This window comes from Lygodium microphyllum, chromosome 24 (genome assembly GCF_053477565.2).
Source record: "Lygodium microphyllum isolate KBCC chromosome 24, Lygodium_microphyllum_v1.1.10, whole genome shotgun sequence".
Classification (NCBI taxonomy): domain Eukaryota; kingdom Viridiplantae; phylum Streptophyta; class Polypodiopsida; order Schizaeales; family Lygodiaceae; genus Lygodium; species Lygodium microphyllum.
The window spans coordinates 115,841,057-115,913,145 of NC_141158.1; positions in this window are offsets into that span (position 1 = coordinate 115,841,057).

Consider the following 72,089-nt stretch of genomic DNA (forward strand, 5'->3'; position numbering starts at 1 on the left):
CTCATATTGGACTAAATATCATTCTTTTATTAAATAGGGTTTGACCACATGCCCAAAAATCTTAGCAAAGTTCCTAGAGTATGATCCTTGCATATGAAACTTACATGGAGAAGAAATCCAATGTTAACTTAGGGATAAAATCATCCATGACATTTTCTACATAACCACAATGATTTTTCACTATATCTCATACCACACTCACACTCAACTTTTCATTATCACTAGACCATTTGGTTAAGCCCATGGTTAAGTCTCACTATGAATAGAATTTGATATTCTCACCGAAGTCCATGGCAAAGTTTTTACTATATGATTCTTGCAAGAGAAACATAATTAATGCTAACTTAAGGCCAAAATAATCCATGAGATTTGATACATACGCACATCTATTTATGGTTAGATCTCATACCACACTTAATCTCAAATTTCAATATTTTATTTTATGGAAGAGTCCCTTTGGAGTACATTTGTCTTGTATTTTTTAAAATCTTGTGTTGTATCTTTTTCAAATTTCAACCTAGAAATCTTATATATTTATTTGGGTTTTGTGAATTTTGACTATTTTTAAATCCACTTTTGTTTGACAATTTTTTCTATTTGTAGAATTATTCAATGGCAAAGAAAAATAGCACATCCAAAAAGGAGACCCAAACCATTGATGGAGTTAGTGGTGATTTTGTGTATCCATGGTATGTGCATGTTTAAGATAGTCAAGGAAAAAGGGCTGACAATGTTCTCTTATTTACTTTAAAGAGTGATATTATATTTTTTCAACAAGATGGTATCATAGAGAAGATAATAGATGGATGTGCTGGGAAAGAGAGAATACCATGTAATCTTGTTAAGATCAAGGGAAAAAATGTAGTATACAGACTTGATCCTTTATCATTTCACTTTGCACATATTAAAGAGAACAAAGAATACTCTTTGAAAACAATGGGATGGACGTTATTTGAGGAGGTAAAGGGCACAAAAGACATTATATCAGCATTCCAAGCTGTCCAAAATAGTGAGCTACTTTCCCTATCAAAAAAAGGTGATTGCCCCAACAAACGAATGAAGCTCCAAGATAAAAAAATAGACTTGAGATCTTCACCTGCTCCTCATGAAGAAAATAATGCACCGAATCCCATAAGCTCAAAGTCAAAATAACCTCAACAAAGTTTCTTGTCACAAGCTCTTATTGTTAGTATGGCTGCTAACACTACTGAGAATGATACCACTTTACCTTCCATGTTGGAAGTTACACATGCAAAGCCAATAATTTATCTTGAGGTCAAGGGAGTAGAAAGAACATTCGATTTTCTTGAGATAGTTAAGAAGAAGGGAAAGAAGGAAGAATTAGGATTTTACATGTTTGAAAAATTCTTTCCATTTGGTCCAACAACACAATTTCCTATTCTCATTGATAGGTGCTATAAGGCACCTTCTTTGTATGCTTATAGGTCACTATGTTGGCATATGTAGAAAAGCTAACCACGTCTTTCATAAAGAATCCCAGGAATCCAGCAATAGCAGCATATCTTATGCCTTTTGTACAAGACAACAATGAGAAGAGACCCATGCATCGTGATGAGGTGGATGCTAATAAGTTGGACACTTATAGTTATTGGATTATATCAGGGCTTCACTCAAATCATGCAACAAAGATATATATTCAGAGTAATACTACACGTTGTGTAGCAACCAAGCATTTATACACCATGAGAAATGATAGAATATTAGTTGATTATCTTGCAGAAATGTGCATTGAGCTTTCACGAATGACAAATATGGAATCACATAATGTTATGAAGAATTCCCCTTATGTTGAGCAACTTCAAGAATTAAGAGATCAATGGATAGCATTTGGTTCTCCACCAAAGCCCCAACAAGGGCTTTCTAAGACAAGCTCTCAAAGAGTACCATGGTAGGAAATCACATATAAGCTTACCTTCTCTTTTTGTGAAGATTAGTGTGACGCTCTTTCTTTTGTTCTATGCTCACTATTTTGATCGTTTTTTTGCAGAGATTTGTGGCATACATTGGAGAAAATTGTGTATCTAGAGATTGCCATATGATTGTTAGCTCCTAAGAAATATTTGATATTTGGATCAAAATCATGAAGAGATACTCTAGAGGTGAGCTTATATCCCAAGAGGAGAGTTCAAGAAAAAAGGGAAGGCAACCTTCTCATGCTGCATTTCGTTGCCTTATGGGTCTAAAGAATGGAGACATCCTTACACTAAAAGAGGAGATCAATAAAGGTCATATCCTTTTTCTTAGAAACAAATGGGATAAGGAAGATATGATTGATATGGAAATAAGGGCTAAGCAAATCAAGCAAGATAAGGTCCTAAAGGAGGAATTAGTCACTCTTTTCAATGCCTCAGTTCCATAAAGTACTGCTGTGATGAAGACTCGAGAAGAGCTTGTTGATGAGTATGATATCAATGATGAAGTTTACACAAAGATTTTAGGCATTTGCAATGATTGGGTATCAAAGAAGCTCACATGTGGAGTTGATGCAAGGTCCCTACCAAATGGAGCAAAAGATATTGTGAACTTCCTAATTGGAAAAAAGCAAAATCTTCTTCAATCCTCCACTACTTCACCTTGGCATGTATATGTTGTCGGATGCAATACTTCCTACCAATGGATAGAACCTTTGCTTTTGGATCTATAGATTCTTTTGTGGTTTTTACATTAGTGACCATGGAGAAAAGCTTCATCAATTTTGAGCGATATATAAACAATGTCAACAAGCCTTCCATTTTGGACTTTGAAGGCTTGGACAAGGAGTGCAATGATGAAGATCTTGAAGAAGAGCAAAGGATTGCAGAGGCCATTTTGATAAAGAAAATGAAAGGTATGGGAACCACAATCAAAGCATTCAATGATGCTCATGAGGTTGTATTTGATGTAGATGCAAGTGGACTTGCATCTAAGGTGGCATTGGTAAATCACACGAAGACTATTGTAGTGGTTTGCAACACTCAAGAGCAAAGAGAGGTTGAAGCACAATTGTGGAGGGTCCATGAGATTGCTAGACAAAATTCAAACTCCCAAGAGGTTCCTCCTACTGAAGTTTAAGTTCTTGAAGTACCACCTAAGGACATAGAAGAATCAAGCCAAGATATAGCAAGTCTAATTATGAAAGAGAAATTAAAGGCTACTTTAGGTGTTTAAACTCCGTTCCGTCTTCTTTCATCAAGAAAGACACATTGATGTAATTTTGTTTTTTTTCTTGAGAAGTTACTTCCATTAGCATTTGCAATATTTTCTATCTTTGGTGATATTACTTAAAGAAACTATGTCTTTAGTTTTTTAATTTTTTACAAAAGATACCAATCATGTTTGGTTTAAAAAATCTATTTAAGTAAATTTTTTACTAAAATATTATTAAAGAGCTCATTAAAATTTATCATCCTTTGTAAGGATAACTATTGAATTGTAATCTAGTGTGTAATAATATTTATCATAATGAAAAGTTTGAGCTATCTATGCAAAATTTACTTAAGTCTACTTTAGATCTTATTTCACTTTGACTCTTATATGTGTTGTGTAATGATCTTGTCATGTTAGTTTTGGTTAGATTTGTCCACACGGTCAAATTTCTTATCTCTTATAATCTCTTTTACTACATCACTAGTGTACGTCTATGCATGTACCTTAGGATAAGAGAGCCAACAATATATTGCACATCCCAAAAAAGATTTATTGCACCTCCCAAAGGAGTTTTACCTCAGTAGTAGCAAATATTGCAACAAAGATTTCACCTCCAATGTATCTTTTGAGATGTGTATATGGAATATTAAGGTAAAATCCTTGTTACAATTCATGAGTTTAAATATCTATGGGACATAACTAGTTCAAAAATGGAATGGTTAGTCCTTAAGAAGAAACTATGAAAACTTATCCAAATAGAGTATAACTTATCTCAATTAAATTGTCATGTGTCACTTATATGTGACATAGTTTTATTCACACGGTCAAAAGTATCATGTTTAAATTTTTTAAAAACAATTAGGACTAATAAACATATTCTTTGTACATGCCATTTTGAAGGCCTTTTTAGAAACCGAGTATATCATCCTCTGAAACACAAGATCTAATAGTAGCTAACTAGTCATCTATGGTCTTTATTTCCATCATGTATGCTTGAATGCTCTTGCCATTCCTAGACATGTTGTTGAATTGCTGCTTCAGTTGTATCTTCCTTGCATGCGTGGCATTACCATGATCCTTCATGAGTGCATCCCAAGCATCCTTCAGGGAACAGCAATTGGTAATCTGCATAGTCATCACATAAAAAATGCATAAAAAAAACTAATGCAATACTTTACTAGCTCTTTTTGACCATTGTTAGTGAGTTCTCCGCTGTTCTTTTGTAGGATTCTGTTCACACAATTCCGATTCCAGCTTCAACCCCAATACATAAATCCCAATAATCTCTATCAATCAAAAAGTTTTGTATCCTAAACTTCCATAGAGCAAAGATTTTATTATCAAGCTTCTCTCCCACAAGTTGAGTAATATTATCAGTGCCTTGAGCATTTGCCACATTTGCAACTAAGGTATTCAATGCTATATGCAATCTGTAAGTGCTTTACTCCTTACAGTTCAAGAATAGACTTTTTGTAGTTCAGGAACAGTTTTCTTGCAATTCAGGAATAGACTTTCTACAATTCAGAAACAATCTTCATGCAGTTCAAGAACAGTCTACATGTAATATAGGAATAGACTTTCTACAGTTCGGAAACAGTCTTCATGTAGTTCAAGAATAGTCTTTCTGCAGTTCAGGAACAGTTTTCTGACAACCTGCTTGTTGTAAACTGTATTACAGCAATGAAAAAATATAGTCAATTGAGCATAAACCAAGTGAGTTAAAAACATTCTATGGTAGTGGCAAAACATCCCAGTAACAAACTATATCCATACAAGCATTAATAGATGCATAGAACTAATGTTGACATTTACTAGACTTTTCCACAGTTTATGATAGGCAAGCAGCCTCTTATGATCAATAGCATAAACTCTGCAATAATCAGGGTATTCTTAGCTCAAAAATATCCTTAAACCACCATAGACATGTCCGAGTACATTAGGGATTCAATATGTGACCAAACAAGCATCAATTTGTCAAACAAGCTTTTGGGTCTTGCCTTCTCGCATATTAGTGCATGGGTGGCTAGAAGGCGAGTTTTTGATAGGCATTCTAGCTCAACTAGGTGCTTTGTCCATGCCTCCCTTCCATCCCATCTTTCTTGATGAGCGATTCTCAGGCTAGGAATGAAGAACTCTACAGGTAGAATTGCTTCTGTCCCATAGGTCAACCTGAAGGGAGTCTATCCCACAGCCATTTTATAAGCTAGGTGGTAGGCCCATAAGGCTGCCATGAGTTTGTTATCCCAATCGTTGTGCGAAGCCGAGACTACCTTAGTCAAGAAGTTTACTAGTATTTTATTAGTAGACTCAGTGTGGCCATTAGCCTAAGAATAGTACGGTGATAATTTCCAATGGATGATTAGGAAGGTGGATAGGAGATGAGCAATTACTTCATTGATGAAGTGCGTGCCTTGGTTGCTAATGAGTTCAATGGGCAACCAAATCTTGAGATTACATGTTCCCAAAGGAACTTCATAGTGGTCCTAGGGTCATTCTTTATTGTAGCTCATGTTTTCACCCATTTCATGAGGTAGTCTATGGCAATAATGATGTATTTTTCTTGTGACTAATTGGCCTAATGAAGTTGATTCCCCATTTCTCAAATGGTTTCCTTGCAATGATTGGCCTCAACTCCTTTTGTCCTTGTGAACTGGTACCTTGGTCCTTTGGCACTCATCACAATGCTTTGCGAATCGTGCTGCATCTCAAAAAAGAGTAGGCCACCATAGTTGAGACTGTAGCACCTTGTGGGTTGTTGTGTCTCCATTGAAATGCCCCCTTGCTATTCCACCATGTGCCTTTGCAAGTGCATTGTGTATTTCATGCTCACACACACATCTACGTAGCAATCCATCTTGCCCTGGCCGATAGAGTTGGCCTACTATCAACTGATAAGGTTAGACTTTGAGAATGAGTCACCTAGGCTTTTTCTATTAGTCGTTTAGGAAGTTTGTGCTCAAGCACTTGGACTGTGTCATCAGCCCAATAAGGCATCAAATGAGCTCTAAACAAATATTTTGCGATGGATAGGATGAATGGATGGGCATCAGGTAGTTCATGTGCAATGCATTGTCCAATGGATTCTCCCATGGGGATGCGAGACATATGGTTAGCCATATAATGCTGCTTTCCTTTACGAATGACTATGGAGAAGTCATATTCTAAAAGCAAAAGTAACCATCAAGCTATGCGTCCTGTAGCGCATGGTTTATTAACAAGGTAAAGCAAGGCTTGATGGTCAACAAAGAAGGTAAAGGGCGTAGCCAAAAGATAATGCCAAAAATTCTTTACAGCAAACACAATGGCTAAACCTTCTCTCTTTGTTTTGTCAAATAATTCATTTCTATATCTGTGAGTTGTTTGCTAGCAAAGCTCACAAGATAGTCTAAGTTGTGTTCATCAGGCTGGCACAATACCACTCCTATAGCGAACTTAGAAGTATCAATGTGAACATAAATAGTGATTGTCCAGTCTGGGGCTCGTAGAATTGGTGTAGTGGTTAGAGCCTTTTTCAAATCTCTCATATGTGCATTGGCATTCCTTGGTCCAATTGAATATAATCAATAACTTGTATAGCGGTTTGGCAATCAATACGTAGTTCAACACAAACCATCGATAATACCCTGTATGGCCTAGGAAGCATTGAACTACCTTGTAAATCAGGTGGTGGAAGATCAACGATAATCCTGACTTTCAAGAAGTCGGTGGCAATGCCATTCTTTGACATCACGTGCCTTAGGATGCATTTGTGCTTTAACCAGAACTAACACTTTAAGGGGTTCAACGAGAGATGATATAATCGACATCGTTCAGAGACAATTCGGAGTGTGTCTACGTGCTCCTTCCAAGTGGAGTGAACACATATATTGTTGACAAAAACCTCTAACTCCTTCCTAAGAATATCCTGCAATATAGCACACATGAGCCTCTGGAAGGTAGCTGACGCATGTTAGTCAACCTGAAGGGCATGACTATGTAGGCAAAGACTCCCCACTAAGTGGCAAAGGCGGTCTTGTCCTATCGTCAGGGTGCACTTGCACCTAGTTGTACCTTGAGAAGCCATCCATGAAACTGTAAGCCTCTTTACTAGCCACTCTCTCAAGCATGTGCTTGGTGTATGGAAATGGATAATTATCTCTCTTCGTAGCAGCGTTTACCTTTTTATAGTTGATGGACACTCTAATCTTCCCGTTCTTTTTTAGTACGATGACTACGGGTGAAACCCAGTCCGTGTGCTCAATCTCATAGATGAATCCTACTCTCATTAGCTTACCAATTTATTCCTTGATAGTGTGAGCATGCTTTGGATTCATGGGATATGGTCCCGCTCCTTGACCGATGTTGCATCGGGTGTCATGGGTATATTGTTAGTCACTACACTTGAATCTAGCCCTTCGAGTTCCTCTAGGGTCCAAACAAAGATGTCTATATACTCTCACAAGAGAGCAATGAGACTTGCTTCCTCTTTCTTGATCAAGTCATCGGCTATAAAGACAGGTCAAGTTGTCTTCCCCTCCTTGGCTAAATTGACCTCCTTGACCTTGGCGGGTCCTTCTATTGGTTCACTTTCTTGCCCCTGGCATTTGGCTCCTAGCAGGATCACTACCTCATCATCTTTCTTGAACTTAGTGAATCTCCTTGGTAGGTCTTGCAATGCTCTTTGCTCTTTTGCCTGTGTGTGCTTAGGTTTCTTCCTTCTTTCCTCCTTTAACCTTTGGCGCCTAATGTTGACGGGTAAGTCCCCCTTGGTGTGTCTAGTCTTAGAAGGTCAACGTATTTTGGGATCACTATTTGAGCCTACTTTTGATTTGAAATTGAACTCTTCACCTTTGCTAGAAGAGGGAGTCTATCCTAGTGGTCATAGCTTCGATGGTGAATCCGTCCTAAGCAATATCGTGGCACTTGGTTGGGCTAGGAATGCTCACTCAAAGTCTATTGCGCCTATGTGCTTCAACTAGGTGCGATTGCAATCCATGTGCATGACTCCTCTTTCAATTCTAAAGGCATTTCCCTTGCGTGATTTGGAGTCTACTCATATTTGGTCTATCACTCATCCCTCACTGTCGTATTTTATCATGTCAATTTCCCCTTCACTCTCATCATTGAAGGAACAATAGTCCTCATATTTGTCATTTGTGTGACTGCTGTCTTGATATGTCTCATCCTTCTCGTTGGTGACTAAGGCCCAATTGTACATCAAATTTAAGTCATGCACTTTGGTCCATCCCTACTTAGGTTTGTTCAAGAGATCTTTGAGTGGTTTAAGGTTTGCCGATGGGTTACTAGCTAACTTGTCGGTCAGGTGCTCTAAGATTTCCTGGAGCTCTCGCTTGTTGTTCGGTACTTGAAATATGATAGGATTGGGTCTTCTCTGTGCGCTCCTAGCCATCGTTCAGATTGGCATTGAGGGCTCTCCCCTAGGGTCTTGCCAACTACATTAGTAGCTTGTTTGTATTCTTTGTTGTCCGAGAATGGTAGGCTGATTGTAGCAAGGACATGTATCCAATCTCGCTCATCCTTAGGACAAGGGATATACTTTAGTCAATGGCCTCTACCCTAGCAGATTTTGTTCAATTACCTAGGAAGATCAGATTGTTGCCCCTCTTCTATGACTCTCGCATTGCGCATCTAGGGCCGGCCTAGCAATAGGATGTCATAGTCCACTCCCTTCATGACTATAAAATCAATTGAGAATTGGACTCCTACGACCTTGATAAGCAAATTCTTTAATACACCAAATGGCTTCACTTTCATCTCATTAGCCAGTGTGACATTAAACCTTGCTATCTGGTGGGTTACTCCAGGTCTGGAGCACTACATGGCTCAGCACATTGGCTCTTGTTCTTGTGTCTACAATTCCTTTCCTTGTGGTATCGCCTAGAGCTAAGATTGGCAAGATAGCATACATTTCAGTGCCCTCCCAAAAAGCATTGACATGTAAGAATTTTGGCACTGAGTGCAGAATCAGACTTGGTATTTGCATCTTTGCATCATGTTGGTGTGAGTCAGCAGTAGCTTGCTCCATTGACCCTTCAACCCACTATTTTAGCTCTTGCCACAGCAGCAGATGCTACCTAAGCAGATCTCCTAGGCTTAGCGTCATGGGGGTGGTCACCAATGAGGTGAGGAGATTGCTAGTTGCTTGCTGCTCGCTTGTCCATGCATTTCCTAGCCAATGGCCTTGACTGATTCGCTAGCCTGTAGCGTTTAGGCTTTGTTTATGCAGCATTGCTTGTGGTGTAGTTGCATCTCTCGATTTTGGTCGTGGAGGTGAAACTAGTGTGCTCATGCTTGAAAGATCATCAATCTTGTCCTCCAATAAGGGCTCGGCATTTTTTAGGTGTTCCTGGGCTTCTTTCACTCACTCCTTCACCTTTGCGATGTCTTTGAGTTGGTGCTTTGGGTTAGGGTACTCCCCAACCTTCGCACTTTTCTTCTCAGCCATCCTTGGGGGGCTGATGTTTCTGCTTCTGCACCTGTCACTTTCTTTCCCATAGGCAACATTGTAGCACTCTCTTTTTTTAGCGTGACATTTGCATCTGGTTTCTTCTTTCTTCTCCTATGGCTCTTCTTTCCAATTGAGTCTATGTCTAAGTTTCTAGGCCCTAGCAATTATATGCCAGCCTGCTTTGTCTGTCCGCGGGTCATGACACGCAATGGAATAGGTGTGGCCTCCCCGTTGAGTGTCTTGATGCCAAACAACCCCAATGGGACCGATGGCTCGTTTACTGAGTTAGAGAATGGCTTTTGTGTAGGGAAATCAACAAAGAGGTGTGTGATTCCACATTCAGTGCATTTCTGATCAGCCTTGTCTTGGTTTACTTGCTCCTTTTGAGGGAAGTGCAAAGAGATATGTCTTGGGTGACCACAAGTCGCTCTTGGGTTTGCCCTCCTAAGCCTCTACCTCTTCCTCTACCTAATGCCATAATTGGTACTAGTCAGTAGTCCATAAGGACTACATTGCCCTCTTTGTCATACGAGATATAGGGGTGCATGTAAGGCTCTTCGTCATTTGGCTCCTCTACATAGTGGATTGGAGCGTCACTTGGTGGATGGGTCACATAGGGTCCAGGTGGTCTGGGTATGCCTGTAGGGTTTATCTCCATCCTAGGAATGTCCGGCTTAGTGTCATTGGGCGCTGAAAGAGCCAATGGGGCTCCCCTTCTAAAGAAGTTTGGAAGCCTATTCGCTAGGTAAGGTTGGTTGTATGGTTGCAAGTATGGGAGTCTCCTCAGCATCCTGCAATGCCGCATGTCATTGTGGCCAAACCTACCACAATTGGCACAAGGTCAGAATCGAGGGTCTTGACACTCAGCTGTGGCAGGTGGTTTCTGCCACAATGCACACATTGGATGTGAGGGTGTGTTGGTCATCTCATCATCTCCTGTAATCTAGCTAGCTCCATCTTCATCTACGCTCTAACTCTTAGCTTGAGCTAGTGTCCTTTCCTTTATCCTGAGTACTTGGGCCTGTCATAAAAAATCTCTCAAAATTCCTAGAGGTAGTCTCCTCTCGATTCGAGCTCCTGGAGCTTCTCTCCTTGAGCTGGTTGTCCAATCTAATGGCCTCTTCAAAGACCCTAGTCAACTCCTCTCGATGTAAGATCGAGTTGCATGACAAGGCCTTGTAGAGCTCTTCGTTTTGTATTCCATTTATGAATAATGTAGACATCGCTCTCTCGGTTGTCTCTCACCTGTTGGGATTCTCTTGAAGAGACACCTCACATGGTCACATAATCTTGGATATCTTCCTTGTCTCTCTGCTTCTCATTCATTAGCCGCACTAGTAGATTATCAGAGTACCCAGGCTCGAAGAATCTCTTAATCAAGAGATTTTTAAGGCTATTGAAGTTGGCTCACTCAGCAGCATCTAGACTTGTGTACCAAGTCCTTCCCTTATCGCCTAAGCATAGAGCAAATTCTTGTGAGCATTGAGTAGGGTCGGTGAGGCCATTGGCCTCGTAGACCTTCAAACTACTCCATGAAACTATATGGGTCGTCATTCGGCTGGTACTTATCTAGCTATTTTGAGACAACATGGATTTTTGTTTGGCTATTGGAGCCTTGGTTAACTCCTAGCCCTGTGAGTAGCAATGTTGATAGTGCCACAACACTTTGGTTTGTTAATGTGTTATCTAGCAATCGCTCTCACTTAGCGCGAGGTCTCCTTCTAGCTCTCTCTCTCCCCCTCTCTGTCTCTCTCTCTTCATATTGTCATGTCTAATTTCTACTTGCTAGGGTTGGATCTCTCACATTTCCATGTTTTGGTGTAAGCTCCTAGTATGTTGATCCTAGTTATAAGTCACTATACCTTGGAAAGCCTTACGTGCTAGCTTTCTTTCCTCTTCAAGATTTGTTATGACAGCCTCCATAGGTTTGCCATGGTGGTCTAGCCAAGTTCGAGTGTCATATTTGTTCACCATTTGCTGGATCTTCTCTAGAAAACCTCCCAAATCAAGCTCCTCGTTGCATTTGCCATCTGAGTTGGTCTCTGCCATATCTGTGGTCTCGCGCTCCACTAGATTGTTGATGAGATTGATTAGGTCGGGTAAATCCACTTCTCCAATGGAGATTGCCCTTGATGTGCATGGCTTCTCTGTTGCTTTTTCAGCTTGGTCCTGCGCTTGGGGTTTCAATCACCCAATTGTCCAATTCTCTACTGGTAGGGCATGTAGGTAGGATCATTCCACTCGAATGGTAGTGTGCTACAGAATGCCATCTAGGGATCTGAGTTAGAATCCCATATGTTTCTGCACCACTTAGGTTGTGCTTCATACCCCTCCACTTTCCTGGGCACCTCCACCACCTTGTCCTCCTAGAAGGAATCACAATGCACAGCAATTTACCCCACATAGACCACAGTCACTGCACTTAGGGGTTCTCGAGTTAGGTGCATTCGGTGGCTTTGTCCGGCTGACTCCATCCCTAACCCCCTAGCCTCATTTTGATTCCCCACTTCAAGCTTAGGGCACATCAAGCACAAGACATACCTAGGGAGGTAACACTCGTCTATGGTTAGACCTGTCACCCTAAGCTACATGCACCGCACCTCCCTTATGTAAAAAATGGGTCCTCAAGTGGGGGACAATACCTAGGCTCAACCCAACTCCTAGTTCCACTAGCACAAGCACAATACACCACATGGCAAAGTAGACACACCCCCAAGTAGTGCACCTTCTTTTATGTTCAGGTACAAGTAAAGGCTCCAACCCCCCAACTTCGGAGGCCTCATCATCCATGCAATGCACTCTCAGCCTCCACCACTTTAACCAGTTGATCAATTTATTCCCAAGACCAATTCACTCAAGACCCCATCATCATCAACTCACACACTCGCCCCTTTAAAATCATCGAACCTTCATCAACTCAAAACTGCAAGTGTCCTAGAACTAGCACTCGTCTAAGAGGGAAGTCATCTTATACGACATGTCACCATGCAGACAAAACAAAGCAAAGGCAGACCAAGGCAACCCCAATCAAAAAGTGAATGAAGAAGCTCATTTGGAATAATGCAAGAGAAGGCAAGCTCAGAAAAAGAGGGAGCTTCAACTACTTTGGCGAGGTCCTCTCAAGGATGAGGGAGGCCATGTCAAGGATGAAGGATACTCTCTCAAGGATGATGGAAAGCACCAAAGATTCTAATAATGTGCTTAGAAAGGATGGAGATAAGCATCAAAGATTCTAGCAAGGCTCTCTCAAGGATGAGGGAGAACCTTCAAACACTCTTGCAAGGAAAGTGCGAGGTACAATGTTATTCATTTTATAAGGCACTTATGTTACCTCCTATGCAAATGGTGAACTCTACACGGACATACGTGAAGGGATAAGGTAACTTGACAGGAATAGGGAAACACCATGTTAAGATTGCGTTGTAGCAATTGTGGAGAGCAAGATGATGGATTTGTCTAACACCAATGTCAATTTCAAGGACAGTTCTGCCCATCAGTCTCTCTCCAAGTAGGGATCCATCCAACACGATATTCAATTTCAAAGGACAAATCTCCCCAAGGCCAGCATCAAAGAGGAACCCGCCCCAACTACATCTTCAATTTCAAGGGCCGGTCCACCCAACACTATCCCCTGCCAAGGGCTTGTATACAAACTAAAAAAAGCCATCCGGTTGCACCCACCCCACCTTCCAACTACTACACATTAGTGCCATGGGACTGGAACTAAGCTAGGAGGGGGGTAATGTTAACCTCAACATGAGAAGAAAGTGAAAAAAGTTGAAAAGCGCAAGTCATGACCTAAAAGAGGCAGCTCTGGAGGAAATTGGACACAACGGAAGAGGCAAGAGGGAGAATAACTAAAAGCGCAAGGGCAGCTTCAAAATCAAGTCAAAGGAAAAAGTGCATTTTTAAATGCAAGGCACTCCTAAAACTATTGTAAAAGAGTGCCAAGCTCCCTCGTGTGCAAATTGTAAAGGTAGATAGGCGAAAGCGAGGAAGATAGGAGGATAATGGGAAAGAGGGCCTACTGCCATGTAAAAAAGGGGATAAGGGGATGACCACCCAAAGGGGATTTAGGGTTTTGTATATAAAGTTAAAAAGTGAATGAAGAGCTCATTCTTTGGTGTGTAGCAAAAGTGGACTCATCTTATTCTCTCCTTCTCTTCTCTTTGCTTGTTGGTGAGTGCTTGAGGGGGGAGTGTGAGTGCGTGAGGGAGTGAGTGTGTGAGGGTTGTAGGTGAAGCTCTCCATCATCTCCTATCTTCTTCTTCTTCTTCTTCTTCTTCTTCTCTTCTCTCGCACATGGCTATGGAGGATGGAGCTTGGAGGAGAAGGCTTGAGGATGCTTGAGCTTGCATCACGAATCGTGGAGCTACTAGAGTGCTTGAGGGAGGAGGCAACTCATTTGGGCATCAAGGTAACCTCACTACACCCTAGTAGGATCAAATGCGCATCGGCTAGGTGAGAGATAGCCATAGGTGCTTGCTTGAAATGCTTGAAGGAATAAGCACGCCGTGGGTCTTGGCGGTTGAGCATGAGCTCCCATTACAGCAATCACATCTTGCATAATGGTCAACATTAGTGAAGATACACTATTTGATTGGCTTCCACCATCCACATCGTCATCCATGGTGACTTGGTGTACAAGTACTCATTAGTTGGTGTTCTTTATACCTAGTTCTTTGCTTCCTTAGTTGAATTATTTTTCATTTTCTAATATAAAGTCTAGTTTTGCTAAAAGGTGCATCCAATCATGCTTTTCCTCAATGGTTGGGATGTATTTTGTCACATGTCTTCTTCCAAAACATGTTATTGTTTTTTAAAAGGATATTAATAAACCATCAAAGTCCATATGAGAGGTCTTCTAAGTTTTCATTTCCAATCTCAATACCCTTGGCCTATTCCTAATGAGCAATGATCTATTATCCTAGTCTCTATTAGTCTAGAATTGTGCATCCAATATCTTCCTAGGAGCAAGTCATGGTCCATGGCCTTGGTCCATGGTCTTCACTTATATGCAGATGAGAACCATAGTACTACAATATTCATTGTCCTTCCTTAATCTTTTATTATTCTAGCATTGTGCATCCAGTAGATTTTTAGGAGAAAGTCATTTGAGACTACATGTTCTTGGTTGGTAGAAAAGTTATTAATTGATTAGTTGTATGTTTTAACTAGACAAGAAGAATAGTTTACACTATTGTGCCTCCCCAAGGTCTTTGCTATACCACCAAAAATTAGAGATGTGAATGTTCACTCAAGGGAAATAAATAGAACTACTCAAAGTAGTAGTTGATACCTAAGGTAGTATAAGGCCTCCATGGAGGAGCAATTCATTCCTAAGGTAGCCAAGGAACAAATGGGGCTCTAGTCATAATACCCTCATTAGTCCTAATGATGGAGAGGAAAGCCTCCACTAGTAATTCAAAGAAGGGCTATATTTCCTCATGATTGAATATCTACTCAAGGGAAATCAAGCTATAACAAGAAATTTTTCTTTAAAAGCACTATTTTTGAAAGGAGTATTTGAACTATTTTTGTATATTTGATTAAAGAATGTGAAGGGAAGCTTGTACAAAAATTTCACTAAGAAAGCTACATTTATAGGGCAATTATTGTAGTAGCCTACCTCATCTAAAAAACTAAAGAATATTGGATGTATATATACAAGGTCGATGGACACCTCCCTTGAGCGATATATCTTGATTAGTTAGATAGCTTTTTGATTACGTAAAATTTACATTAGAAACTATGTTAGATGATAGATCATGACCTTGGGGCAGATCCAATTGTCGATGGTTTCATTGGTCCTACAGATCTAATAGTCACATGTCCTCCTCTTGTGGATCCCATGGATCCAATAGCCACATATCCTCTTTGGATCCCGAAAATCCAACAACCACATATCCTCTTAATTTTTCTTATTAATACACAAGTAAAATCATGAAGTAGACATAATAAAATAAGGAGTACAATCTTTTTCAGTCAATAAAAAAGTTCAAAATCAATATTTTTAACTCAAATATAAATAATTAACTTGTGAGACACGTCTTAGCAGCCCATCGGGAAGAGAGTCTAGAAAGCACCGCCTGGCACTCACAAGGAATGTCACAGGGTTTGCGATCTAGGTCTTCCCGAGTTTGCTCCGAGTGGAAGTATCTGGCCGTTCCCACTTAGGACTGACCTGAAGTCAGGATTTCTTTCCTATTAGCAAAGTCTCTAGGAAGTAGCTAGCGTCGAGCTCCAAATGAACCACTTTGCGTAGGATCAACAAAGTCGAAGTAGATTTATGCTGCACTTGGTTCATGGAGAATGGGAAATGAGAGGAATGCGAAGCTCAACCTCTCTGCCCATAAGGCATAGTCCCATTCCGCTCCCCTAAAATAGCATAAATCGGGATTCTAACCCTACCGACTCTAGGTATTCACAATTTTGTTATCATGTTTTTTTGAGAAAAGTTCCCAGCTAACCGGGACCACCCTTTCGTAGGACGGACCCAAGTCTCGTCCACCGCACTTTCCTCAGGTTGTTTAGTTATCTAATTACCTACCACATTATGTTTGACATGCAAAAGCAGCTTCCTTAATTAATCAATTTAATCACAGGTTCCTTCACATAACTTAGGCACTGACACAAAAACAAAGTCAAGCAAGTTCCTTTTTCAAATATGAGATCTTTATTTATCATAGTCCTGGAATACATCAAGTATCATGCTCGGAGGCTATCCCAGCAATCTACAGGATTGTTGCCCTAAGTTTCGCCCGTAGACTAGTACACGGGCCTCGAGATCCCATCTCGAGTCACTTTGGTCTCTTGTGCGGGATCCGGAGGCAAGGAATTTACAGCCAGAGCCTCCCCTGGCAACCAAGCATCCTCTCGCTCCAAGTAGCACCCATGGAGAGACCTCTCGCGGTGGGCTCGGTCCGCATACCCGGCGCGGCTAACAACCCCCTTGGATAGGGCCAGGCAGACAGTAGGAGGTAACTAAACCTGCCTCTCCCTCCAAGCTTTTAACCTGAAGCATTAAGTGTTTTGCCTTGAATTAGTTCCTTGAGCAAGGAAGTTCAAACAATTTCAGAGGATGTTTGTACGACCAACTGCTAAGGTGTGATTCCTTCTTCTCGAATGCTCCCAACATTTGATCCTGGATCGTTCACAACTTGGTGAGATTCCAAGGGCTTGGCAAGCTAGGTTGCCTGTGTCCCTTTTATCTTTAGGTTAGGGTTTGTACCCTACCGACCTAATTATCCTTACCTTAGGTCTTCTTGTAAAATAGATCATGGACAATCCTGTTGTCCTCAGTTGGTCAACTTGCTAGTTATATCCTAGATCCCTCGAAGTACCTATGTACCTTTATCTTTCATCTTAATTAATCAAGATTGTCTATCCCCTTAACCATGGCTGGTCAAGACGGTTCTATTTAGAATAGTTCCTACTTCGACTTAAGTATAACCTTCTTAAGCCCTCTTAATAGTGCTCACAAGCACTAAGCTTTTACCTATCCCTCTTGAGGTCACCAAGGGCTTTGACATGGGATTCATGGATCGCAGTACCATTTGGTAAATTACAAACAACGTTGAATTTTCCCCAACAACTTTAATGCACGCAACATAATGCCATGCCTCCTTTCAATGCTTACAATTTCGATATAATCCACATGATATTTTAGGCCACACATGCGAACGTATTTTCTATGCATGCAACCTTAACATTATCCTCTATGTAATTATTTACATGATCTATAACCTTCTTGAATGATCTAACTTTATGTGATCATTGTATGAGCCTAGCTGCACTTTAGTCTTTTCGGCAGATTATTACATGTAACTTAGAATCCATATTGCGATATGGAGATGCACTTTGTTTCTTTCAATGTCCTCTAAAATGCATTTTAAGCAAGAACTTGTGCAAGGGCCAATGCACTTTATGCAAGAATTTTTGGTAGTTTACGATGCAATTTCTAATCAATTCCAACTATTATGATGACATCATATGACGGAAATTATCTTGCTTGTTACATACATCATAACTAAGTCCATACCTAGAAACACACAATTAATGTGATGCATGTGAATATGTTTTTTCACCGTGATAATATAACCTATGATTTAATAATAGAGCAACCTGGGTTTGGAGTGATGTCATGATTCCAGTGGTATTGATGCCTAATGAACCGTTCGTGGTTGCGGTGCCACCTTGTTTCGAACCTCCATCCACACTTGCAGGGTTTCCGGCCATCTTTGTGGAACTACGCTTCGGGGCCATACTCGGAGCCGCATGCACGAGAGATAGAATTCCCGCACTCTCCTATGCAAAATTCTCGCTGCCTCTCCTTGAGTGGAGTAAGAGATTGAAGGGGGAGAGGGCATATTTTGGGAGATACCAAGAGGGGTGTGTGACCACTCTTTAAGGAGGGGGGAAAGAAGAAGCTTCCAGAAGCTTCTCTCTCTCTCTCTCTCTCTCTCTCTCTCTCTCTCTTCCTCTTCTTCTTCTTCTTCTTCTTATTATTCTTCTCCTCTCTCTCTCCCTTCTTCTTCTTCTTCTTCTTCTTCTTCTTCTTCTCTCTCTCCCTTCTTCTTCTTCTTCTTCTTCTCTTCTTCTCCTTCTCCTTCTCCTTCTCCTTCTCCTTCTCCTTCTCCTTCTCCTTCTCCTTCTCCTTCTCCTTCTCCTTCTCCTTCTTCTTCTTCTTCTTCTTCTTCTTCTTCTTCTCTCTCTCCCTTCTTCTTCTTCTTCTTCTTCTTCTTCTTCTTCTCTCTCTCCCTTCTTCTTCTTCTTCTTCTTCTCTCTTCTCTCTCTCTCTCTCTCTCTCTCTCTGATCACAGGGGGGGTTTCTTGATCACGGCCAGGGGGCGGGGCTGCGCCTGTTGATGATGAGGGAGGGGGCGCTCTGCTGTCGAGGATGGAGGGGGGGTCATGATGATGCAGTCGATGGTCACAGGGGGGTGCTATCCCATTTATAATGGGAGAGGGAGGGAGGTGGTATGGGGGGGGAGATGGTCGTTCATAGCCACCACCCCTCCCACTTGGGGGGCTACATGCCCCCCTATCTTCCTCTTACTCACTCACTCTCTCTCCCCGCCATGCAGTTGGCAGGGGAGAGAAAAAAAATTGTTTAAAAATTAAAATTTTTTAGGGGGGGTTCTTATGGGGGAAGGTACAGGGGCATGGGGGATATTACATCCTCTCCCCCTTAGAGGAATCGAGATGTCCTCATCTCGAGAAGACCTAGGGGGTATTGTTGGTTGAGAGTATTTTCATCCATCCAGGTGGCATCCTCTCCTAGATAATCTTTCCACTGGATGAGGTATTCTCTCAAGGTCCTTGATCTCAAATGCCTCTCCCTAACATCTAGGATTCTATCAGGCAGTAGCTCATGGACTCCTTGGCTAGGCATTACAATTTGCTGATCATCAAGTACATGATTCGGATTAGTTAGATACTTTTTCAATAGGCTAACATGGAATACATTATGAATCTTTAGGGTTGCGAGCAGCTGTAGTTTGTAAGCATTAGAACCTAGGCACTTGGTGATCTTATAAGGTCCACAATACCTTGGGCTTAGCTTCCTGTACCCTCCCAGGGACAGTGAACTCTTTTTAGGGTGTACACGGATGAAGACCATATCACCTTTGACGAAGGATCTGTCTTGACATTTCAAGTCAGTGTAAGCCTTCTGTCTATCCTTGATAGCTTGAATGTCTTGTCTTATTGATTTGATTTGATCATCCATGTCTTCCAACATTTGCCTTGAAGCTTCTACCCTCAAAGTTGGATCTGAGAAGTTCAAAGGGGTACGACAATCATGTCCATACAATGCTTGGAAAGGGGTCATCTGAATACATTGTAGGCAAACTCAACCAATGGAAAGTATTGAATCCACTTTTTGGGTTTGCGACAGCAATATGACCTAAGCATATCTTCAATGACTTGATTGGCTTGTTCTGTTTGTCCTAAGTTGTATTGAAACAGAGTTGAGTTCCAATAGCCTCAAAGATAGCCCTCCAGAAGTGTGATGTGAAAAGAGAGTCACGATCACTAATGATTCTTCTGGGTAATCCGTGAAGTTTGAATATTTCCTTGATGAATAATCTTGCGATGTCTAAGGCTTTATAGTTTGTCTTGACAGGGATGAGATGTGTGACCTTGGCGAGCATATCTACTACAACCATAATAGAGTTATATCCTCCCTGAACTTGGGGTAGGCCAACAATGAAGTCCATACTAATGAATTCCCATTTCATTTGGGGAATGTCAAGTGGTTGCAATTTTCCAGGAATTTTAACATGTTTTGCCTTAACGCGTTGTCAAGACAAACATTCCGTGACATATTTGAGTACGTCTCCCTTGAGCCTTTCCCAATAATAGCTCTTTCTGACCACATTAAGGGTCTTGGCATAACCAGGATGTCCTGAGAAAGGGGAGTTTGGCTTCCCAAAGTATCTTCTACTTGAGAGTTTGGCTTGCAAGGATACATAATCTTGTCTTAAAGTAGACAATTCCACTACCGATGGAGAATTCTTGATACTTAGTCTTTAGCTTCGGGTCTTGATCCTTGATGGGGATCTCCCTTAGCATTTTTTGATAGATTGGGTCATGATATGCCCCCTCTTTTGCTAGCTCAAGAATCGGGTTATTTGGCATTGATACCTTTATGGCTAGAGACCTTGCTGTTGATGGATCTTGCAAAATAAGAGAATTTAGAAATGCCTTATGAGACTGAGTGCATCGGCAACTACATTCTTTTCCAGGTCTACATTTGATTTCAAAATCATATTCTTCCAACACTTCAATCCATCGTCGTTGCCTCATATTGAGCTCATTCTGGGTGAAAATCCATTTAAGACTCCTGTGGTCTGTTACTAAGGAAAATTTGTTACCTAGCAAGTAATGTCTCCAAAGTTTGAGAGCATGGATGACAACCAACAGCTCCAGGTCGTGGATAGCATAATTCCTTTCACGGCTCTTCAATTTTCTTGAAGAATATGCTACGGGGTGACCTTCTTGCATAAGTACACATCCTAAAGCAAGTGCATTAGCATCAGTTACCACTTCAAACTCCTTATTAAGATCAAGAAGTTTCAGGATGGGTGTTGATACTAAGCTTTACTTTAGTTTGTCAAAGCTGGTCTATTCAACAGAGTAGGTGACCATACAATTGCTACTTGCTTCTTTAGTAGATCAGTCAGAGGTGCTGCAATCAAAGCATAATCTTTGATGAAAATTCTGTACCACCCTGTCAACCCAAGAAAACTTCATATTTCTTTGATAGAAGTTTGTGTTGGCCATTCCAGAATGTCTCTGATCTTAGCTGGATCTATTGAAATTCCTTTTGCTAATACAATGAATCCCAGATATTCAATCTGTCGCTTGAAAAATGCGCACTTCTTCTTCTTGGCATAAAGCTTGTGTGCTCTCATTGTTTCAAGAACAATGCAAAGCTGGGGTTCATGATCCTTTTCCTGTTTTGAGTAGACTAGGGTATCGTCAAAAAAGACGAGTACGAAGTCATCAAGATAGGGCCTAAAGATATCCTGCATTAACCTTTTGAAGGTGGCAGGAGCATTCGTCAGCCCGAATCACATCACTAGGAATTCAAAGTGTCCATACCTTGTACTAAATGCAGTCTTCGGAATATCTTCTTCTTTGATCCTTATCTGATAATATCCAGATCTGAGATCTATCTTTGAGAAGATCTTCGCCCCTTGAAGACGGTCAATTAATTGATCTATTCTTGGAATGGGGTATTTATTTTTCATGGTTGCCTGATTTAACCCTTTGTAGTCAATGCATAGGCGTAGCGTTCCATCTTTCTTCTTTTGGAACAACATTGGAGCTCCCCATGGAGAAATGCTAGGATGGATGTAGCCTTGATCTAACAGTTGCTTGAGTTGCTCTTTCAGTTCAATAGCTTCCAAGATGGACATCTTATATGGCCTCTTTGCGACCGGTGTAGCTCCTGGCACAAGTTTGATTTGATGGTTGACTTCTCTTTAGGGAGGAAGTTCCGTCAGCTCTTGCGAAAATACGTTTGCGTATTCCTTTAACCATGAAGGTTCTTCTCCAGATTCCTGATTCTGATCTAGCTTATTAAGTTTAATTAGGTAGACAAGTAGACCCTTTTGGACACCTTTTATTATCAGTGTTGCTTTTGCCAATTGTATTTTTGGCTTACCAGCCTCACCTTGAGTTGTGACTAGTTCCCCATCAGAATTGCGGAAGGAGACTTGGCCCTTCCCACAGTGGATGTGGGCATCATTGGGTATTAGCCAATCCATTCCGAGTAAACATTCATGGACACCTAGGTTCATTACCCTAAATCTCACAGAAGTTGGCTTCCCACCCAATAGGAATTTCACCTTAGCAGTTTGCCTAGTACAAGTAACCTCATGACCATTTGCTAATTCCACAAGTAAAGTAGGTGCATCTATTGTGGCTATCCCTAATCTTTTTGCACAGATTGGTGAAATGAAGGAATGTGTACTGCCACAGTCAATCAGGGTTTTGAAGCATTTACCTTGATATTCTGATGGTGTTTGGATCACCGAGAATTGGCGATTTGGACCCTTCTTGTGAAGAGTGGCGTGAATCATTGCCCTCTCAATGTCAGCATCCATGGATGGATCTTCTTCATCACCCAGCTTCTTGTTGGAAATACTGGAGCTTCTCCCTCTGGCCATAATGGTGGTTCCTTGGCCATGAGTGGCTCTATTTTGACCTTGGAATTGCCCTTGGCGATGTCCTTTGCTTAGCTTGGGACACTCCCTCTTGAAGTGTCCGGGCTCATTGCAATGGAAGCAACGTGGGTTGCGATCATTGCTTTGTGTTGGAACAAAGTTGATGACAGTATTGGCCTAGCTTTCTTTAGCTTTCTTTCTTTGGCCCTGATTCTGACCCTGCGCTCTTTTGGTCTGAGTCTTAAACATACCCTTATTCTGATCTTTGTAAGGCCAAATCCTGTTGTTCCTTGGTTTGGTCTGCACCTCCTATATTATTGGAGCAGCTCGATGAGTGCATCTTGTAGGTCCGTTGGGCGCATTGATTCCAATCGAGTGTTTATGGGTGGATTCAATCTAACACAGAATTTTGACACATGTTGTGTCATATCCATTGGAGGCGCATACTTTAGGAGTGAAATGAACTTCGAATAATATACTTCAAGGGATAATCCTAGCTGCTTCAGGTCATAGAATTCAGTCATCTTTTGTGTGTGATAGGTAGGTGGCAAATACCTCCCTCGCACGACTTCCTTAAGCTTATCCCAAGTGACTGTCCCCTCCGAGATCGCTTGGTCTCTACACCACTGTTTCCACCATTGTCTCGCTTCGCTTGTAAGCTTAAGTTTGGTGAGCATGGCTTGGTTAGTAGGTGCAGTTTTCATGCTGCCTCAAAATAGTCCTCCATGGACTCAATCCAGATCTTAGCGTCAGCTTGAATAGTCCTTTCCTTGCCATCAAACTCGGTGGCTCAATTTGTTTGAGAAGGGACTTCTTCTCTTGAGCCCCAGTTGGACTTAGTGCATGAGTCGGATTTGGAACCTGTGCTTGGGGTTGTGTTTGGACAATAAGATTCTTTATGTTAACATCTTATCATACGCTCCCATATTACGTTAATATAACTAGCATAGATTTTAGCCATGTGATTTAATCACTTAACACCTCAGTTAACATTTATGATCAAGATAAAATGACTTATTTATTCATGAAGGCATAACCCTTTGAGTACATTTATTTTGGATAAGTAGGATAGGCTGATTGATACATCAGTTTGGGGAAAATAGGATTGTGTTACAATCGGCTATAGGGACATAATAATAATATGGAGTGGGGTCATGGATTTTCAAGAAATGGCAAGTCATAGGAAGCTTGGGGTATCCCTTCCTTTGATACCCATTCTTCTCATAGCGCCCTAACACTTTGATTCTGTCTCAACAGAGATCACCCGGGTCACTTCTTCATAGACATACTTGTTCTGCTTGACTTGCCGACCGCTAAGTGCAAAGTTGTGTTTACGCGAGCTTCGACAAATATGAATAGCTTCACGATCTTTATATCCTCCATCCACTTGATTCTCTTCAAGTTGGTCTGAAGGTTCGCGAGTCGGTGGGCTGCTATGTAGTATATTCCTGAGTCTCTTGTCCATCTCCGTTCCACATACAGGGGTGAAGGATTATAGATGTGGTCTAGAATATCCATCATGCCAAGCCTTTGACGATAATTCGAAGCATACATTGCAGTCATGAACATGACCTGGAACACCAAGAACTTGCTCCATGCTTAGTGACATTATTGATAGTGAATTGTGCATACCATCAATTATTTTACCTGCTGGTGCGAGGCAAAGTAGGTATGTGCCACCTCTCATGAGGCAAGCCTAGAGTGCATCGCAATTGAGGAGGTTTGAAGGGGTCAGAAAACTAGTTGATAGGTTGACATATAGTGGATATTTAGCAAGACATTAGGCATATATGACTAAAGTGTCAAGCTACATGTAATGTACCCGTCCTTAATTATGTGACATATAACATTTTAGTAGTTGTCCAGAGTTTACCTTCCAATCGTCGCCATCCGTACTCTAACCAAAATGATTGGATTTTGTCCGATTAGTTAATATCCCGCAGGGGAAGCATCCTGCCGTTACTAATGGATGACTGCCAATCTGAAGGTTCCTGATTGATCTAATAGTCACCTATCAACAACTAGCTCACATCGAGAGGTGTCCTTTGAGAGTCTTCTTGTCCGGAAGGAGCAACTGCCATTACCCTTGGTTCATGGAGTACACCACTTTTTTCCAGTAGTAGACTAAGGATTTATGAAATCCCTCACAATGCTCAGGCATAGCCGCCGTACCTTTCCCCTAAGATAATTTATAGTTCCGATTCTGAAACCAAACTCTAGGTAAGTTAGCAAATTGGCCCTTCCTAGAGTTTCTTCCTAGTGTTTGTTTTTGGGGAAACCTCTTGGCTAACCGAGACCACCCTGCCATAGGACTGGATTTGTCGAGAATCCATTCACCCGCTTCGCTCTATGGAAGTTCTTAGTTATCTAATTACCTACCACATTACATGAAACATATAAAAATAGTTTTTTAAATTAAAAACAATCCTTTTATGCACAATTTTTTATTTGCGTAACGTACTCATGGACATACAATCAGAATAAAACAAATTCATTGATTATGTTCCATAATGTGTGTTCTCCCACCTATATAGGAGAAAAATTACAATTTCATATGCTACCTCATCCGATGCATTTGCATGTCACCAAGATCAAATCCACGTATAGCTAGCATTTTTAGGTGTCCGAAGTAGAACTTGGTCCATACAGGGGACCAAGTAGTTCCTAGGTGGTAAAGGATTTACTAGCCAGAGCTCCCCTGGCACCTTATCCATCTCCTACTTAATATGATCCCTGCTGGGAGACCTCTCGCCATTGGAGCCGTTCTATGCTTTTGCGACGATAAAAACATCCCCTCTTGGTATGGGGATTCAACACCTATCCTTGGGGGAGGTATAGGGCTCCTCAATTTTTATCTATTCCAATACTTAATTCAATTAGGATCTAATCTAGAAAATCACAAATAAGATTGATGTCTTCAAGCAGTTATGACTTCAATCAATCATGCAACTTTCAATTGATGATTAATCTAGTAGCAATTGATACTTGAATTTCACATAATGAAATCTTTCCCTTGGAATTTAGCGAAGAGTATCTAGATTTTGGGGTCTCTAACTTCCTAGTTTAAGGTTTATTCTTGTAACCAAGTTCCTTGGCCTTAAGTCATTTTCTTTAACTTAGAGATATTTCTAGTTCTTAAAATCTTCTATCAAGATTCTAGATTAAAATATATCCTTGATTAATTTCTTCAAGGTTCGTTCTTAATAAATCCATCTTGAAAAATTCCTCATGATTTCTCTTGAGTTCTAGAATCTCATAGTTTTCCTAACAGTTTCTAGCCTATAAGAGGTTCTAATAATTTATGAAGTGAATACTTTAAGATCACAATATTTCTTAAGAGACTTATCTTATTTCTATTGAATTCGGATAGATTAAAAAAAAAAACTATGGTATCGCGATTGGTAAAGGGTTGTTATCCACTCCCGTGACTCCGTTAGTGACTCCTGTGCTTGCAACTCCAATTGTTGCTTCTATGTTAGTAGGGTCATTCACGGTTTCAGCTTTTGAATTTTTTTTCTTTGAAGCCATGATAGAAATATGATTCGTAGAAGAAGAAGAACACGATAGTAATATCAGTTGGCAGGGATGTAAGACTATCGATGATGATGATGGTTATTGCGGGATTCAATGATGTGGGCCTTGTGGATGGTTCTTCTTGCCTCGTGGAGATCAATACTTCTCTCTCTCTAGTAGACGGAATAGGGATGAGAGTAGATGTATGGATTCTAACATGATTGATAGAATAGGATAAAGTTCTTCCGTGTCTTCTCTTCTCAGATTAGAGTAGAAGAGGATGAGAGACCTTCTACGCATCCCCTTCCTTGGGTTGAATGGAATGATGTCTCTGCATCTTGTGGAATAGAGTCTCCTCCTTCTCAATCAGCATCTTGTCCTTTGTTAAGATTGCTCTTGTCCCTCTTTGTGGTCATCCCCAAGCCCTAAATTTATAGTTTTGTAGGGGGTAAAAGAGAGGTCACTTGCTTTTTAGTGTTTTTTGATGACATCATCAATGACAAAGAGAGAACAATTTCTTTTAGCACTTTTGATGACATCATTGATGACATCAGAGAGGGAGCTCCATTTTTGTAGCGCAAAGATAAAAATTTACGAATCTATGAGCGAGCATCATGTGGCATGTCATTGGGCGGCCATCACTCCAAGGCTTATGAGCAAGGCGGCAACCAAGGCATAGACCTTGGCATCTTGGCCGTGGCATACTTGGCAACAAGCTACAAAGGTTTTGTTGGCGCCGTTGGTTGCATGCGAGAAGCTCCCACTAGCTTGTAGGAAAATCTTCTTGGGAGGTCACCCATCTCGGCAGTGTCATCACCCAAGTGCACTTAATTCCCAAGTGACTATCCACTAGGCTAGTTCTTTTTGTTGTTATATACTACAAACATAGCTTTAATAAGCTAGTCTTGGGAGGGTCTCCCAAGTCTTTCTTCCATGAAATGACATATAATACCTCATTAATAATAATAATTATCTTCATAATGAGAGTCAGTTTCATAAATCAATTTACTTTGGAATGTATATGAACATTAAAATAAACTAAGTAATGGAGACATTACACTACAGAGAATCTACGAAGTTCAGTGAGGCAGTTATAGATGAGAATTGGTGTGCTGCCATGGATGAGGAATACACAACATTGGCTAAAAATGAGACATGGGAATTGGTCTATTTTCTTAAAGGCAAAGTACCCTTTGGCTACAAATGGGTTTATAAAGTGAAATGTAAGTTAGATGGTTTGTTGGAAAGGCATAAAGCCCAGTTGGTTGCAAAGGGATATGCACAACAATACGGCCTAGATTATGAGGAGACTTTTAGCTCGGTTGCTAAGATGGAAACCGGGAGAATAGTTATTGCATTAGCAGCTTCTAAGGGCTGAAAATTATGGTAGATGGATGTCAAAAATTCATTCTTGAATGGTGACTTGCTTGAAGAGTTGTATATGGGGTAGCATGAGGGTTACGTACACCTTGACTATCCAACATATGTGTGTAAGTTGAAAAAGGCCTTGTATGGCTGAAACATGCAATGAGAGCATGGAATGCTTGCATAAGCACTTATTTGTAGCAGCAGCTTGGTTTTCAGATAGGTCATGTAGATCACAGCCTGTTTACAAAGAAGAGAGAGCATGATTATGTTTTTCTTGTGGTTTATGTTGATGATTTGATCATCACTGGAGATGATGATCATGGGATTGCTGAAATTAAAGCAATGTTACAGATTGAATTCAAAGTCAAGGACCTTGGTGAGATGAAGTAATTTCTCGAGATTGAGTTCGTGTCTACAACTCAAGGTATATGGTTGTTGCAAAAATAGTATGCTCATGATATGTTGCTAAAATATGGCATGATGGAGTAAAGCCATTGAAACACCATTGGATCAAAATGTCAAACTTGCAGCTGATGTTGGAATTGAGATCAAGAATGTCACTATGTATAGAAAGATAGTAGGTAGTTTGATTTACCTTACTATTACTCGTCTTGACTTGAGTTATGCAGTGGGGCTCATTAGCCAGTTTATGCAAAAACCTCATAAGCCACACTTAGATGCAGTGTGACAATCTCAGTAGTGTGATGCTGGCAAGCAACCCCGTCTATCATGCTAGATCCAATAAAATAGAAGTTCATTACCATTTTATCATGGAGATGGTACTTTATGGAAAGATTGATCTACTCCATGAGAAGACAAAAGGCCAGGTAGTGGATATCTTTACCAAATCACTTGGTAAAGAGAAGTTTGTGCATTTCAGGGGGCTACTTGGAGTACAACAATTAGCTTGAGCTTGAGGGGGAGTGTTGAGAATCAAGCTCGTGATTAGTATCACCAACATGATTGCCAACCTTATCTAGACAGGTGTCGTCTTAGTTGTCACTCTACATGTGTGTTGTAAAAACTAAGTCAGTCAGACTCAACTATAGTTAGTAGTATGGTCAGTTTTAGTGACCTAGTGTATTTATCAGTTATGTGTGATTAGACTTTAGAAAGCATTATGGAAGAATGAGAAGAAGAGAATAATGAGAGTTCACTACTCTCTGTTACAGTTCCATGTCTTTGTCCCTAGATGGTCAACTAAATTCTTAGACTAATCTTCAATTACTTTATTTATGTGTAAAATAAAATTTTGAGATCGCCACTTGTACTCTTTCTTGAGTTGCTTAATGGTGATAAAATAAAAATCAAATTTACTAAGGATTTCCTATAAATGTATAAAGTGTCAATCAATGGCAAACTCCATGTACAATTGTAAGAAATCTATAGTAATCTTTCCTAAGAACGTAAACCAATCACACCCAAGTATAATATCTATGGGTTCCATCTCCAAAGTAATCAAGTTCACCTTTGCTTCATAATTTTCAACCAATCATAAGGAAATTAGTGGACATATTTTAGTGTTGATATCTTCTTCACCATTTGCTACTTAAACTTTTATGGACTACTTTAAGTCAATGGGAAGGCAATGCAACCTGTCCACAATTGACTTATTCGCAAAACTATGCATATTGCCGCTGTTTATCAATATAAATATATCCTTACCATGAATGGTACCCTTCGTACAAAGTATATAAGGGCTCTTAGAACTTGTCTAAGTATCCATTGAAATTGAACAAATAGTGCTAGCATGTGTCTCATCATGAATTCCTCGTGGATCATAAGGAATACTATCACCAAGATCAACATGAAAAGTCAACAAGATTATAAAATTTTTATTGCCCAACTTCCTTCTCAACATCCTCATTTTTAGTGGTAGCCATAAATTCATTTAGGTAATCATTACCATCTTTTGAATCTTCAAAAACTAATGTATTATGAACCTTGGCTTTTGCATTCTTATGCACACACTTTGTTGCATGGTTGGATGCATACTTCTCACCACATTTAGAACATAAGCCTTTTTCCTTCCTTTCTTTATATAGGTCCATAATAATAGAATTTGGATTACCATTGGATGAAATATTTATAGACTTCTTGTCCTCTTGTTTATAATACATTCTTAGGCTATTTGCTATCCTGAAATTGCCTTTAGACCTTGTTGAAGCATTGAATGATGGATAAGTTGGCACTCTAGAGTTTCCACTTTGTGCATGATTGCTACCATAAACATTGCCAATCTATCCCTATTTTAAAGCAATCCTTGGCTGTCTAAAAGTAGATTGAAATGTAGATTCTTTTCTACACTTCCTTCCATACCATTCCACAAGTTCAATCGCCTTGAAAAGGGTAGTGGGGTTTGCACCATAACATCATCTGATAATGAAGGTTCTAAACCATACTACTTATGGAGCTTAGTTTCATCACTTATACTCTCTATATACATAGTTAGGTTGAGAAATTGGTTTCTATACTCCCACATGCTTAGGCCTCTTTGCTCTAGTCTATACCATCTTTATGCCAATTTCTCTTTTTCAAGAGGAGAAACAAAGACCTCAACCGTAAGTGTCTTAAATGCATCCCAATTCTCTAGTATGTTCTCCTTCTTAATATACCTCCATCAAGTATGTGCAAATCCTTCCAAATGTAATGAGGCAAAATGAATCTTCATATCATTGGTTCTAGTGAATATACCAAAATAGGACTCCAACCTTGAAATCCATTCCTCTAGGTCAGATGGTGAAGATGATTGTCCATTACACTTTACTAAAACTATTTTATCTTTCAACTTGATCTAATAAAAAGGTTGGTGTCCCAAAATAGGTTGATTATTATTGGTATCCATTGGACTTCTATAATATGGTGATTCTCTTCCATAAGGTGTCTGAGAATTATTTTGAAGCCTTCTTGATGGTAAAGAACCCTAGAAACTTAAGGATTGAACTCATCGTCTTGTGGATTAGCACCATTTATACTATTCAAATAAGTATCATTCCTTTATAAAGTTTCTCCTAGTTCATATTGACTATTTGGAATGCCTCTCCATCTAATAATACCTTGACTTTGAATATTAAGATTGGGTGGTTGAAGTGGAACTGATGGGTCGCTATTTGGTTGTGTTTTTTCCCTAGCATCTTTGGTTTCCATTTGAATTTGAATCCATTGAGAGAACTTAGCCATAATTTGTGCATTGGACTCTACCAATTTTTCAATTGAAGCCCTTTTTTGGGTTGTGAAATCCACCAACTTTTCAATAGAAGACATTGTTTGATGGTTGGATATAAGACCATTTTCTCAAATCTTGATAGTATCTTTGCATGCCTATGAGTGTATCTATTCTCATGTTCACACATGGTATGGTTAAGAGTGCTAATTTCTCCTTGTATTTGAGGCTCTTCAAGGCTCTCTTGAGGTGATTTTTCTAGAAAGGTATCTTTGATTTACTGGGCATATTCATCTCGGGCCTTATTCTTTCATTTGTAACTTGCCATGGTAGTGCAATCCTATAGGATTCCTTGTTAGTAAATTAGCTACAACTTGAGCTAGGAAACTACGATTACCAAAGTTTTTGGTTTAAATCAAAGCCAACAATGCCCTCTTCAAGATGAGTACTAGCATGTTATAACAAATTTACAATAGAAAATTTTATAATTCAATCTTTGTTATTGAATTGCTTAGTCCTACACCTTGTCTCAATCTATAAGTGCCTTACTTCCACTTATGGGACCAAAATGGTATACCTAAAGGCTACCAAACCTTATGGGAGATGGATAGGATATGCGGGCAATTTGTAGTACATGTATCTCTATTCCAATGATGATATGCAGGCAATTTGTAGTACATGTATCTCTATATGAGTACTAGCATGTTATAACAAATTTATGGGAGATGGATAGGATATGCGGGCAATTTGTAGTACATGTATCTCTATATGAGTACTAGCATGTTATAACAAATTTACAATAGAAAATTTTATAATTCAATCTTTGTTATTGAATTGCTTAGTCCTACACCTTGTCTCAATCTATAAGTGCCTTACTTCCACTTATGGGACCAAAATGGTATACCTAAAGGCTACCAAACCTTATGGGAGATGGATAGGATATGCGGGCAATTTGTAGTACATGTATCTCTATTCCAATGATGAGGATGGTACTTGTGATGACTTGTTTATACCTTGCAATGAGTTGTAATGGCCCTATTTTACCTTGTTTTGTTCTTCAAGAGACTTTGATCTTTGTGAATACTTAAGTCTTCAATCTTGCACACAAAGTACCTATGTGAGGGATAAAACAACATGATATGATCCCTACACATGCTCCCAATTACTAGGAGGTGGGTAAAGTTATCCCTAGATTGATTGGTTGCACCCTTCTAGATCTTTAATAGTGGGGAAGAGTCATCCACCTTTTTCCTTGGCCGGAATCATAACATGCTAGAGACATGCTACTCTAATCAATCAAGATGATATATATAACTAGAAATATCCATTCAGCTCATTCCATAATGTAATAGAATGGAATTGGAACTGACAAAAAGAGTAGGAAGAGAGTCTTACCACGCAATGATTCATTTCTTGATTTACCCTTTACAATGGATTTTAGTATTTTTTACCATGATTCAATCAACAATTAGCAACACATTGGATTAGAATGAGCAATTCAATCAATCAATTGGCTCTTCAATAAATAAGATTAAATAGAATGCCAAAAGACCACCAAGCAAAAAATTCTAATTCACTGTTTAAATCAAGAGAGCAATGCAATCCATGAATGGATAGTTTTACCCAATGATAGACTAAAATTTAATGGGAATTTTTAAAATCTTAAATCTCTCAATCAAGTGGATGAAGCTCAGCAAATGTATAGGTGAGAGATATCAAGGATTGGTTGAGAGCATCTCTTGGTTAGCTTGATGAAGACTCCCCGATGCTTGAATAAACTTGCAAATGCTCAATGTTGACAAAATAATCTTTAATTCTACTCTATGAACACTTGAGAATAATCTTGAAGCCTCGCAATTTGAGATTGAAGCCTTGAACCTGATTTCTCCCATTCTTGACTCCATGAAAGGTCTAGAGGTTGAATCTTTGACCAAAATTTCTCAATCCTTGCAAAATTTTCAAGAAATCTTCAGAAGCATGAATATCATGATTGAAATGTTCAAGAATCTTTGAGAAATTTAAGAGAAGCTGAAGCTTGAACTCAAGCTTTCATGGCTGCTACTAGGGTTTTACAAAAGTTGAAGAAGAAGAGAATGCCAACAACCATTACAATTTGTTGAAGCTTATACTTGCCAAAGACCAAGGAAGAACCACAACCAAGATGATGACCATCAACATTAGTAAATAGGCCTAAATCAACCCAAAAATTGAAGCATAATTTTTGGAGATGTTTGTTGCTCCTTTATGCTAAACTTGGCTCAATATTGGTATTCAACATGTAGAGAATGAACATTAGAAGAAGATTCAAGTGATGAATGCCATCAACAAGACACAGCTTGTGAAGTAGAAGGAGATCTTGGATGAAAACACCATAAAACTTGCAAGAGAGCTTGAAGAAAGGGAAAAGAGAACCTTCACTTTGAAAAGTAGCCAAGGCTTACTACTCCTTTAACCGTGGTTAGCCATAGTTATCCAAAATGCTCCTCAAAATAGACAAAATTTGGTCCACGACCTACTATTTTAGCTATGACTTGGCTAAATCTCTCTAAGATCTTTGTCAGAGCCCCAAGATTAGTCTCTTCTCTAATTAGAATGCTTGCAACTACTTGCCATGTGTCTTCTGTACCTATTATCTAAGATTTAATGGTTTAAAAAAATAGAGAAAATATGTTAAAAAATGAGAAAATCAAATGGATCAAAAGCCTATGCTCCGATACCACTTGTCAAGGAAGAGAGAAGAGAGTTGAGAGTTGAGATAAAGAAGAGTAGAGAGAATGAGTGATGAGAAGAGAGAAAGATTAGAAAGTTAGGAAAGAAGAGAGAGAGGCCATGAAAGATGCCAATAAGGAGGTGAGACAAGAGCCAGTAGTTGTATTATTGTCAAAAAGATATAAAACATTACATGTCTTACACTTTCTATACCTATGTTAGTGTGACTAGGTATTATTAACAATCTCTCAGTAAAATATATCTTCCTAGCTTCTTACAAGAATGCCTCATCAAATGGCAGGGCTTGCCCTTGGAAAAAGCCTCTTGATTGATCAACCACCATCCGCTTTCTACAAGAATTTGATCTCTCAATGGAGAAAACACAATGCTATCTTGATGGAAGCCTTATGTGACAAACTTTTTCTAGTATCTTTTGAAGCTATAGAAACATGCATCATTGTAGCCAGCTTTCTAGATTAAAATTGAAAGAACAAAAGCAATGTGAATAGTGAGAAATGGGGGACTTGGCCTTCATTGAGGACTTGATAAATAACATCAAGTGGGAAATTGTGTAGAAGCTTCAAGAGTCTTGATTAATGGAAGTTCATAAGGATAATAAAGAAAAGAGTTGGAATTTATTTGTGGATGCATAACAATGAGATATATGGGATGCTTGGTGTACTAATGATCTCTTGTATGTTCAATTAGTAACTCACTAGAAATTGATGGATTTTTCTTTCTTCATGATATATACGATTGAAACCCTCATAAGTTGATATTATTAAAATAATGGCACAATGGATATTCTAAGGTGGATGAGTTTTGGTAACTTCAAAACCAATTTCCTCTCCCTCAGTAATGGCATGAAGAATAAATTCAGAGATTGTGAGAAAGATGAGGTGGAAGAAATGCTGGCAAGAGAGTCTTCTAGCGAGTAAAGTAAGTAAAAAACCCACTTTTCCCTTATGTTGGAGCATTGAAAGGATGGGTGGAGCCAATTCTATAATGAATGAGTCAATAAAGAGACAGGCATTGGAGCATCTCCAAAGGTACGTGAGAAGATAGAAAGTGAAGGCCAAAGAAAAAAATGAACAAACATGAGAAGAGTCCTTTGACGCCCTTGTAGTACTCTTTATAGAAGTCCCAATGGTGTAACCAAACAAATGTCCCCTTCCTAGATAGATACATCTTGAAAACAGTGATGGTGGGGGCATGCCTTCAATGAGTCCCATTGCGAATTTTTAAGAGAGAGTGTAATGAAGACCCCAATCTTCATGAAGTAGAATTCATGGTAGCGTGTGTGGCCAACAATTCTAGAATCCAAAAGCATTGGTTGGTCATATTCCCCACCATATTCAAAGATGCGGTATTTTAGTGGGTAGTAGGCACACATTTGGCTCATGGGATGGTTTGAAGCATGCTTTCCTCATCAAGTTCAAGTGTGAAGATTTTGAAGAGTGGATACCAAACGATTTCATAAATTTAAATCAATTAGCTAGAGAACATGTTGAATCCTATGTCTCGAAAATGAAGTCTATACTGAAGAGATGGTCCAACCATAACCTAGATGAAGGAATTGAAAATGGAATATTCCTGAGAGGCTTACAACCAAAGGTTTCGAAATCTGTGGAGTTGAGAAGACTAGAAAAATTGCAAGCAATTGTCATCTATCCCACAAAAGTCCTATGAGGCTTGACTTGGATAAATGCTTAACCATGAGAAGGTCCACTTATTTGATCACAATTAATTAATCACTCAAACCAAATATATAACTTTGTTTGGCACTACACCTAGTGAAGTCCATGGAATTGGTTGCACCTTAAATTTATTAGGTGGAGATTGTCATGATCTTTTGACCATTTGCAATATAACTTAGGATTTGGAATTTAACTTCCTAAATTTTCAAGACCTTAGCAAATAGCACAAATCAAATCAATCCCACATTTTCTTTATATCACATGTCCATCCACCACCACCATTACCTAACAGAAACTATCTTGTGCATTAATTTTTCACTTTGTTGTTAATGAATCTGTAGGTGTATGCAATAGTAAATGGCCTAGATTGGATTGTACTATGAGGTTTTTAAAATCTCTAAGTGCAAGTTTTCAAGGTTGTTGCATTATAGGTAAAAGGCTTTGAAATGTGTATTTTATTTATAAAAATGCAAGAGGCAAAATATATTCTCTATTATTGAGTTCAACGCTTCTTCAATTATTGTGCACTTGATTTTTATAGTGTGAGCAGTCAAAGAACAATGTTGATGATGAAGAACTCACACTACCTTCAATGGATAAAGAACCTATGCTGATGGGATAGAGTGACGATGGTTCTCTTTGGGCTAATGAATGGTTCTCATAGCATGGAAAACATATATCAAAAGTGGATTAAAAAAAAAAAGATTGCTTTTATCAGTGTTTGTTGCTGCCCACTTCACAATGATAGATGATGATACCCCATACCAACAAGCACCCAAGATGCATCATCCGAAGATGAATTCTCTAATCAAGAAGTGGTTCCATATAAAGTATAGTAAAAAATAGACCATATTCCCTTTCAGCCCCCTTTGGCACCAGAAGAGTCGAAACATACTATAGCCAAGGCCAATTATAGTGGAGCATTAGATAAAGAGATAGCTCCCTTAAAGGATTCCGACCTATACCCCAAAGCTGTGTAAGGCACATTCATAAGAGAAGGGGAATCTCAAAGTGGGAAGTGGTTTTCTAAAAAAGAATTTAGTGGCAGCACGCGACCTATTGAAGGAGAATTTGGATGTGTTTGTCTAGTCATACAAGGATTTGAAGGGGATCCATCCCATTGAATGTCAACATCACATCGAGTTGGAGCCAGTATGGAAACATAAAAAAATACTGAATACTAATTAGTTTGCTTTGGTGAAGATTGAGTTGCTAAACCTCTTGGTCGCAAAGTTCATCTATCAAAGTGGCCCCAATAGTGAATGGGTTTTGCTCATAGTGGTGTTGGATATAGTTGTAGGACATGAACTGTATTCCTTACTCGATGGATTCAATAGATACAACTACGTGTAGATCGTAGAAGAAGATTAGTACAACCTTTACCATTGAATGGAGGATTGTGCCTAGAGAGTGATGCCATTTGGATTGTGCAATACCCATGTTACCTTCTAACGGGGTGATGATGGACGCTTTTCAAAATCATATGCATGATTTTATTGAATTTTATCTAGATTACTTATATGTTTTCAACATATTCTACAAGCACTAGGGACACTTGTAGTAGTGCTTTGATAGATTGCTTTGATAGATACTAAGAATACTGGATCTCTCTCAACCTTGATAAGTGTATTTTTTGAGTATCTTTAGAAGTTCTTTTGGTCCATGTAAGTCTGTGCACAAGGGATCACAATCAATCTAGCAAAGATTGTAGCCCTAAATGCATCCACAAACCTCAAATGGTTGCGAGGATAAGCAACCAATTCCTTTTTCCTTTGGGCATCATTCATTGTTTTGTTTCACATTGCTGGTTGCTAATAGCAGTTACTATCATTTATGATAAAATGGTACTATTTTTTAATCCCTTTGTCTAGCACCAACTCTTTCTATAGTCTTGTAGGCATGGCATGGCTGGCTTTGATCAATGGTGATGACACTCTTAAAAAATTTTCAAGTAAAGGAAAAAAACATAGGTTATGGGAGAAAATGAGTTTGGTCCGTACCACACCAATTTGCTCTTTAAGAAAAGATGGAAACACCCTTGTGAGAGGAAAAAGAAAAAAGAAAAAAAATCAAAACAAATAGTAAAAAAGGAAAAATAAATAATAAACTATCATACAGTTCATGGATAAATAAGCCCCACTCCACTTGCTATACTCATCCATAAAAGTCACATAGTATCTAGACCCACCAAGTGATACATTATGAGCAGGTCCCCAAACATTTGAGTGCACAAGCTGTAAAGGTTTGCTGCTATTCTGTGTATTCTTGACAAATGGAAATCTAACTCTTTTCCCAAACAAAAATGTTGAGCATACATTACTCGAACAAACATACTTAAACATTGGTAGCCTTGTAACAAGTTCCTTATGCTGCATAATTTTCAACTTTTGAACATTTATATTTCAAACCCATTTATGCCACATATCAATGTCTCGGATACTTGCCCCATCATGAGCAAACATAGGAGCATTCAATTCATGTATGCTTGTATCCAATGTAAATATATCCTACCATGTCTTTGGTCTTTAGCAACCAATCTACATCCTCTGCCATATTCCTCTATGAAGTAGCCATCTCTAATGAATTGTACCTACAGGTTCAACTCAACCATCTATCCTATAGATAACATATTCTTGGTGATCGAGGGAACATGCAATACATCATGTAAGTACTTTTTTTTTCCCATCAAGCATAACCAAAGGAACAATCCTTGTGTGTGCTATATTCTCATGCTGAGAATCATCTCTAGTATATACATAGCCATTAGCACCTGTTTTCAGCTCATCAAACCACTCACCATGTGGTGTCATATGGTTTGAGGCACCAAAATATATATAGTAGACATCATTAGACTTTCCTTACTTCTTGCCTTTGTTGTGTACATAAGTCATGGCAAATAGTCTCTCACCAGTCTCAAGCTCTACATGGCTAGAAGATGCATAGTGTCCCTGCTATCTACCCTTTTGATCAGCCTACTTCTTCCATCACTCTTTTGCAATGTGGCCATGCTTGCCACAGTAATGGAAAACTTTATCTTTATTATTCACCACCTCTATCACCAAATCCATTTTAACTCTATCCATGCTAAGATGCACGCTGTTGGGTTCCCCTACCATGGCTAGAACCTCTGTCATGATGACCACGACCTCTTTGATTAGAGTAAAAAGTTGCATCTTTGTTTTTAGAACTACTTGAGCTCGTAGTCAACCCCAATTTCACTTCTTCATGGATAAGCAAGGATACAAGTTTATTAAAGTCATGCATTTCAGCCTTGACTAAAATTGACATATCAAAAGACTTGTATTCCAGCCCTAGACCATTCAAGCTCATAGCCACCAAATCCTCATCATCTACCTCAGTCCCAATGGATGTGCAATAGTATTTATCTTAGTTACATAGTCTTGAATGGACCGTCCTTTCTTGTCCACCGTGTTAAACTTATGCTTCAGCTCTATTTTTCTAGCACTAGTTGTAGTACCATAGTATCTTATCAGAATATCCCATGCATCTTTTAGTGAGTTGCAATTCATTATTTTCATAATCATAGCATAAAAAATACATAAGGATAGGTGATGTAGTACTCTACAAGCTCTCTTAGTCCATGCTCAATGTGCCCTAAGCTGATCATGAGTTGCATTCCTATCAGGGAGTTTGGAATGGAGCCTCCTTTGCACCGGTAATCAAGTCCCAATAGCCCTTGCCAATGAGAAAATTATCCATCCAGAACTTCCAAATAGCATAGTTGTTGCTGTCTGATTTTTCACCCACTATTGGAGTTTTTTTATCAATCCTTTCAACATTTGCCATCTCTACAACTCTACGTATTCAATGTAGTCTAAATTAGATAGTGTCTAACCAAGTAAGCTGTGTATAATAGTTTTAGTCCAAAAAAATTGATAGTAAATCTCTACAATAATTATTGTATTTCAACTCATAGACATGTCAAAAACATCCCAAAACATGTGGAAAAACATCTAGACATGATGACATGTTTATGTAGACTTCATCTCCTACATATCTTGTATTATGCAACCAAGTTATGTAATAGTAGATAGACAAGCAGTCTATAATGACCAACAATAATTTCCTTGTGAAAACTGAATTATTTTCAGCTCAAAACAACCTCAAATCATGTTTGACATGTACCATAGCCTTCAAGGTTCAATGCCAGGACATACAAGCATCAACGGTGGTGTATATGACTAGTACCAATGCCGAGCAAGCTTCTTACAGGTTGTAAACATCTAGCCCATTGTATGAAAAGCAATGAATTCAATCCAAATTTAAAATTTTTCTAGCCCACAACATCCAAAGGACATCCACATCACATCCCCAATACATGTGGAAAAGATCTAGGCTTTTGCAAGTACCAAACAAGCATCATAGTGCTTCAACCTTTAAGTATTAACCGTCATACATTCCATGTAGATTTCAACCTACTCTTGCCTTCCAGACCTGAGTTTTAAAATCCTCAAAAGCATGCCCAAATGCATGAGAGTGAAGGTATTTACATTGTCAAATATTCCATGAAATTTTATATGCTTACCCCACAAAGCATCTATGGTAGAGAGTCATCTAACATATCCCATCAAAATGAGGACATACATAGGTATCATGGGCAGCATACCACATTGTTTTAGACTTGAGAGGGCTATTTATGTAGATTCATATGCATCTCACCAAGGTCATAAGATTTGCTCCAAGAGATAAATATGATGCCTACTACATAGTCCAATGGTAATATTTCCCATCAAGCATTTGATGAAGAAAAAAGAGCTTCAAATGATTCTTCTTCTTTCCCCTTGGCTTGATGGCTCTAAGCCCCACTATTCGTTGATCATCCTTTCACTAGAGGTTTCTTGTTGTTGATTGGGGTGGTCGACTTCTCTCTTCTTAGTGTCTTGTTCTGCTTCCTCTTGTTAAACTCTGTTGAATTCTTCCTCCCCACATTCCCTATTGAGAATGAAGTAGGAGGGCTCATTAGAGTGGAAGAGCGATGCTCTTCTTGGGTCAGTGATCATTTAGGGGTATCCTCCACTACTTCCTCTCTTTCCATCTCTCCCACAACTTCATGTATTATGTCCATCAGCACCCCTCTAAACCCTATGATCAATGCCTTGGATGTTAGTTTTTTTCCTTTCTAGCTTCGCTGTTGTTGTAGCTGAAGACTCTCCTCCTATTTCCCTCGGAGCTATTGCTAGCACCTTTTCCGATGCCTCGATTGTTTTTTGAACATAAGTATTCCACTTCACCTCATCTAGTTGTTGTAGCTGAAGACTCTCCTCCTATTTCCCTCGGAGCTATTGCTAGCACCTTTGCCGATGCCTCGATTGTTTTTTGAACATAAGTATTCCACTTCACCCCATCTATTTCATTTTATACAAGGCTTTCAAGCAAGGAAACTCCTATTCTATTCATAAGGGCATTATATATTTGACTCAAGAAGAGGGTGTGGACCATTTTTTCTTACAGTCTTATGGTGAACTTGGGAATATCAACCAAGTTGTTTCTATCATTCATGTAGAATTTATTCTTATCCATCCCCAACATCTCATAGACATATCTCTTTGGCCTCTTCTCTAGCTTGTCCACAAATCCCAAGTCCTTCTCCATGATATCTGTCGGGCTAAGTTTAAACTTCCACTCTTGTAGTGGCATCTCCCTATCTAATTGTCACCATGCCACTATTTTTTTGGACATCAAATGTTTTCAAGAACTCAGTGCATTTGTTATGATCTAGTCTTGGCCCACCTTCTCCAGGTATTTAGTAAGATTGCATTGTTCTATTATCCACTTGATTGCCTCTTCTGATGTCACTGACTCCCCCAGATTTTGGATGCTATGGTATTTCAGCTGGTTGAAGGCGTATGTCTCCATGGCTAAGTTGTATTTTATATGTTCTTCCTCTAAGAATGAGATTTCTTGGTTTTATCATGCTACCTTGCCATTTGGGTTCCTCACTGCACAATAGCCCACAATGAGTTCTCCTTAAAGGACATTTCTTGCCTAGAAGATAAAGTGATTAGAACGAAACACTATCAGATGGTGAAATGTATAACCCATGAAATGAAAATCTTCACATCAATCAATCCATACATTTCACGTAAGAAATTCATGGATAATTTTTACTAAAAGAAGAAGAAAGTTCAATTCATCCTTTTCTTTTGAAGTTTAACTCCTATTTCAATTTGTCATTCACCTTCTACTTTATCCGCTCCCCCTTGGAAATAATGAAAATCCTTCCTAGAATCGTGGAAGTAATGGTGTAAGGGTCTACAGTGCGTCCTTTGTGTGCTTTACTATTTCAACAGGCAATTCATAAAAGGTTGGGTTATACTCTAATGTCGCATGATAGTCCATATCCTATGGTAGACGAATGCCCACCTATGTGATATAAGTCAATATGTCGATCAAGAGGTCACTCGAGTTGATTCAACTTATTATGTGGAGTTCCTCCTCTATTAGGATCCTATCCAAGTATGGATGTAGCATGATATTTTCTTCTAATGGTCGATTTTGTATCATTGTTAATACCCTAAATGAAGTTGGGGCCACTTATGTTTAGTCATACTTGGAAGACTTGATAGCACATCATTGCTCTGCATTGGTCATGATTTGATAATCCTCTTGTGCCCATTTAATGCAAAAAGTATACCACTTGCATAAGAAATTCGATTCAAATTCAACTAATTGTTGGAGCTCAGTAAGTTCTTGTGGTGGCATGGGCATTTTTCTCTTCTTGAAGGATGTGATTAAGCATTGGATTAAGGCATGTTCTCTCAAAATTTCATTGGGAATCAACTCTTATGAAATGGTGGAGGCTTGTGTGAATTTGAATTCATATGCTTCCCAAGACCATGGCAAGGAACATACCTTATTTGATGTGTTAGTCAAGTAGGCCTAGATCCAATTGTTTGTAACTTCTAGCAAACAATATGAAAGTTGAGTCTAGTCATTGAATACACATGACTAAGTCATCTCCTATGTCCATGGCCATGTTGAAATCCAATTCAAGAATGGATCATCATTTTTGTGATGGCTTAAGTCCTGCTGGTGGCTTTGGTTTAATTGGATGGACAAGTTGGTATGTGGTATTTCTACTTTGGGATTCTCTTTGGGTTTGGTGAGCATTGTTCAAGAAGTTGATTGGATTTGAATTTTGGGTGACACTTTGTCATCGGATTATGTATTGGGGATCACATCGGAGTTAATAGATTAGAGATAATTGACGATAGGTTGCTCATTAACGATTTGTTGAGCTTTTGGGCGATAGATCATTGGAGCACTCATGGTTTGAGCACCCTTCCTCTCAGATTTTCTCTTACCCTCCTTCAATTTAGATTTTTGGGCATTGTTTTTTGGAACCTAAACATGCCACTTGTGAGTTTGGGCTAACACACCAAGGTGCTATCTTCATAGGGTAACCTTGGGCATGCAATAAGGCTTTTGGAACCTAGTGCGGCCTAGTCATCCGTGTGCCATAGGAGTTCCAACTCCTCCATTTAAGTCTAGAGTGCAAGGCATGAAAATTTCAAGTTTTGAATGATTGGATTTTGAGAGATTGTAGTCTATGCTTGGGGACCCACCACTTGATCATTTGGTCCATAGCTTTGGGTGGGGCTTCACAATTGGTGTACGTTGTGGTGCACTGTCCCCCTCCTTAGGGTTGAAACTAGGGTTGAATACCGGTGGCAATACATGCTTTTGGGTGGCTGTGGTATCTTGGTTGAAAGCCTTACTATTCTAACATTGACTATGGCAAGGTGGATGCACTACGAGCCATAGTCAACATGATAGTGAACTTGTTTTTTGAACACATGACCCAACAATGATTCCTTGCCAACAATTTGTTTATAAGGTAGCACATAAAAGATGATGGATAGGCTCTTAATCTTGATAGAAACAATTAGTTTGCACTTTCCCAAGAGTGGGTAAGACTACCCCCCAAATGGGTTGAGTGTTGCATTGGTTGGTTTCAATTGGGATTGATACATATTGGTCCAATGATCATACACTAAGATGTTATAGTTAGATCCCTCATCAATTAACGTGTCAAAGGTGTATGTCTTTTGAGTGGTCATTATTATACGCAGGTAGACTAGTGCATTTTCTTCCTCATCCTCATCTTCTATTTCATTAATAGTTGCAACTCTCACATTCATTCGTGGTTCTATCATTAGAGGTTCATGGAGTGGATGTGGTAGAGGGTGATACTTTTTTATGTGACTTCTATTGAAAAAGCCTATGCCTCTCCCTCTAAGATTTCAAGTTCTATAGTGCCTGTTCTATTGATGTTGTAAACCTTGAAAGGTCCCAATTCTCTAAATTTCATATTTTGCTTGTGTCTCTTAATAGAGTACAGGTCGACTAGGTCTCCTTGCTTGAAGTCTCATTGTTTGAGGTGCTTGTCAAACCAAATCTTGTGTATGCCTTCTCATAGATTAGAGTATGGGTTGCAATGAGATGAGTCTTAGATAGGAATTCTAGCACTCTCATCTCTCCTAGATTGCTATTCTCAAGCTTGGAACAAAGAATTCCACTAATAGAATTGATTCAGTTCTGTAAGTCAATTTAAACAAGGTCTTCCCTATGGCCATTTTGTAGGCTATCTTGTATGCCCATAAAGCAAGCATAAGCTTGTTGTCCTAGTCATTGCGTGAAGTAGAGATTATCAAGAAGGAGGATAACAAGTGAGCAATCACTTCATTGATGAAGTGTGTGCCTTTATCACTAAACCAACTTTATGAAACAATTGAATCATGAGATTACTTGCTTCCAAAGGAACTTGGCCGTGGTCCTAGCATCATTTTTGCCATTCCTCCACTATTTTTCCTCCTCCTTCCTATTAACATTAGCCTTAACATGTGCCTCTCATTCTTTATAACTTGCATAAGAGAGAGCTCAACACTCTTTTATGAAATAAATCACAATGCACCTAGCACTCATTTTGCAGAAATATTAAGGTGTCCTTATTCTTATGGACCTCTCTCTCACATTAAGAATTTTTTCCTATGCTTTGTGTCTTTAAATTTTTCTTAGTGCACTTTTTTTCTTTGTCTTCCTCTTGCTACGGGACTGTCTTTTGCTTCCAATTTCTTGGATTTTCCATCTTGGTCTTCCGAGAGTTAATAGAGGTATTCCTTGATGGATAAAGATCTTAAGTGTTCATCTTGTTGCCCAGTGATTGTCTCATGGATGTATTGAAGGATACATTCATACCTTCTTCGTCTATGGGGAGAAGCTCTTCTATATAGTTTAGTGAGGTGCCAATGAAGGGCTTCAGCTGGTTAACATGAAACACATTGTAAATCTTGGTGGAGGGGGGAAGCTCTAAATTGGTAGGCCAAGTCACTATCTCTCTTAAGGCTCCAATAGGGGCCATAGAAATGGTAGGTAAGCTTGTTATTGCTACCTTCTTTGAGAGTGGAAAAATGGGACATGCACTTTCAAGAAGACCACCTTCCCCTCTTGGATTTCAAATGCCTTCTTTTTTCATCAACATAGAGCTTCATGTGGGTTTGTGCCTTTTGAAGATTCACTTTGCACTGTTGAAGCAAGGCCTACATGAGATCCAACTCAGCTTTACTCCGAGGGTTGATCTTGTCATTGAATAAGATCATAGGAAGGGGGATCTTATACTCATATAGTGCCTCAAAAGGGAAAACCCCAATGCTAGAGTGGGTAGAGTTATTATATGTAAAATCATTTAAGTGGAGCCATGTATCCTAATTGTGTCGTACACCATGGCAAAAGTGTAGTGGGTATGTTTCAAGCCATTTATTTACCCTTTTGGTCTAGCCATCTATCCGTGGGTGGTATGTAATGGATGGAGCAAGCTTGGTGTCCATGGATATGAAAAATACCTGCCAAAAGTTACTCATAAACTTGGCATCCCAATTGTGCACTATGACATGTGGTAATCCATGCAACTTGAAGACATACTCCATAAACTGAGTGTCCACCTAAGAGGCAATGTATTGGGTCTTAGTAGGGATAACGTAGGCAACCTTAGTGAGGTGATCAACTACCACATATATATTGTTCCATCCTTTCTTTGTAATGGGGCAACCCATGATGAAGTCCATGGTGATATGTGTCAATTTTCCTTCAAGAATAGGTAGGGGGCTGCAAGGGGCCAGCAGGTTTAAGCATGATGTCCTTGTTCTCCTGGCATGAAACACATTTAGTCACAAAATCCTTGGCATCCCTCCATAATCCTTTCCAATGAAAGCTCTTGAAAATCTTATCATATGTTTTGAAAATACCCAAGTGGCCACGAGTGGAGCAAGAATGCATCTCTTCCGTGATCTTTTGTGTGAAAGGAGAAGTGTGGGGATGATAGTCTTGCCATGGGACCAAATAAGGCTGATATTGGGAGTTTTCAGCTATTACCTCATGTTGTAATTTCTGAAAGATGTGGCTAAAGTCCTCATCCAACAAATAAGCTTCTTGAAGGTCCTCAATCCAATCACTATGCAACTTAGAAATGGAGGATACTCTGCATGCCCACATCCGAGAGAGTGAATCAACCACATGATGTTATCTTTGCCGCGAGTGTGAGAGATATCAAAATCATAGTTTTGCAATGTTGCCACCCATCTCCTTTTCTTAGGATTTAAAGTAGATTGAATCAAGAAGTACTGGAAGACTCTAAAGTCACTATTTACTCTAAAGCGACTGCCATATAAGTAGTGGTGCCATTTCTTAATGGCATGAAAGATGTCCAATATCTCTTGGTCGTACACATTCATTTTCATATCCTTGTCATCAGGCTCACGGCTCTCAAAAGCAATCACACCATGCCCTTGCAACAATATAGTGCCAATACCTCTACCACTGGCATCACATTGAATGGTAAACTTCTTGGAGAAATCAGGGCATATGAGGATGGGGGAAAAAGTAAGCATTTCCTTCAATTTCTTAAAGTTGTGATCAATAATAGCATCCCAAAAGAATGATTCCTTTTTTAATTGATTAGTCAAAGATGCTGCAATGGTGGCATAATGCTTAATGAAGCAACTATAGAAGGAAGAGAGGCCAAGGAAACCACGTAATGAAGTAGTGATGGATAGAGTAGGCTAGTCCTTAACACATTGCACCTTCTTGGGGTTAGCCTGTCAAGATTGTGGGAGAGAAGGAAGGAGTCTCACTTGAAGCTTTCTTGCTTGCACAATGGGGGAATACACACAAGGGTGGAGGCTGAAAACAGTTTTCCTCTTCTTAGTTGTGTAAGCCAAAAGAACTCAAGTACAAAGAAATAGAAGAACCCTATATATGGGTCTCAAACCAAACTCAACTAACTAAGGTGGCATACTAACTGAGCCACAAACTAGAGTAGATAAGGATAGCTATCATGTAGCTATTATTCATGTGCGGTGTACCAACCGCGTCTGCACAACTGACAAGTCGGTGACATAAATACACAACGGTCACCCTGGCGTATCACAAGTGGAGCTCGATATCTCAACACTCCCCCTCGAGCTCAATCCCAATTCCTGCACACCAAGCAGGTCTCTGAACTTGCGCAGCTTCTCTGCGCCCAATGCCTTCGTGAATATGTCAGCTACCTGATCCTCTGTGCTGACATAAACTAGATCAATAAGACCTAGTAAAACCCTCTCTCGCACATAGTGATAATGCACCTCAATGTGCTTTGTTCTAGCATGATAGACTGGGTTATTTGCCAAGTGTATACTACTCATGTTGTCACAATAAATGACAACTGGCCCATCTGTAGACTGATGCATATCATAAAGTAGCTTATGCAACCAAGCTACCTCACATGCAGCCATTGCTGCACCCCTGTACTCAGCCTCTGTGCTCGACAAGGCAACTGTAGGCTGTTTCTTGCTGCTCCAAGTGACTGCAGCACTCCCAAAAGAGAACACATATCCACTGGTAGATCGTCTATCAGAAATACTACCAGTCCAATCAGCATCAGTGTATCCATGCAACTATATCTGAACCCCAGTCTCATAAAATAGTCCATACTGCAATGTGGACTTCACATACCTGAGTATGCATCTAGCTGCATCCAAATGTGGTTTCCTTGGAGCCTGCATAAACTGACTTACCAATCCAATAGCATAGCTCAAATCTGGCCTGGTAATAGTCATATAAATCAAACTTCCTACTATGCGTCTGTACATAGTAGGGTCTTCTAGAAGCTCACCTGCATCTGTGCTCAGCTTCACATTCTGCTCCAAAGGAACTGAAATAGGCTTACAGCCTGTCATCCCATATTTGGACAGCATGTCCAATCCATACTGCCTCTGCAAGAGCTGTATCCCACTTGGTGATCTAATCACCTCAATGCCCAAGAAATAACGCAGCTCTCCCAAATCCTTCATCTCAAACTTCTGCTTCAATAGCATTTTCACATGAAGGATATCTTCATCACTGTCACCTGTCATAATCAAATCATCAACATAAATGACAAGTAGCATAATACCTTTCTCTGTTTTTCTCACATAAAGTGAGAAATCTGCCTTGGAAATCTGAAAGCCAATAGTGACAAGATACTGTCCTATCTTGTCAGACCATGCTCTATGTGCTTGCTTCAAGCCATACAAGGCTTTCTTCAACCTGCAAACAAACTCAAGATGAACAGCATGCACATAACCTGGTGGCTGCTCCATATAGACCTCTTCTTGCAAATCACCATGCAAGAAGGCATTCTTTGCATCCATCTGATGTAAAGACCATCCCTTTGATGCAGCCATAGCAATGACTGCTCTTACGGTTGCCATCCTTGCAACCAGACTGAATGTTTCTTCATAGTCAATGCCATATGTTTGTGCATACCCCTTGACTACTAATCTTGCCTTGTATCTGTTCACAGAACCATCTGCATTGTGCTTCACCTTATAAACCCACTTACAGCCAATTGCATTTTTACCTTTAGGGAAAGTTACCAATTCCCATGCAGCATTTGCTTCCAAGGCATCCATTTCTTCATCCATGGCTTTCTCCCATTTTTCTTTTCCCATGGCTTGCTCAAAAGAAGTGGGTTCTGATTCCTGTATCACTTTGACCATATATGCATAGTGAATGGCTGTAAATCCATCATATTTCAGCCTATCCACAGGATACCTAGCTCTCGTAGACCTGCGCAAAGTAGGTTCACTCCCAAGTGCTCTCAAAACATCCTTGGTCTTCCTTACTCCAGGTGTAACAATAGAAGGAATATCCAACTCATCATCAACGCTCTGTTCTGAGCCACTGGATTCACCATCCACATAAGAGTGACCTGCATTCACATCAAACATGGGCTGATCAACCTTCTCTTTTCCTTTTTGTGATACCTGCATACCACTATCTGCATTACTTTGAGAAGATTCTCCTAATCTCAATCTGCCTGTCCATGGCGAAGAATGTGAACCACTGCTAGAGGACGCTCCAGGTCCACTAATATTTTGTGACTGCTATTGTGAATTCTGTGCAGCATTACCATTTTGTGTATCTACATCATCAATCACATTTACAGGTTTATACCAGCTACTCATCTCATAAAAAACAATATCTCTGCTCACTGTAAACTTACGAGTAGAAGGGTTATAGCATCTATACCCTTTTTGCTGCAGAGAGTAACCAATAAAGATGCACTTCTCAGCTTTTGGATCCAACTTGGATCTCAACTCATCTGGCACATGTACATAGGCAATGCAACCAAAAATTTTCAAATGAGAAATATCTGGTTTCCTACCAGTATACCTCTCCTCTGGAGTCATTCCATGTATTGCTGTAGTGGGAGTTCTGTTCATTATGTAGACTACTATAGCAACTGCTTCAGCCCAATAAAAATCTGGCAAGTCTTTTTCATTGAGCATGGCATGAGATACCTCTCCAATATGCCTGTTTTTCCTTTCTGCAATTCCACTTTGTTGTGGGGTATGACTGCATGAATATTGCTGCTTTATGCCATGCTCCTTCAGGAACCTTGCAAACTCATTTGAGAGGTACTCTCCCCCTCCATCTGACCTTAGGCATTTTATTTGCAGGCCTGTTTCTTTTTCAACCATAGCTTTAAGGGTTTTGAAATGCCCAAAAACTTCACTTTTCTTTTTCATAAAATACACCCAAACTTTTCTGCTATAGTCATCAATAAAAGTGACAAAATAATGACAGCCTCCAAGAGATGCAGCTTTAGTAGTCCACACATCAGAGTGGATTAATTCCAATGGCTTCTCACTCTCTTGAACATGTCTAGGAAATGGTTTCCTTGCCTGTTTTCCAAACTGACAGGCTTCACATACCTTATGCATTTCTACAACCTTGAATTTAGGCAAACCTGCAACAATATTTTGGGCTTGCATTGATTTAAGTCGCTATACATTAACATGACCAATGCGTTTATGCCAGATATCAATATCTGCAACTACACCGGTCCCATGTGCAAACATTGCTGCACTCAATTCAGACAGGTCTGCATCCAATGTAAACATTCTACCCTTCTTCTTTCCTTTTGCTATCAAGCGACCTTTATTTTTCATATCCTCAACAAAGCATCCATGATGATTAAATCTGACCTGCAAGCCCTGCTCAACCATTTGACCAACAGAAACTAAATTCTTGGTGATATTCGGGACATGAAATACATCGGATAGGTATTTCTTTTTCCCATCCTGCATAGACAAAGGAATTTTTCCAATCTGCATAATAGGATGTGCAGTATCATCACCAGTCTCCACAAATCCTGGTTTTTTCATTTTTCTTGCATCCTCCATCCATTCTGCATGACCTGTCATGTGGTTTGATGCACCTGAGTCAACATACCATACATCATTGCTTTCTTCTGCACTTGTCACAGAATTGTTCATGTGTTGCACCATAAACAAGTGCTCATTTCTGTCATCACCCTGTCTACTAGAAGATGCATAATTCCCTTGTTGCAGTTTTCCAATTCATGATGTCATTCTGCTTTTTATAGCAGTCTTTAGCCATATGACCCATTTTACCACAGTAGTAGCATTCAACATTACTGTTTGCATTTTGGCCTCTTTGCCATCCACCACGACCTCTTTGGCTCCCCCTGCCTCTAGAGTTACCACGTCCTCCTCCATAGGACTGGTTTTCTTGAGTTTGCTGCATATTCTGATTTCTACCACGGCCTCCATATCGGCCTCCTCTACCTCTGCCTCTACCTCTTCCAGCATTTGAGTAGAAGATAGCTTCTTTTGAAGTTCCTCCTGAAGAAGATGCACCACCATTTCTCTGCTCCTCAGAAATTAGAAGAGCAATCAACTCCTCAAAATCAGGAAATCTTTCACGGACGGAAATGGATGTTCGGAACTGTGCATAATCCTTTCCTAGACCATTCAAGGTCACAGAAACTAAATCATCATCTTCCACTAGCAACCCAATGGAAGCAAGTGCATCTGCAATCTTCTTCACCTTCATGTGGTAGTCATTGATGCTCATATTTTCTCTTTGCACATTATGCAACTCTTGCTTGAGCTGCATTTTCCTGGCTTGCGTATTTGTGCTATACATTTTTGACAAAGTATCCCATGCCTCCTTTGGCGTACTTGCATCTTGAATATGCACAATTATAGAGTCTGAAATGCTGATAGACAGCCAATACATAACTTTCCTAGCTCTCTCATGCCATGCTTTAAATGCCTGCATTTGCTGTTGATTGGGAACATCAGGAAGAACTGGTTCTTCTTCATTTCCTGCAACAAATTCCCAATATCCTTTTCCCATAAGGAAATTCGTCATTCTAAACTTCCATGCTTGGAAGTTGTTCTTGTCAAGCTTTTCAGTGACAATCTGTGAGAGAGAATCAGACGCCATTATAGAACACTGCAAAAAATTCTGTCACTGCAAAGAACACAGCTTCAGCCTCACAAGGGCAAATCTGCAAAACTGACGAAAGTGGTATTTGACCACACAGTCGCTTCCTAGTGACGATTTTGCATCAACAGGCAACAGGGATGATTTTGTAACTCCCAATGTCTCTGCGCACAAGCATAAGATGCAATTTCCACAGTAACTTTTCACCGACCTGTAGAATAGTGGCTGCACAGCATAAAACTGGGCCTTTTCTTGAGTGCGTGCAAAAAACTTCCGCCTCCAAAACAGGCCCCAAAATGGCCTCAAATAAAAAAAACAAGGTTGCCAAGGGCTAAAGCTCTTTCCCGCATATATTGCCCTCTTGCTTCACCGTGAAGGGCGTCTCAACCTGAGACAATGCACTCCTGCACTTTCCAGCTGTGCTACCTGCAGAGATCTGCTCCCAAAACAGAAAATGAAAACAACACTGGTCCTCTTACCAGAACACCGCGAGCTTGGCTTGATTTCTTGAGCTCCTTACCACGAACAAGGCTCTGATACCATGTCAAGATTGTGGGAGAGAAGGAAGGAGTCTCACTTGAAGCTTTCTTGCTTGCACAATGGGGGAATACACACAAGGGTGGAGGCTGAAAACAGTTTTCCTCTTCTTAGTTGTGTAAGCCAAAAGAACTCAAGTACAAAGAAATAGAAGAACCCTATATATGGGTCTCAAACCAAACTCAACTAACTAAGGTGGCATACTAACTGAGCCACGAACTAGAGTAGATAAGGATAGCTATCATGTAGCTATTATTCATGGGCGGTGTACCAACCGCGTCTGCACAACTGACAAGTCGGTGACATAAATACACAACGGTCACCCTGGCGTATCACAAGTGGAGCTCGATATCTCAACATAGCCTACATTCCATTTTTGCTAATGATGTGTCCTAGGTACTCCACTGATGTTTCCATGAAGATGCACTTACTTTCCTTAGCAAAGAGTCGATGCTCTCTCAAGATATCAAACACCCTTCTTTTGACATGTGCCAAGTGCTCCTCTTGTGACTTGCGAGAATGTCATCAAAGAAAATGAGCATAAACTTGAACAAAAAGGGATGGAGAATTTTATTCATGATGATCTAAAATGTGGCATGTGTGTTAGTCAGCACCAAAGGCATCATTAAAAAATGATAAAGCCCATGATCGCTCCTAAAAGCAGTTTTGATCTCATCACCCTCCCTTATATAAATCTGATGGTAGCTAGAGCACATATAAATCTTAGTAAAGAATCTTGCCCCTTTTAACTCATTCAACAAGTCATCAATCCGTGGGATGGGATACTGGTTTTTCACTGTGATTTTGTTTAAGTCTATATAGTCAATGCACATGTGGAAAGAGCCATCATTCTCTTGACACACAAGATGGGGGATGCATAAGGGAAAGACCTCAGTTCAATGAAACCCATCTCAAGTAATTCCTTGACTTACTTTGCAACCTCTGCATGTTCACACTTAGAGAGTTTATAAGGTGGCTTGCTCACCGGCTTGGAATGGGGCTCTAAATCAAGTGGGTGGTCCACTTGCCTTTGAGGGGGAAGGGATATAGGTATTTGAAATAAATCGCTATACTCCTCAAGTAAAGCCTACAAGGTTGAATCCTTAGATAATTTGGAGGGATGATTTGAATTTTCCTTATTCAAGTGCAAGACAAAGATTTGTTAGCATTTCTTAAACTCTCGTTTGAGTTGCTTTGTTGTAATGAGCTGAAAATAAGCATTATCATGAACTCCCTCTAAGCGAATGAGTTGTCCATGCATCATAAACTCCATGTAGAGCTAAGAGAAGTCTGTAGCAATTTTTTCCAATTGTTTCAATCAATCACAACCCAATATAACATCAATGGGACTCATGTCTAATGCAATTAGGTCAACCAATGTCTTCTCAGCAAAGCATAGGGGGACTATGGAACATATGTGTGTTGATTTCTTCCTCACCATTTGCTACTTGAACTTATAATTTTGTAGGGGTGCATTGCAACCGGACAATGGCTTATTTATTGACAAAATTGTGAGCATTACCACTATCCACTAGGATAAATACATGCTTCCCATGAATATTGCCTTGAATGGGTAGGGTGCTAGGGCTCCTAGAGCTAGTTTAAGCATCTAAGGAGATGGATAAAAGGGAGGTGGTAGTCAATTGGGATGTTAGATCAAGATTATGGGATAGGTAATTGCTTGGGTTGAAGGAAAACCCATCCTCTGTATCATAGAACTACTCATGGTCCACATTCTCAGCATACTCTTCATGTTCAATAGGTAAGCATTCCTCATCATTATGCCAATCTTCCATTATATACATGCTATGAACTTTGACTTTGGCTCTCTTGTAAGGGCACTTGGATGCATGGTCAGTAGTGTACTTGTCCCCACATTTAAAACATAGGCCTTTTTCTTTCTATTCCTTCATAATATCTAAGGAAATGAACCTTTGGGCACTTGAACTGTTGGAGGGTGATGTAGTGTAGTGTCTACTTTTAGCATATTTACTCTCAACGTTAGAACCAAGTATTGTCCCAAAAGTGTCTTATTTTCTTTCAACATGGAAAGGGGGGTAAGTGGGTATTTTGGGGATGCTATTAACTGTGGAATCGCCTCTAAAACCACCCCCATATGGGGCTGACCTCAATGGGGTATGGGGCTATCCATAACCTTGCTGAAAACTTCATTCTTATGATACTTTCTTGTATATCTTTCAGCCAATTCAATTGTATCAAATAGTATAGGAGGCTTTTAAGCCATGACATCTGCATGATAGGCTTGGTTCCAACCCATAGATGCACTTGTGCAATTTGGCATCATCACTAATGCTCTCCACCTACATGGTCAAGTTCATAAATTGATTTGCATACTTTTGTACAATGAGATTGTGTTGGTCAAGAGTATACCATCATCTTGCCAATCACTCTTTTTACACTGGGGATACAAATACTTGAACCATATCCATTTTAAAGTCTTCCCAATCAATGAATTGATGATTCTCTCAATTGATATAGCGCCACCATATGTGGGAAAATACTTTCAAGTGGAGAGAAGAAAAGATAAATTTTTGATCATACATTGCGGGGGTAAATATTGAAGTAGGACTCTAATTTGGAGGTCCATTCTTCCAAGTCTAATGGTGAAGGAGATTACCCATTGCACTTAGTGAGAAGGATCTTGTCATGGAGATCATGAGGGCCTTGTTGCCCATGAAAACCTTAGTGTCCATACATACCATGATGGTCATATATGTACCTTGTTGTCCACACATACCATGTTGTGTATTTATCTCATGCTACTTATTATAGCCATGATGCCCATTATTACCATGTTGCCCATTATTGGCATGATTGCCATTAATACCATACTGTTCATGATGGGTCTGAGCCATATAAGTTCCATTGGGGCTCCAAGGGAGAGTAGGGGAGGTTCTACCAATGGTATGTGAGGGTCTCACTAGAGGGTTGGATTCATGGGTGATGGGGGAGCTCATCAAGAGCGTGAGAGGGTTCGTCGACTTCATAGGTGGAAGGGGGAATACCCTTGGATCTAAGAATGTCATGTGGATCATGTAGTGGCTTTAGTGATGGAGGCCGTTGAGACTCGTGCTTGGATTCACTCACCTTTTCTTGGGCTAGAGTGGTAGCTAATTGAGCTATAAGAGTTGTGAGATGCTGTAGGGTTTGTTGAGTCCTAGAGTTTGAGAGGGCCATGTCCTCAATTGCTACATCAATTTTTGACATCATTTGGCAATAGTTGGCAACCATATCATTATGCCTCTCCTTGTGACAAAGCTCATGCTGACATATAGTGTGGTTGAGTAGGCTATTGTAGAGTAGGCTATTGTAGGGATCCATATTGAGCACTTCGTCATGCATATTACCATGATAATCTTTTGGTGAGCTAGGTTCATCATTCATTGAGGTCCTAGAGTCCCTAATCTCCCTCTGGACCTATTCATGGACCTTATTTTTGCCTTTCTGGCTAGCCATTTAGTGTAACTCTTGATTCAAATCGAAGGGAAGGAAGCCCTTTTGAGATGAACTATTAAGCTTTATGATAGAAAATGATCAAAGAATTCTCTGATTGGATTTCTGTGTCCTATCTTGAAGTGGTCTACACCTTGTCCATAGTGACCTTAGTGCACAAAAAGGGCCATAACTTTTAGATTATAGCTTTGATTGGGAAGATTTTTGATTCAAAATGAAGAGAACAAAGCCTTCTTCAAGAGGAGCTATAGGGTTCACTCCGAGGTGTAATAGATAATTTTTTGTAATTGGATCTTTGTAACTTTCCTTGAGTGATTGTGGGACTAAAACACGATATGTCTCTTTTTCCAAATGATAATTCCAAGTACGATTACATGTCCATTTGCTCTATCGTCACTCCATAAGTGGATCTTCATGCCATACATCTCCTTTGACTACATACATATTAAGTGTCATACATGGGTGCCATGAGCACTGAAAGGGTATCCAAAAAGGGGTTATTTCATTGAGAGTGGGGTCGTTATGGGGCATACTTGCACTTGCATACAAATATCAAGCTCTAGATCATTAGGAGGTGGGAAAATTTTTTCTTGGGTTAGGTTGTATACCCATTCAAGTTCTTAATTAATAAGGAAGGGTCACCTCTCTTTTGGCTACCATATTGCTTGGCATCGGCCTCTTTCCTCATTCGGAGTATACATGGCATACATTTTTATTAAGCAATCAGCATGAGATGCATTGGAAAGGAAGCATTGGATCTTTGCATGAGATGCAATGATGAAACAAGAGCTTGGGTAGGGCTTACCCTAGTAGTCTAGTGACTCATTGGCTATACTTACCCTTTTTACAAAGGCTTACTATCCCTTGGGATTAATCCAAAGCATACAATATTAGGGATAAGTTAATGTCAACAAAATCAATTGATTTAGAGTTAATCATGATGCATTGGGAAGAAAATGGGTTATTGATTTCAAGTGGGTACATGCATACAATGAAAGATTGAACTAATAAAGGATATGCAATCATCATCTCTCTGACAAAAGGAATTAAGCTTAGCAAGTGGATTAAGATGAGAGATTAAGATTTGATTGACATACTTTTTTGTGTTTGCGAAAGATAGATGAAACATGATCCACCATGATGCCAATTTCTTCATCAAGTCAGCCCAATTGATTAGAGCACTCCAATGGACGAGTCCTTCAAGGGGGAAGAGGCTTCCTCTGATGGTAGGGACTCCCGTGTGTGTTCCTGAACTTTAAGAATGGAAAGCTTCAAATGGAGCTTTCATGGTTGCCCACAGGGATCCTTCACATGTTGAGCTTCATGTCTTCAATATGAGAGAATTGAGGCCAAGAGGGGCCAAAGGAGGTCTTGGAGGCTGGGGTTGAAGAGTTTTAGGAGCTCGAATTGAGCTTCAATGGCTATCTCAAATAATTCACTACTATGCACTAGGGTTTTCATCATGTGAGAGATCAAATGCCAGAGGAAGGATATCAAAGTCTTGCTTAGGAGTTTTAGTCAATTTCCCAAGGAGCAGGGAAGCCATGGGAGAGGTTGGTTACTATTGAAGAGGGACATGAGGAGAGCAGGGGCAGTAATGCAACTTGCACTGCAAATTGTGGGTTGCTACCTAGTGGTTATGTCTTCCCAGCCTATAGGCCACTCTATCTACTACTGGAGATGTGGGGGTGTAAGCTCAGGTAGTGGCTAATGTCCTAGAGGGAGTTGGAGCAAGATCTTGAGATTTTTAGGAGCGGGCAACCATGGCAACTTACAAGAGAAGGGAGCAAAGGGGGGTTGAGGCAAAAAGTAACTGAGATTTTTCCCTCTTCTAACTCTTGAGTCTTCAACTTCGGTCTTGGAACCCTTAAAATTTGCATGAAAAGGAGTGATGACATGCTAAATTAACCATTTTACCTCCAGATATATCCGAGTCTCTAGTTATAGCTCATGCTTGCTCCAAAAAGCTGTAGCTAATTGTAGTCCTTCATATTAGACATTGTAGTAGTTCACTATGTGAGCAGTGGATTTTTTCCCCAAAAAAGTGTTCAAACTTTGCCGAAAAATCCAAATTTCAAGGGAAAATTGAATCATGTCGAAGGCAGCATAGGCAGTTGGGTCAATTTTAAGCGGCAAGACAGGTTTAAAAAGTGCTTTAAAGGCCCACTGAGCGACAATTGCGGAATTTTCATAACTTTTCTAAGTGTTTGACTAGACTTTGGGAAGTGGTCGACAGTGGGGGACTTCAAATCCGTCAGGCAAAAATTTTTGGAGCATTGACACGGAAGAGGCGCTGCCTGAGGCAAAGGCCAAAGAGGTGATTGATTGTAAATGGGCCTTTAAATAAAGGGGGTGACCTTTGGAGCCTCCCACCCCTCAAAAAGTTCATCCGATAGGTGGGGGGAGGGGGGCAGTTTTTTAAAAGGGTTAAAAAAAAACGGAGATGGTGGTAGCATGATAGGAAAAAATGGATGGGAGGGGGATATAAGCCATACCACAAGGTCAATATACCCCTATGAACTAGTCCCAGCAGTGAAATCCCTAATATTCTCACTCTCCATCACCACTCTCGCCTTCGAAAATGGCTACCCAGATGGCCTGGTTCAAATCTAGTATTTGTCTCTCCTCCCTCTCTCTCTTCCAATTGGCAGTTCATGCAGATGGAATCAAGAAGAAGAGGGGCTGAAGGGTGCTTGTCTATCGGCGGTGATTGGATTGCCCCAAGTTCAAGAGGAGTCTGAGGGAAGGTGTTCAGCATTGAAGAATGATCACTAGGCTTTCCGTATTAATGATCAAAAAACCTGCAATACGTGCATAAGCGGTATGCCTCATTTTTACAAAAGAAATATGATTTTCTTTTATGTTTGATGGTCTAAATGAAATTCATATGGAACAAAAATTTGTTTGGATCTTTTTTGCACCATGATTGAGGGCTGCACATTAAAAAAATGTAGAACCATAATGATACATACCCACAATAATTAAATTACAACCTGAAAATCAAATTTTTAGAGTAAAAATGAAGATTTTATTGGTTTCGGGTGGGAAAAAGAGATGTGCATGGAATAAAATTATGATAAAAACACAACTTTCAGGTATCATAATCAATCAATAATCATATATGAGAAAATAACCTATTTTTATGAGTAAATAAATAGGGAAAATAGAGAAATTGAGATAAAAATGGGTTTTCATGCTTTAAAAATTAAGGAAAAATATGATTAATGTTCGTGAATATTTAGCAAGGTTGAGACATGAGGTATAGCCTCAGCTCATCCTTTTTTGTATGTTACATTGCATTTTTATTACTTTATACATTGAAAATGACAAAAAACAAAACCCTACACCTATGCAACGATGCAACACATAAATGGTAGGGGGAAAAGAAGGGTTGTGGAAGAGTTTAAGTGCTGAAAAAATGAAGTAAAGTTTGATATTTTATTTGTGCATGTCATATAGGGCGATAATCATTTAAGTTTAAAGAGACTAGTAGCACGAGGAAACTCAGTGCTAGTCTCTAGCAACGCAACAACAACATACAGATTGGAAATCATTGAAGGGATGATTTTTACACTCCACTTTGCTTATTTGTTTTAGAATAAAATGGTTGTGCACACAGGCATCCACGTTTGCATTTTGCATGCCACATGGTACAAAATCCTAGATGCATAATGCCTGTATGCTAAATATTAACCAACGTTGAGAGTGTGAGGAAGTCCTTGCTGTAGGATAGACAAGCGGTTCCTTGGGGTAAGTTAAGTGAGGAAATATCAACTCTTGGATCGTTCGATAAATCAAAGAGTGGAGCTCGTATGCTTGTTCTTTATGTTGAAGTAGTACATCTTGGGGCCAATCCCCTTGATGTAGGAGAGCTGCCACCGTGAAACTGCAGTGTTTCAGCCAAGAGGTTGCCTCCTGTGTATGTGATACGAGGTATTATACCTATATGTTATGGGATCTCCCTCTAAGGATTAGGGGAAGAAAAACGTTGGGTTGTGTCCTATTTCAAACGCAAAATCGATATTAGAGTTTAGTGTAGTGTGAACCTTAGACGCTCTTGGCCATGAGGCTGTGTGGGGTGTCTTGTGTGTCTTAGAGGTCCAACTAGTGCTAGAGAGACAGTGTCGGGCCCATTTTTGGTCCTGATAGGTGGTGCATTTGTCGGGAGCTACCTATAAGTGGCGGTTTTTGAATCTTGGTCTTGGAAGGGACATGTTAGCTTTATTCTATAGTTGATAGCCGGCTTGAAGCGGTGGATACTAAAATAGGCTGATTAAAGTTTCAGCCATGAGCATGACGATGAAACCAAGGAACCCTCGTAACCCTAAAGATACTTTGTCCATTTTAAATGATTTAATGGGATCATTGGCAAGAAATGTGGCTGATTATTTTACCATTTGCCCTAAAAGTGACACCATGATGGAGTTTGGGTCACTATGGGGAAATACCCATAGAGTAATCATGAGAAATAGTCCATGGGAGTTAGAGGAAGGAGTAGAAAGTAAAAGTGAGGCTAGGAAGACATAAGCGTTTACGATCCTCAGTGGTGATAAGGTTTTAGAGGGAAAGACTGTGATGCCACTAGTCAAAGTAATATATGCCTATGAGCAAGAGATACCTCCAATGCTAGGGCCAGATGCAATTGGGTTCCAAAGCACAATTTTGTAGATCCATAAAGCATTGGATGATATCTACATATGTAAATACAAGGACTGAATGCCCTCCTTCTTATAGGGATCTCCCAGCCTTTCATAGGCTGGAAAATGAGGACCCGATGTTGCACTTAAGAGAATACGGCCTAACTTGCATTGCAAGTGGGTATGATGATATACATCGGATGCTCGTATTCTCAAGTACCCTAAAGGGAGAGGCTAGAAAATGGTATTGGAGCCTCCCAAGAGGGTAGATTAAAGCATTTGAGCTGCATGATAATTTTTTAGATGAATATGAAAAGAAGGTGCCTATGACCTAGGTCAGCAACTTATGCAGATAAGACAAGACCCTTCTACTAAAGAATACGATAGAGCCTTCAACAATATCTTGAAACTTTGGCCAAGAAGAGCTACTATATGCAAATACAAGTGAGGATACAAGATCCTAAGTCATTAAATGAGGCCAAGAGGCATGCAATTGACTATGAGCAGTATAGTCGAAGATGTTGGGAAAACTTTTTGAGTTTTCCCCACTCGTTTCAAGTGCATCCAAATATCCAACCAATTTTTCAAAGAGAAAATCCTTTCGCTAATAACAAGACAACCTTAGCGGGAGATCTTGGTGGTTAAAATCTCGGAGGAGTAGGAAGTGGCAATCCTATGAGCAGTGATAAGATGCCTCTTGGGGATAAAAAGATTCCACGCCCAGCAAGTCCCATCAAGGCTTGCAACAGTTCCATGAGAGGTAGTTGCTATGGCGGCATTGATAGGACCATTGGGCCTATGAGTATGGATAAGTGTGTTATGCGTGGCCCTAGTTGTACTGCTAGTAAGGATCTTGAGAATCCTTTTCAATTTATGGATGAATCATGCTTTCAAGTAGATGCTATTCCTTTTAGTAAAAGCATGGTTCCTATGGCTAAGCAATTTGTAGAGTGGACAAAGGAAAGGGAAGACATCTCATATGAAGAATATGTACCATGCCCAAGGTCCACCTATGCTGAGTAGAAGCCCTAACGATGTGAGGCCATGTGGCTATAAAAGTAAGTCCACATTGAGTCCATTAGACCAATGTGGAAAAGTGAGAATATATAAGCATATAATGAGAAATGTAAGATGGGTTTGGAGGCCCAAAACCCCTAAAAGTACTATTGATGCATCAGATAAAGGGCCAAGAATTGCATGTGGACATGCTTTGATGGATTCCCAAGAGGATGTGACTAAAGGCCATAATGCTACACCTGACAATAGGGACTGCCCTAAGATGCATCTATGTGATGGGTCTAGGCTTAAAGCTCTGTCTAGTTTGGATCGTATCATTGACATACGTAAGGGTGCAATTAGAGAAGAGTTGAATGATCATAAATCCATGATTCTCCTTGTAGGAAGAGTTACTGGAAAGTTGGGACAAGCGATTTGTTTGAAAGATGACCAAGAAGATGAGATATATCAACCTAATGATGTCATTCATTCAGCTCATAGTACCCAAGAAGAGATGGCCATTATTACTGAGATATCAGTAGAAAGGCTTGGGCTAGTGGATCTACAAGGGCCCAGATCAAGCTTTTAGCTTACTCACATGAGTAGCATGGGGCTAGTCCTCCTATTGTATGCAATCCTTGGTATCCTAGTTAGTTTCATAGGATGTGGTGTATATGCCAAGAAAACCATGTATTGCATGGACTAGAGTGACCTATCCATTTTAGGCCAAGAGGGCCATTTGTTTGTTTAGTGTAGGTGAGTCAATGTTTTTGTTTTAGTGTTGTGTTAGACAGATTACATGGAACCTAGGGGGGAGCCTTTGCCACGCCGATGCTTCTCGTGGCCTAATCCAAGTGATATCTTTCCTTTATGAGTAACTTGTTTTTATACTATATATGTTTGGATACTCGTGATGGATTTCTTTTCTTGTTGGGGACCAACAATCAAGGCATGAAGTCCCAAGTATAGGTTAGTATGTATGTGGGAGGTCTAAGCCATTGTTGCCTCTTGCTTGCAAAGGCATTTTCAAGCATTGATAGACATGTTTAAGAAGGAAATCCTAGTGACCTTGTTTTGCTAACCTGCAAGGCGACCGTTCTAGGAGTTCCTGTTAGTGTGAGGTAGTTAGAAAAGCCTGCTAGAATAAATATATGCAAAGAAGTCAAGCCTTGAATAGCTGAAGAATAACAATATATAAAGGTGTGTAAAAAGGGGTTCTAACCCCTATAAAAATAGAAAAGGAAATAAAGAAAAATCATTGAGTAGTTGTTCATTGCCTTGCAAAGGCTTGGTAGGTTCATGGGGACAAGACAAGACCCAAAGCCGATGGCTTGTCTTCCTAGGGGTGGCAACTAGCTAAAAAGCAAAGAAAACTAAGGAAGGTTCGAGCGAAAATAAAAGCAAGTGTAATGAAAGGATTAAGTGTCACCTCGCGAGGACTTGGTAGGTTCTTGGATACCAAGACACGACCTGAGGCCGATGCCCTATTCTCCTTAGGTCACTACGCTTAGCTCCCTCCTTTTTACACACCCGAGTATGGAAAATAAAGGCCTAAAAGGACAATGTGCTAAAAGACAATATTTCTTGATCATGCTATAGGAGTCCTCTCCTAGTAGGAGCTCCTTCTTGAGTTATCCTTAGTTAGGTAGGTAGTTCAGACCACCACTTAGGATGACCTCTTTGATAGTTCTTTTTAGCTTGGCCATGTTGGATTAGTCAGTTATTAGTGACTAGCTTTGGGCTTTCTATCAGATTATTCTAGGCCTACATCTTGTGGATTTCATGCCTTGGTTTTGACAGGGGGTAGGGTGAGAGTTGTGATGTGTTTTGTTGTGTATTTTCTATATCAGCTTGATGCTCTTTGTGGTTGTGTTGATGTGTATATTTCTTCGTGGGATTCGATGGGCTGCATCGCCTTATCCCGTGGTTGTCAATGAGCATTGGATTTTTTCCCCAAAAAAGTGTTCAAAATTTGCTAAAAAATCCAAATTTCAAGGAAAATTTGAATCCTGTCGAAGGCAGCACAGGAAGTTGGGTCAATTTTAAGCGGTAAGCAACAGACGGGTTTCAAAAGTGCTTTAAAGATCCACCAAGCGACAGTTGCAAAATTTTCATAACTTTTATGAGTGTTGGACTAGACTTCTAGAAGTGGTCGGCAGTGGGGGACTTTGAGTCAGTCATGCAAAAAATTTCGGAGCATTAAACAGTCGCCGATGTAGAAATGGTGGTGCCCAAGGCAAAGGCCAAAGTGTGGAATGAATGTAAAGGGACTTATGGAAGAGGGGTGTGACCCTTGGGGCCTCCCCCCCAAAAAATGTTCAAAGTTGAGAGAGAGAGAGAGAGAGGGAAACTCCATTGTCATGAGCCTTCAGGCTCTCAAAGTCATTTCTTCATGTTCCACACCCTAACACTGAAAAGCACACACAATACAAAGATAAAGTGACCTAGTGTAAGTGTAGACCAGACAGACTAACTCTAGTCAGGTCACTAACTGACTACTAACCCAACTTATTTAATGTAGTCACATGTAGACAGATGCACACTCTAGCTGTCATAGATGTCGGTCATAGATAAAGACACACTGACGGTGAGCTTGATTTCTAACACTCCCCCTCAAGCTCAAAACAAAACTCAAATCATCTGCATCACTCCAAGTAGCTGTCTAAAGTGAATGAACTTATCTTCACCAAGTGATTTGGTAAAGATGTCTGCTACCTGGTCTTCAATCTTCACATGCTCCAAGTCAATCTGATCTGCTAAAACCATTTCCCTGATGAAATGGTAGTGAACCTCAATGTGTTTTGATCTTGCACGATAAACATGATTGCTTACTAACATGACACTGCTCAAATTGTCACAGTACAGCTTGACTTTGCTATCCAAGTGTACTCCCAAGTCATTCAGCAACTTCTGTAACCACTTAGCTTCACAGGCCGCTAAGGCCGCACCACGATACTCTGATTCCGTACTGGACAATGCAACTGTAGGCTGTTTCTTACTCTGCCAACTGATCATGCTACTATCCAATCCAAATGCATAGCTGCTAGTTGACCTCTTGTCATATGTGCAACCAACCCAGTCAGCATCAGTGTACCCCATCAAGTCAAGGGGTTTCCCATATGCATAAAACAGCCCATGATCTATAGTACTCTTTACATATCTCAGAATTCTCCAAACTGCATCCAAGTGTGGTTTGTGAGGCTTCTGCATGAACTGACTGATCAGCCCCACATCATAACTCAAGTCACGTCTAGTGATTGTGAGATAGATCAAGCTACCTACCATTTGTCTGTACATAGTAACATTCTCAATCTCTATCCCAACATCAATCTACAGCTTGACATTCTGCTCTAAAGGCATATCCATAGGCTTGCAATTAGCCATACCATATTTTTGTAACATGTCATGAGCATACTGCTTCTGTAACAGCCATATGCCTTGAGGTGTAGAGACAACCTCAATCCCCAAAAAATATTTCAGTTCTCCAAGGTCCTTGACCTTAAATTCAGCCTGTAAACATGTCTTTATTTCAACAATCCCATTTTCATCATCTTCTGTAATGATTAAGTCATCAACATAGACAACTAGGAAAACATAGCCACTATCTGTCTTCTTCACAAACAGACTATGATCAGCATCACCCAATCGGAAACCATGTTGCTACAAATAACTGTTGATGCGAGCATTCCATGCTCTGGGTATCTGTTTCAGCCCATATAATGCCTTTTTCAGCCGATATACATGTGCTGGAAATTCTAGATGTACATAGCCTTCAGGCTGTTCCATGTAAACCTCTTCATGTAATTCTCCATTGAGAAATGCATTCTTTACGTCCATTTGCCATAGTTTCCAGCCTCTAGCTGCTGCCAAAGCAATCATAGTTCTAACTGTAGCCATCTTTGCTACAGGGCTGAAAGTCTCCTCATAATCAAGATCATACTACTGCGCATACCCTTTTGCAACCAGCATGGCCTTATATCTTTCCAATGATCCATCTGATTTACATTTTACCTTATACATCCACTTGCATCCAATAGGTGTTTTGCCCTCAGGCAACTGTACCAAATCCCATGTACCATTTTCAGCCAAAATTGAATATTCCTCATCCATAGCAGCACGCCAATTGTCATCTGCAACTACCTCATCATACTTGGTTCTCTAAAACCTGTTACTTTCGTCATATAAGCATAATGACGGGCTGAATATCCAGTGGAAGTGTATCTATCAACAGGTCGTCTGACCCTCTCTAATCTCTTGAGCTGTGGCTCACTGTGAGCTTGCCTCTCATGACGCGGCACATAACGGCTCTGCCTAGCACCTGGCGTCATAATAGACGGAATCCCCAATTCACTGTCTAAGTTGTCACTGCTAGATGAATCATAACCTGCAGTGAGTGGACCTGTTACATCTTCAAAAACCTTTTCTTTTCCCTTATCTGTTCTCCCCCTCACTGACATATCCGTGTTAGTGGATGCAGTAGTGCGACTTCGCAATCGTCCTGTCCAAGGACTCACTGTAGATGATACATCACCTACCTGACCACTCATGGAAGTACTCTCTGCAGGAGTATTTTCACCATGACTCATACTGGGTGAGCCATTAGTAGGCACTGCAACAGGATTCCCATACCAGGATGCTAACTCATCAAATACCACATCTCTGCTTATGAGTGACTCATGCGAAGAAGGTACATAACACTTATAAGCTTTTTGTTCCTGTGCATATCCTATAAACACACTTTTCACTGCCTTAGGATCCAATTTCTTCCTCTTCTCATCTGGTATATGCACATATGAAATGCTACCAAATACCTTCAAGTGCGAAATATCAGGTTTATGACCATACAGCCGTTCATACGGAGTGACATCATGAATCCCTGCTGTAGGGGTTCGATTCAGTACATAGACAGCAATCATCACTGCTTCAGCCCAATAACCATTTGGCAGACATTTTTCATTTAGCATAGCTCTAGCTGACTCCATCAAAACCCTGTTTTTCCTCTCTGCAACACCGTTTTGCTGCGGTGTATAACTACATGTGAGCTGTCTTCTGATCCCATATTTAGCAAGATACCTGTCAAAGTAATTTGAGACATATTCACCTCCTCCATCTGATCTCAAGCATGATATGTAACAGCCCAATTCATTTTCAGCATGCTTCTTGAAGTCTTTGAATGCATTAAACACATAATCCTTATGCTTCAAAATATAAAGCCAAGTGTACCTCTGCTGAAATCATCAATGAATGAGACATTATACCATGCACCGCCAAAAGAAGCATTATGTGAAGGACCCCAGACATCAGAGTGCACCAACTGTAAAGGCCTAGAGCTGCTTTTTACATGTCTCATGAAAGGAAACCGTGCCTGCTTCCCAAACTGACATGCAGGGCATACATGACCAAAATCATTATACTTGAATTTAGGTAATCCAAGTACTACTTCCCTCTGATGCATAGATTTCAGCTTTTGTACATTGACATGTCCAATCCGCTTGTGCCAAATCTCTACATTTCGAATGGCACTCTCATCATGAGCAAACATGGCTGCCTTGAGTCTTGGAATGGTTGCATCCACTGTAAACATCTTGCCATCCCTTCTGCCCTTGGCAATTAACTTGCAGCCATTTCCATACTCCTCAATGAAACACCCATCTTTGTTAAGCCTCACTTGCAAATTCTGTTCTACCATTTGACCCACAGGCAACAGATTCTTCGTTATGGTTGGTACATGTAATACATCATGCAGACCTTTCTTTTTGCCATCAGGCATCATAAGAGGAACAATCCCTTTATGCTTTATGTCATGCTGGGTGTCATCCCTAGTACATACATGACCATGTGTACCTGCAACCATCTCATCAAACCACTCTCCATGCGGTGTCATGTGGTTTGGCGCTCTAGAGTCAATGTACCATCTGTCATCTCTATCATGTCTCGATGCATTTCTGGATACATGCTGCATGGCAAAGAGTCTATCAACTGGCTCATCATGAGCACCACTGGAAGATGCATAGTGCCCATGCTGTCTGCCCTTTGTCTTCATATCTCCCTGCTTCTTGTAACAATCCTTTGCAATATGCCCATACCGGCCACAATAATGGAAATCCTTGTCCCTGTTGGACTGATCAGATGACTGCCATGAAGTAGATCCACCACCTCTACCTCGCGGTGATCTCCCCCTGCCTCTAAACCCGCCAAATCCACGCTGGCCTTGTGTATTTGCACCATGCCAAGTACTCCACTGCTGCTGTTGTCCATAAGCATTACGAGTGTCACCACGACCTCGAAATGAACCACGACCTCTAGATCCCCTGCCACGTTGGCTAGAATATAACATAGTGTCTCTACTCTGAGATGCACTGGAACCTGTATTCAAACCAAGTTTGACTTCCTCATGCAGCAACAAGGCAACTAGCTCTTCCCAGCTAGGGGGCTCTTCTCTGACAGAAATACAAGTGTCAAAAGATTTGTACTCTTTGCCTAAGCCATTCAAGGCAATAACAATCATATCATCTTCTGACACACTTGAGCCAATGGTAGCAAGTTGATCAGCTATGGTCTTAATCTCTGTGCTATACACCTGGATGCTCTTGCCATTCCTAGACATGTTGAACTGCTGTTTCAACTGGATCTTCCTTGCATGTGTCATGGTTCCATAATTTTTCATCAGTATGTCCCAAGCATCCTTCGGAGTCTCACATCTAGTGATTTGAATTACCATAGCACCAGATATACATAAAGAAAACCAATGCAGCACCTTGCATGCTCTTTCATTCCATAGCCTATAAGCTCTTTTCTGTTCATTTGTTGGATTGTGTGCAGGCAACTCAGGAGCAGCCTCATCTCCTGTACATAGATCCCAATAACCTCTGCCAACCAGAAAGTTTTTCATTCTGAATTTCCATAATGCAAAGTTCTTGTTGTCCAACTTCTCTCCAACTATCTGAGTGATATTGTCAGTCCCATGTGCATTAGCCATGATGCAATAGATTGTCTATCAAAACAATTGCCTGACTCCCTGCAAACCAATAAGTATGACTGACCAAATTCAGTCCGTAACAGTTTATGACAGTTTTCTGCACTAAATTGCAGAAAAAAAAAACAGGGTATTTCAGCCCACTGACACCCCAAAACAACCCACAAACAAGTGGTCTCAACTGTAGATATAACTGTCAATACATAAGCTATGTGTTTGCTTCAGCTTAATCTTCTGTAACCTCACTGCCAGGGTACATACATGCAATCTGAAAACTGTAAACTGTGAGTAACCAGCAGCAATTTCAAGTCCAAAACTGAGTGGTAATCATGTCATACATGTTCCAAAACCTCCCAGATAGCTGCTAGTACATTTGGCAGTCAAGACATGAGCATAGAGGCACAGAATAGTGCATAACCAGCACATATAAGTGTCAACAAATTCAATTGCAGGTTGTAGTCAACCAAAATTCAGCATAACAAGCTCCAAGCAGCTCCAAAATGTCTTCCAGTCATGTCATACATTTACTTTGTAGTGGCAAGTTCAATACATGAGCATCTGAGTAGGCATAGACAACCTGTCTTCATTGACCAATGGCATAAAATTCATGAACTGTTTGTAATTAACCAAGACAGTGTGACTGCATTTACTTCAGCTTCAGAATTCAGTTTTCAATGATGCTCATTGCTTGCTTCAATCCTCCATACATTCAGCATGTATAGGTCAGTTCATATAGATGATAGAACCCCCAAGATGACCTGTATTTCTTCAGTAATACGCAATGCTTGTCATTGAGTGTGTATGACAGTTTTCAGCCACTAACATACTTCAGATCTGAGTGATTTTAGTGAGCCACTTTAGCTCAAATGCATTGCATCCGGTACATATGGCTTCTTGACATACATCTTGGCTCCACTAATGCTTCTGGGTATGTATGAGTGCTTCAAACTCATGCCAGATAAGTGTATATGCTTTGTAATTGCTGTATACAGCAGGCCACTATTTATGACAGACCTGTAATCTCTATTTTCAGCTTATAAGTGAGCTCTCACATAAGCATTCACACCTTGTACTCTTCAAGTACTTTCCACTAGTCTTTGTCAGGCATTTAGCCACCTCATATCACTTGTATGTGATGTTTCCAGCCCACTGAGATGTCTGCAGAACCAGGCGTAGTTTGCACAGATCTTTCCTCTACTCCAGCAACTCGATTTGATGAGGTTGATGCTGATGGAGCACACACTAGTGCTTAATATCCCCTTCACAAGGCTCTAAACAAGCCACAACCTGTAGCTTGAACCATAGAGTAGGCAATCACTCAATGCATACCTTCCATTTTACAATGGCATCCAGCCTGTTTGACAAAAATGACACAAGTCTTCAACTGCAGATCATCTTCACTCCCTCCTGCTCCAAGAAGTCCACCAAGTCAAGCTCACCAAGTCAAGCTCTGATACCATGTTCAAAGTTGAGAGAGAGAGAGAGAGGGAAACTCCATTGTCATGAGCCTTCAGGCTCTCAAAGTCATTTCTTCATGTTCCACACCTTAACACTGAAAAGCACACACAATACAAAGATAAAGCGACCTAGTGTAAGTGTAGACTAGACAGACTAACTCTAGTGACTACTAACCCGACTTATTTAATGTAGTCACATGTAGACAGCTGCGCACTCTAGTTATCATAGATGTTGTCATAGATAAAGACACATGGACTGTGAGCTTGATTTCTAACAAAAAAGTCACGTGACCGGGGGGAGGGGGGGCATTTTAACATGGATGGATGGAGGCGCAGGGCGACAATTATGGAGAAGAGACTATGGAGGGGCTGAAAGTAACCCCCTAATCAGACTAGATTGATGATTTCTTGCATTCCTTTTCTCTCTATCACCTAGCTTCGTGCGCGAATGGCTACCCAGATGGCCTAGTTCAAATCTATTATTTCTCTCTCCTCCCTCTCTCTCTTCCAAATGGTAGTTCATGTGGGTGGGATCAAGAAGAAGAGGGGATGAGGGATGCTTGTTTGGATTGCTCCAAGATCAAGAGGAGATTGAGGGAAGGTTTTCAAAAATGAAGAATGATCGCTGGCTATCCGTATTAATTATCAAAAGACCCGCAACACGCGCATAGGCAGTATGCCTCATTTTTACAAAGGAAATGTGCTTCTTTTTTATGTTTGATGGTCTAAATGAAATTCATATGGAAGAAAAATTTGTTTGGATCTTTTTTGCATCATGATTGAGGGTTGTGCATAAAAGAAATGCAAAACCGTAATAATGCGTAATCGTAATAATTAAATTACACCCCGAAAAGTGCATTTTTAGAGTAAAAATGAAGATTTTGTTGGTTTTGGGTGGGGAAAATAGATTCATGTGGGATAAAATTCTAACTAAAAAACATCTTTCAACTGTCATAGTTAGTCAATAATCATAGATTAGAAAATAGCCTATTTTTATGAATAAATAAATAGGAAAAATAGAAAAAATATGATTAATGTTCGTGAGTGTTTAGTAAGGTTGAGGCATGAGGTATAGCCTCAGCTCATCCTTGTTTGTATGTTTTAGTGCATTTTTATTGCTTTATACACTGAAAATAACAAAAAAACAAAACCCTACACCTATGCAATGATGCAACACATAAACAATAGGGGGAAAATAAGGGTTGTGGAAGCGTTTAAGTGATGAAAAATGGTTTAAGTGATGAAAAATGAAGTAAAGTCTGATATTTCTTTTGTGCATGTCATATAGGGAAATAATCATTTAAGTTTAAAGAGAGTAGTAGCATGAGGAAACTCGGTGCTAGTCTCTAGCAACGCAACAATGTACAGATTGGAAATCATTGATAGACTGATTTTTACACTCCACTTTGCTAATTTGTTTTAGAATAAAATGGTTGTGCACAATAGGCATCCATGTTTACATTTTGCATGCCACATGGTACAAAATCCTGGTTGCATAATGCCTATATGCTAAATATTGACCAATGGTGAGAGTGTGAGGAAGTCCTTGCTATAGGATAGACAAGCGGTTCCTTGGGGTAAGTTTAGTGGAGGAAATATCAACTCATGGATCATTTGATAAATAAAAGAGTGGAACTTATATGCTTGTTCTTTATGTTGAAGCAGCGCATCTTGGGGCCAATCCCCTTGATGTAGGAGAGCTGTTGTGAGGCTGCGGTGTTCCAATTGAGAGGTTGCCTCCTCTATATGTGATACGAGGTATTATACCTATATGTCCTATTACAAACAAAAAAAAGATATTAGAGTTTAGTGTAATGTGAGCCTTAGACACTCTTGGCCGCAAGGTTGTGTGGGCTGTCTTGTGTGTCTTAGAGGTCTAGCTAGTGCTAGAGAGCCAGTGTTGGGCCCATTTTTGGTCCCGAAACTATGAAGAGTCACTATAGTGGTGGCTTCCCCTTCACATTAGACATGCCCTTTGAAGGGTGGCTACACAACTAAGAGAGGGTTGTAAACAATTATTCTATTATATTTCATTGTATCTTGGAATGATAGAGAGAGAGAGAGAGAGAGAGAGAGAGAGAGAGAGAGAGAGAGAGAGAGAGAGAGAGAGAGAGAGAGAGAGAGAGAGAGAGAGAGAGAGAGATTTTATACAAAAATATTATATACATATGCGAGATTGTAAGATTATGAGAAAAAGACTATGGATCCTTTGTGGAAGATAGGATTTGAATATTATGTGATCATTTTCCATTCATATGCTCTTGTGGATTAGTTTTGCTTCTTTCTAAATTATGATTATAAAGAATATTATGTATTTTGTTGGATCTATTATCATGGGAGTTATCTTCTATGAGGCTACATGAAGTTTTGTTCATATTTTCCTTATTGGGTCCTATATAATGATGAAGAAGGTACTTGTTGACGCTACAAGATAGATTTTCTTGCAATTCTTTCTTAATTTCCTTGGTATTATCTCAAGAGCTCCACTTCTCCAAGAAATTATTGTACTACATGTGTTACTCTATTTTGAAAGTGGTGTGTTTTCATATCGTCAAGGCACTTTTTTCCCTCTTTAGGATGTTTTTTTTTCCTCGGCCATGTATATATGCATATTCACTTTTAGGGCATACTTAGTCTTATAAATCTTCTCTATTGATACCTCCCAATACACTTTGAGCTCAACTCTCTCAAGTTTCTTCTTGTCCAAGTTGTGTACTTGCCAACAATTGATCAAAGCACGGTTCAACCTCTTGGAAAAAATTGTCAATACTCTTTGCTTGATTTCCTCATATTAGAATGATATTTGACAAGCATTCACAAGCCAACAAATAATGTGGGAAATAAGATGTCGATGTCATCAAATTTTTTATTCAGGTTTATTTCGGCCTTTGTTTGCACTACCTACTAATACTTGTAGGCTATTTCATCCTTTTGTGCAAAATTTTCACCATTGGTCATTTTTGCAAGTAAGAGCCCTTACAATCTCCTTTATACTGTGCTACATAATATAAGTTGGTTTCGTGCATATTTTCTTCCATACAATCAACTTTTGCATTGAGTATAATAAATGGCCATGGCTAGAAACAATGATGTATTGCATATGTTGGCTATTGAGGACAAGTTGGATGGAACCAACTATCCACTGTGGGCTTGTATGATGTGTCATGTATTGGTTGCAAAGGGGCTTTGGAACATTGTACATAGAATGGAAAGATGTCATGTTGGTGTTTTAAAAGTTGCAATCATAACTGAAGCAATAGAAATAAGTGATGTTGAGGATGTTGCAGATATAAGTTTTGCTCCAACTAATGTTAAAGCACTATCACTACCTACTCATGACCCGATTCGTTGGAATGACAAAGATAGAGAGGCTTATACTTTGATTGCGTTGTTCCTTAAGCGTATGGCAATCCACATATTCAATCATGTAAGACAGCGAAGGATGCTTGGGATACTCTTGCACATTTATATTAGGGAAGAAATGAGACACGTGTTTCT